Source organism: Nelusetta ayraudi, unplaced genomic scaffold, assembly GCF_046127955.1.
Source record: "Nelusetta ayraudi isolate G7.1 ecotype Tasmania unplaced genomic scaffold, CSIRO-AGI_Nayr_v1 ptg000119l, whole genome shotgun sequence".
In the NCBI taxonomy this organism is placed as follows: domain Eukaryota; kingdom Metazoa; phylum Chordata; class Actinopteri; order Tetraodontiformes; family Monacanthidae; genus Nelusetta; species Nelusetta ayraudi.
Window position 1 is genome coordinate 251,012 of NW_027466169.1, and position 69,788 is coordinate 320,799.

Here is a 69,788-nt window from a genome sequence, read left to right on the forward strand (position 1 = left end):
GCCTTCTCAACCGGCCATCACTGAGAACTGAAGGCCATCACTGATCCCTTCATCACGACAGCAGGCCGATCAGTCGGAGCATCCCTGACATTCATTGTGCTATTCTCCTGAAAACCATGACCTGTGAGAAAGACTCAAGGTTGGAATGAAATAAACTTTCCAAAGTTTCCTGTGACATTCCAGGTTGATGTTGCCAAAAGAAAATGCTCGCCGACAGAAAAAGTATTTGCAGCATTTCAGCAAACATTTTTATTTTTTTTTAAAAAGAAGAGGAAATCAAGGTGCTCCCTTCAACACATTTTTCTAAGAGATGTGATGTTCCCAAAAAATAAATACAGAGAGTTGAGACAGACAGCGCTGGTTTCATATTCAATAAAAACAGGAAAGGAGATCCTGTCGCTAACACGTACCCAAAACAAAACGACAATCTCCAGTTGCAATGTGTTGGACAGACAAAGTAACGACTGCAAAATAACAACACAAGAAAAAAAAAAAAACTCTAATAAAACATTCAAAATATTAGTAAAAAAATATTTATAACTATTTAACAAATCAGTGTATTTCTTGTTTGAACTGAGGGATGGATTGTACCAAGTGACTGCAAGCTGAGCCTCCAAACCAAAACAATAAGAGCAAAATACGGCCCGATTGTCTGGACTCTGTTCTGGAGTGTAAAATCTCTGCAAGGCAAAGTGTTAATAGTGCACGTGCCACCACAGTCAGTCAGAACCCCACTGTGTGTTCACGGGATGGACATGAAATAAAACATTCACTTCATTGGACATCCACAGATTCCACCTCCTCCACAGGCTTAGAACCAAATGTGTAAACTGGTAGCGTGATCCAGCAGTTTCTGTTCCCGCCTGCACCGGAGCGTCTGCAACCAGGGTCATGGAAGAGCACGGGCCCGCTGTCCCGGTCCTCCTTCCCGCTGGACGGACCTGATGCTCTGCTCCAATCTCTTGGTAAACAGGTGGCTGGTTCTCCCACAGTAGCTGTTTGTGGTTTTCTGCAGCGAGGCTTCCAGCGGCTGCAGCAGCGAGGCCTCCAGGTCCTCTCCAAACTGGTACTGCAGCGGGGGGGGCAGAGGAGCGACAGTGTGTAGCTGGTTGCACTGTCAGTGTCTTAGAAATGAGCTTTATACAATATTACACTCATTAGATAGCAGGGATAAAGAAATGCTTTCTTCTTTTAGTGTCAGACGCCACAGCGCCCTCTGTCTGTGTTGTTGTCCTGCTGCCTGCTCATTGGCTGGGCATGTGAGGTTGTTTATTTGAATCTAAATCACTGTTCTCCTCGCCGCTTTCAGAACCATCACTCCCCCCTCCTGCTAACACAGCAACAGCAAACCGTGGCGAAGGGACGCTATCGCCATCGACGCTAACGACAGCGCAGCCGGCGAAGAGTAGCAGCCCAAGTTGCACCTAACTGATAAACAACCGGCCATTGACAGGAAAAGCTTCCTACTTCATCGGTTGACTTCGTCCAAAAAGCAGTGACGGTCCTGTTATGTCTTTGTTTCCTCGGTGGAGGCTCAGTGCTGCCCACTAGAGGCGGACGAGGACGTGCAGGGAGACGCTTCATCGGCAAAAAAACATCACGACAACCGCGCAACCCCCCCCCCCCCCCCCAACCCCCCTCCGCCACCTGAACAGCACCTTCTCCACGTTTAAAAAACAGGAGTGGAATTTATTAATAACTTGGGCTTGTTTGTTTTCCACGCTTGCCGCTCTGCTTCACGAGCTGCGTTCTGCTCACATGGATTAAGTGGCACATTTGTCACTGTCAGTTTAACGCGGCGCCGCTCAGCGGGTGATTCATATCCGTCAGACGTGCCCGTTTCTATGATGCATGTCCATTAGAGAAATTACACAGGGATCCTGCTCATGCAGTGTGATAGTGTTGGAGATCTTCCATCTTCAGGTCAAAGTCTCAAACAGTTCGGGCCTTTGAGGAGATGTGTGTGTGTGTGTGTGTGTGTGTGTTGGGGGGAGGGGGTGCAATCTCCATCATAGCGATCCCTGCCCAACCATCCTAAAGCGCTGTATTAAAACAGCCTGTTGTGCTGAGATTGGTACATGCTGCATACAAAGGAGTTGATCCTTCAACCTTCAACGTGTTCAGTAACTGAGACAAAGCGACTGCGTCCCCATCTGACTTCACTTTGGCCGAGTCTCAGATCCCTTAGCGGACGCTTCCTTTACGACTCTTGGTACGCCGCCGCAGCAGGTGATAAAGCATCATTAACAGCCTCCTATCCGTCTTTATGGTGCGGCGCGCCGCCGCCAGCGTTGTCCACACAAGCCGTCAACGATGTCTCAAACTACAATCAGCACTAAAACTTTTACGGCTCGTCGGTGGATTCGGCCAGGTTACGGCCGTGCCTTTTACTGCCGGCCGTCGTTCCGGCTGAGCGAAGCCTGGCGCGGAGGCGGCGCTGACTGAGGAGCTCTGGGTGGGATGGAAAGGAGACTTTGCTCCACAGCCTGCAGGCTGCTGGCTGCTGGCTGCAGGCTGCTGGCTGACCTTCTGGAGGGGAGAAGGAGGCCACAACACAACAGGAAGCAGCGGTAAAAGCTCTGACCAGGCTATTCTCTCCCACTGGCTGACTGTGCTCTATGATCTACTACACACTCACTTCCTCCAGGTGCAAACCTCACGGATGCCTGGAAACTAATAAAGTGGCTACTGACTCATTGTTTCATTTGGAGTTCTGGTCGCCTTCCTGTGGTCTCCAACCAGTCTTCCTACTCTGACCTCTGACCCCTCCACACAACTGCCGCTCACTGGGGATAATTCTCTGCTAATCCTGGAGATGGCTGCGATGTGGAGAAGATCCTGGCAGGTCAGCAGCAGTTTGTGAGACGCTCAGACCTGCAGCTCCTTTTCAACGTCGTCAAATTGTCTTCGCCACGTCTTCATGCGTTAATACATCAAATGTCTGCCATGTGATTGGCTAACGGCCATGTTTAACAAGCGACTCAACACTGTCGCTAATAAAGAGGCCGGTGAGTTTATGCTGGACGTGCATTCCTCCAAGAAACACGATGGCAGAGGCCGACCTGTGTGCGTTGACTTGAATTCTGTTGGCGTGTCCATGCTGTCAGGGAGACTGATGGAGCCACAAGGGCCGAGCGCCCCATAATGAAGCCGGCTCGTTTACCTAATGGCTGAGAACACCGACCGCACTGATAGCAGCCGGGGCCGAGCCCCACGGCTGTAATGGATGGAGACGGCTAATGAAGCCTCCGGCACGGCGGCCGACTCGATGAGAGCGGATCGAAAGGAGAGCAGCCGGCCCGAGAGACGTCGTGATCTGCTCGCTCACTCGTGACAGACGTGCAGCGATGGTGAAAAGCTGAAACACTCCGGGGGTGAAATTGGACAGATGTCATACTTTTTTTTTTTTTTTTTTTTTTTAATAAACCAGAGTTCTGTCTTCATGCTCAGGTGCAAAGTTATGCAACGGCGAGACTCGAAAAGGCGTCGAACCAGGTCGAGAGCGTTTCAATAACGGCGCTCAGATCTCTCAAATAAGACGTAAGAGGCAGACGGAATCTGACAGCTGTTGCAACAAAGTGAAATCAGGCAGACACATGAGCTCCAGAGGAAGAAAGATGAAGGATGAGGAAAGTGCTTCTCTTTCTTTTCCCTTTGTGTCAACAGATCCATTAAAATAAGAAAGACCAACAAAGAAGAAGTACTTGACACAAGTGAAGTATTTCTATACCAGTTTCACACCCTTTTGCTTTTCCAATGCCACCAAAAAGCTATCATGAGAACAGCGAGCACAATAAATGTCTTCACACAACTTCAGACTCACCAACCTAGCATCCATTATTGTGCAATAGTAAATAATCAATTAAGTCCCAAATTCAGTCTTGCACTAATATCTCAGATACAGTGTTTGACCAGTACCCTAACATTGATTACATCCTTGCATGTGAGTAAAGTCTGCAGAAGCTGGAAATACATCTTTCCATATAAACGTGCAACAGCACTTTTGTTTTATTATTATTTAAAACCATGTCCAACCTATCCAAACGTATTTGTCTCTTTAACTCTTGAATGCTTTTTGTTCAACAACAGACACCTTAAGTTGTATGAAGACGCCAATGTTGCAACATGAAAGCTGTGGAATTTAGTTGCAGTTTTCAGGCAGCAGTTTCAGTCATTCAGGTAATTAAGTGACGGTTGACGGAAGCATCCACAATGAAAAAGCAATGGCCCAGAGAGCCTGTTGATGACATCATGACAGGTAAATGGTCTGCTGACTAAACGGCAACGATTCCTTAAATATGTTCCGCAGACAAACAAAGTTATTCAGTGTTACGTCTTGCATTTGTTTTTTTTTCAGGCAACTGTGTGTCGTGTTGCACTGAATCAAACCTTGTCAGAAGAAATACTGTCACAGCCACTGAGAGACTTTTGCGCGAGCCACGCTGATAACCAATACGCTCTTGGGCCAGGCTTTGTATATCTGAATTTTTTTTACCAACTCTACCTTCTGGATGGCCTCGTAGACGGCTCGAAAAGCTGGCTGCTTGTGATCGTGGAAAACTCCTCTGTTACCATGGAGAACGAAGACACCGGTTTGCTCCGCCTCTTTACAGTTGCTGCCATAGATGCAGTGGTCTGGACGGTAGTTCCACTGGCAGGGGAACACATACAGGCTCTCTGGAACACAACAACGAGCGAAGCTGAGTCGAGATGAATGACACGCACACATTTGGGCTGATGGATTAGAACTAGGTTACTCAGATTATTAGCTAATAGCTCCGGTACATTATCACTACCAAACAGCACCAGTGTGAATGTGGCTGCACGTGCCTGGATTGTGGTAAAATATGATGTTAAGAAGGTCCTGGTCCCCCCATGTAATATTCAGTTTGTACTTCTGGAGGAGTGGCAACAGGATTTCCTCCCAGCGCAGTCCAGCTGCAGTCATGTCATTCTGGACGGAAACAAGCGCATTACTGCATTAATACCTTGAAACACAAAGAATCCTTCAAGTTTATCCCTTCGTACTTGTGAGAATTTAAAAGAATGACAACAGCGACCTCAGCTGGTTGGTATTGGAAGTGCACTTACACTCTTGTACTGAGCGCTTTTAAATGTCGACCAATTACTTTAACACTCTCTCTTTTTTTTTTCTTCCACTTAGTACATGTGAAGAAACTGCCACACCATACCTGAAAATATTTTTCCCTGAGCCGCGTCATGTTCATGAGCATGACCCCTGAGTTGACCCCAGTTTTGCCGTAGTACGGGTGGCGTGCAAAACGGTTGTACCAGCCGATGCGTGGCTCCTCGTGTTCAGGTGCCATTGCAGCCAGGTGGGTGGAGTTGAAGTGAGAGAGGAGGTTCCAGATCTCCTCTACCGGCTGCAGGAAAATGATGTCTGTGTCGACGTAGAGCAAAGAGTCCACCTCCTTCAGGATCAGCTGGGCAGAGGGTCACAACGCACACCGTGGTCAGAACACACTGGCAATGATTGAAAGTGTACTGTGGCGTGCCATGGAGAAACCAGAGTTGACCAACCGGCAGGAAGAGTCTCTGGGAGGCACACGGCTTGAAGAGCTTCTTCCACTCCTTTGCATTGTCCTTGGGGAAAGTGATGGGATAGATGGTGAAGTTGAATTTCATCTGAACCATCTTGGGCCAGGACCTCAGCTGCAAGACAAGTCGCATAGAGGAAAAAGAAATACATTACCGTCACACTTTAAAAAAAACAAAACAATTTTGACGTCATGTGTTCTCATGTGAATGCCTTCCAGTCAAATGTCAAAATGAAAAAACACACAAAATACACAAGCACGTCAAATCTGCCGTGCTTCTGGGCAGCACACTCACAGCATCTCTGAAACTGTGCTGTAGATCGTCTTCAGCAAAGATGTGGAAGTTGAGCGGCTTGTTACTGAGAAGAACAGCCGACTTCAACATGGTGAGAGTCTCTTCAAGCCGAGGGCCGCAGGCCACCACAGCCAGGTGGCTTCCACCGTCACTGCACCCCCCCTCTGCTGCACCTGACCTCGCTCTAGGAAGCAAGAAAAAAACAAATTAGCCGTCAAGCCGCACTGATACTCAGGGAACAGCATGATTGATGATGACAAGGCGAGGTTAGCGGTCTGGAACTCAGTGCCGTAGGTTTGGAACTGTTATAAAAGTGTAGAGGAAATGTGTAACCGAAAACCATGCATTGCAGGCACACATTTATTGTAGATTACTTGGGAAAATTTGGAAAAGCATAAACATAAAAGATTAAGACAATTTAATTCATATGCCAGTACACATGTGAGGAAGTTAAGTCAGCACAGTGTTAATGCAGCGGGACAAATTTCCAAAAAGCCACAACAAGGTTTTACTGCCGGGCGGAAAATATCTTTTGGACAAGAAATGTCATAAATGAAATCCCGCTATTTCTGAGGAAAATTACATCGTAAGTCAGACACTGAAAAGCACAATTAGGTGTCAGAATGCAAATTTAAAGGAAAATATAGGTCAGAAATAAAGTGAATGTCTTTTGTCTGAAGTGTGGATCTAGTGGGGGGGAGAAAGAAGGGATGAAGGAGGAGAAAGTCATCAAGCAAAGTCCACTTATTCTCTGAGAACAGCTTTATCTTTACATACAGAGGCACAGAAATTAATCATACCTACGAGGCGATTCCAAAAAGCACTTCTCTCCGCAAACATCAGCAGGCTGTCTCCAATATGGACTCCAGTAAGAAACTGACACTGATTTACACCTGACAGAATAAAAACATGACCTTTGGGAACCTCAACGTTTAATGGATCCGTTGAACAACAATGCTACATGTTACGGGATTAAAGGGCTAAATTTGATGCGAACTACACGAGGTTAGTAGCTTGTCAAAAAGTCAATACACACTTGTATTGTCGCGACGTAAAAGTCCAAAACAAAATCGCTAATCGGATTGAGCTAACTAGTTTGAAACTAAGGGGGAGTTTTGGAGATTTGCATGGATTTTTCCCCAAAATGCATGCATCCGTTTAACAAATACTGTTTGCTAAATGCATCTCAAACACGACCGAACCACTAGTTGACCAGTGGAGAAGCACAAATTACTAAGAAATTAGCAACGCTTCATCTTATTTTCTATCGACGTTAGCATTAGCAAGCTAATTAACTTTCCAGCGACAAGACGTTTACCTTGGTTCAACGCCCTTGCACACACCAACACTTGTGTTACCTAGCTAAATTACAGGCAAATAAAAGGGCGAACCAGGGGGAAAGGCAGGGTGACAGATTAAACCAGCAACGTCAACTATACCTGTCGCGGCCTGCGAGTCCAGGCTGTTTCCTGAGAACGCTGCCGGTGTCATGACCGCTCCTGTCGGGTATCCCTCGTCCGTTCACCCCCCAGTCTTCTGTGGAGGCCAACTGGCTGTACACGTACAGCAGCGAGAGGAAAGTGAAGAAAATGCACAGGAGAAATGCGTGGAGATAGCATCGCATCTTGCGTTTCAGGCTTCATGTGCTGGACATTTCTGCTGACATCTACTGTACCAGCGGGTCGGAGAGTGAACATAGAAGGAAGAAGGAGCTTCTTTTTTTGACAACATTTGAAACCTGTCGCTCCACCTCCGCCTTAAAGTGATACAAGGTAAATTGAACTCATTACTACCCCCCACTGGCTAAGAACCGCAAATCCGCGTTACCGGTGTCGTTAAAGGTCACCTATTATACTAATTTTTTGGGCGTTTGTATTTGATGTCTGGCCCCTCCAGAGCAGCAACACACGATTGTCCGCGCTCAAAGCTTTTTAGATTTGCGTGTCTCGTGGCTCGTTTCCTCATATTTACTGCATCCCGCGAAAACGCTCTGTTTCGCTTCACTCCACCCCCAGCCTTGCCTGTGCACGGAGCTTGGCCATGAAAGGAGCTCCGGCACACAACTACGTAATTGCGTGCACAGTGTTGAAAAAATCTCCGTGAACTGAGCGTTTAGAACCATGCCCAACAATTTGCAGGGCTCACGTCCAAACGCATGAACCTCATTTATTTGACGATTTTCGATCGTTTGACGATAGGGTTCAACATTGTAACAGTTTTTAAAGCTCAGAAAAGTGGAAAAGCATCATAAGTGCCCTTTAAGTGACATCAAAACTTGGACAACACAACATTTTTTGATGCTCAAAACCAGCAAAACCGAGGTTATTGTTGTCGGCCCAAAGGAGTTTAGAGAGAAAATTTCCAATGGTCACATTAGCTAAAACAATACCACTTTTGCCTCGAATGACACTGTAAGAAACCTTGGAGTCATTTTTAGACCAGGGCTTCACATTCAACTCCCATATTCAGAACGTAGGGAGGACAGCTTCTTTTTTTTTTCCATTTAAGAAATATTGCTAAAATTAGAAATTTCTTCTCTTTCAAAGATGCAGAAAAAAAAATCATTCATGCTTTTGTTACTTCTAGCCTAGATTACTGTAATTCCATATTATCAGGATGCCCAAAATCTTCTCTTAGGATATTACAATTGACAAACAATGCCGCTGCACATCTGCTAACTGGAACTAGGAGGAGGCAGCACATTACACCAGTCTTAGCATCTTTACATTGGCTTCCAGTAGATACAGAATTGAATTTAAGATCTTGCTGATAACTTATGAAGCTCTTCACTCTCAGGCTCCTTCATACATTGAAGAACTTATTGAACCTTATCATCCTCTGAGAGCCCTTCGCTCTGAGGATGCAGGACTTTTGGTAGCTCGTAAAGTCTCTAAAATTAGATCGGGGGGGGTAGGAGTTTTAGCTTTTCGGCTCCTTTACTTTGGAACCGTCTCCCGGCCTCGGTACGGGGCGGCGGACCTTTTTTTTTTTTTTTTTTTTTAATATTTCAAAAATCAACCTTACAAAAGATTCTTTTGAATTTTTGTTTCTTATTGTCAAAGTGTTCTGCAATTTTTCCAACATTTTTTTTTTGTTGAGAGAAACAATGCTGGAGCTGCAATTAGACGGTAGACACGTGTTTACAGAAATCAAAACAAGAATAAGACCTACGGAATTTATGTTTATTATGTTCGATATGTATGCATTGGGTGCTGACCTGTCCCGTCAGTCAATTTTTAAAAGTCAATGTGGCCCCTGAGCCAAAACGTTTGCCCACCCCTGCTCTGGAGTCTGGATCTGCTCTAGGTTTCTTCCCACAGGGGAGTTTTTCCTGGCCACTGTCGCACTTTGCTTGCTCTGGGGGCCCAGTTGGTTCTTTTTCTCTGATTGTACAAAGCACTTTGAGACGCCTTTGGATGTGATTTGGCGCTGTACAAATAAAAGTTGATTGATTGATTGATTGAAGAAAAAGATGTTAATATTTGCATCTATTGTTGGTTTAAATGAAAAGATAAAGTCTTCCCATTGAGACAAATAGCCAAACAAAAGCTGCAAGACAGCAATTTCCTGTGACCATTTGGTCCGTGGTTCATATTAATAGCTAAAGTAATGCTTTGTCAATAGCTCCAGACCAGCTGCCACAGTGCCTTTTTCTGTCCTCTCCGAGAAAAATCTGAATCAAATGCAATTTCATTACTATAAACACCTCATGGTCATGGATGAAATGGTGTTAGTGAAAGAAACCAGTTGGAGACCTGTATTAATTTATCCACCCATCTATTTTGTATAACTGCTTGTCCTGCACTCAGGTTCACAAGGGTTTTTTTGGAGTCTATCCCAGTTGTCATTGGGCAACAACAGGCAGGGTACACCCTGGACAAGTCACCAGTATATTGCAAGGCCACCTAGAAAGACAAAACAACCAATCACAGTAACACTCACCGTAACGGCCAATTTGGAGTTCCCAATTCACCTCACGTGCATGTTTTTGGACCATGGGAGAAACCCGGAGAACCTCTAACGAACCAAGAGAAACGGGGAGAACATGCCAACGCCACACTGAGGCCACAGGCCCAGGATCAAGCCCATAACATTCTCGCTTGAAGGCGACGGTGCTAACCACTGCATCACCAATGCACTTAAATACAGTTCAATTCAATATATGTAAACATGGTAACATTTAATCATGTAAACGCACGTGTGTCATTTATAAAGCAATGCTGTTTGTAACAGCCACGTTGTTTATAAGCCAAGACACCAAACTGTCTTTGTGCAATAACAAAACATTATGCAAAGTATTTACAACTTCTTTTATTGGGTATTATTTAACAATATAAATCCACCCATACAATACATCACGCTCCCCTCTACAAAGCAAAGGAGAAGAACAGTTAGAACAGCTGCTCAATATTTTTCTAATCAAATGTATGAGAGTAAAACGATTAATGCAACTCGCTGGAACGAAATAAGAGAGGCCAGTATCAGTGTTAGGATGAACTGGTAATGGTTGGGAAATAAAGAAGGGGTTGGGGGGGTGGTCATCGCGAACAAAGTATGCCATTAAGTGCAAATAATGATGAAAATTTAACAATTTTAATTTTAAATACAACTCTGAGATGAATACTTCATATTTTAACGCAATGAACCTGTGCAGAGTTGGTAACATTGAGTCACAAAACACGTGGCTCCGCATCACTGACACCCAGGTCTTATTGATTTAATGCTACAGTTCCTCTGTCCGTTCAGTGATTGGTGTCGCTGCGTGGAGCGCGCAGTGTTGGTCCTGACTCCTGGACTCTCTGGCATCTCGGGGAGGTAGTCGAAAGAAGTAACTTCAGGGTGGAAGACAATGCTTTTAACATCGGCGGGTATAGTATTTTTAACAATGTGCATGTTGTAGTTTAATCTCTGGCTGAGGCTGCAGACAGTGCGGGAGAAAAGCAGCTGTGCAGGAATTGGAAAAGTCCTCCCCGAGTGACATCCCTGGAGCCCTTTATTCAGTGTTATCAGAGCTCGAACTTTGGCTGTGTTGGTCTGCTGAGGCAGCACTTGTGGGAGTAGACATGGGTCTGACCTTCTCCTTAAAGTCTGTGATTATTACAGTCAGGTCTCCCACCGTCACCTCTAGATGCTGGGCGCTGCTCCTGTCAATGTTTTTTAATCTGGGCCTAGACATAAAAAAAAAGAAAAAAAAAAAGGTTCAGCTGTAAAGGATTTTAAAGAGGTATTGACACATGCCCTTGTTACAATTAACACTTTAAATCAATCCAAAGACATTTCAGGTATAAAACATAAGTCATAAACTGAAAAACACCTTTGGTATCTCACTGTTAACAAATGCATAAAAGACAAATAAAAAAAACAAACAAACATTTTATTACCTTATTTTTTTATTGCTTTTCCTTTTCAGTGTTGGTTCTTTGTCGCCTCTGTCCTTCTCTGATTTATCTTTCTTGTCCTTTTTGGAGTGGGAGGGAGGAGCAAACTGCTGATTTACCTGCTGTGCCACCAGCTGAGAAACTGGCCGTGGTTTTCTGCAAGACACACCAACCACGGAAGTCAGTGGAACTGGACTGACATTTAAATGTGGTAAAAGTACAGAAGTAGGCGTTAAAGGGGAATTTCAAACGCTCTTGTGATTAACCCAGAAGCAGAAATGTTGTTCATATCTCCTTTATGTGTAACCTTTAAGAAGGAAATTAACAGAGACCAATATGACTAATACTAGTACATTCACTTACAGAGTATTGGTTTCACAGTAACGTTCCAATTGTTACATTATTACCTTAAAACATTACCGCTCTTATTTCCTGGCTCTCGCTAAACTCAACTTCAACACAACTAATTTGATAACCTATTTAAGTAACAGCGTGGACCAAATCTGACTACTGTCATGTCAATGGCATATCTTGGAACAGTCTAGCATACGTGGGTGGATGAACGCCTACGGTTTACTTTGTATTAATCCAGAAAGGTCAACTCTTTAAAGTCACAATCATGACTTTTTATTCAAATAAATACAGATGATTTACTTAATTTCGTCCCAGGCTGTGCATTTCAGGACCGGGATCCCACGCGGGAGTGGCACACCAATGAGTTTCTTACCTGGTCGACGTTCCCTTCCTGACGTCACACATGAGGCACTTAAACGCCTCAGCGCTGTTCTTGAACGTGCACACGCTGCAGTCCCAGTATCCGTCCTCGGAAGACGGCTTGGACGTGCGCTTCGGCCTTCACGTGCGCGCGCGCGCGGACACACACACACACACACACACACACACACACACACACACACACACACACACACACAAGCCGTGAGTGGAAAAGTTTAGTTTCCTTCTGCGTTAATTACAACGACACAACGAAAAAGGGGATAACAACGCCACTCTTGGTGGTGTTTCCGGTTCGGCGTCTGACGTTAAGCTTTCAGTTTGCGCAAGTACTTGACCCGTGTTGAAGCAGCCAGCCGCCATGAACTGCAACACAAGAGAGCTCCATCCATTGACCGAGCTCTTCGCTGGTCAAACGGCCACATAAAGTCCTCGCTATACGACACAGGCGACAACTTTACCTTGTGGGGCTCCTCTTGTCTCCCATCGTACAAACTTTGACTCCGTGAGGCTGAAAATGGTCAATGTTACAGGTGAAAAGAGCGCATTTAGCCGCCGCGCTCAGCTGTACCAGGCGAGGAAACTCCGGGCGAGGGGGGGCGGGGGTCACGTGGTGTGAGTGCAGCCAATCAGCGCGCACGGGATCACAACAGCACAACAAAACGTGACTGAACGTTGCGGGAGAAATTCTGGCTGTATGTGCAGCTTCTACAAGTTCTTGTGTTAAAAAAGAAGATAAAAATGTGCGTCTGTACGTCTTCTATACCTCTTGCGGAACATGCAAATGCGATCATGTGTTTTTTTTCTCTTGCTTTTGCGATCACGTTCAGTAATTATATTGATATATTTCTTGCGATAAATAACAAAATAAAATAAAATAAATGTTAAGAAATAAAAAATATCTCATTCCGTCCGACAAAATGACTTAATTTTGTATTCACAATAAATACGTTGGTAAAGCAAAAGAAAACGTTTATGATGTTTACAAAACAATGGAAAAACTAACTTCTACCTGACAATAATTAGCTGTTGTCAATCCGTCAACAAAAACAAATCACCAGTAAATCTTCCATTACTTCCACACGGTCTCCTACAACAAACCTTGTCATTTTTAAATAAAGTTTGGATAGTTTTTTTTCTTTTTTCTTGATAAACGCCACCAGGGGGAGACGTCACCGCTTTCATCCCTTCCGGGAGGAAGGAAATGACGAATCAACCGGAAGAAGCTGCGCAGACGCCACAACACATTCGGTTTGTGGTTGTGTTATCATGGATGTTTTATAAGAATTTGTCCACATGTGGGGTGCTTTGATTTGATAGTTGACCCGTTGCCCATCCTCGGCGGTCGGACGAACATGCGAATCCATCTTTGACGCCAGCGGCATCTAAAAAAAGCGACCTTTGGTGAGTGAGCTCGTCCCAGTTTAGTCAATTGCCCCCCCCCCGCGTTCAGCGATGTTCGCGGAGCACCTCCTACTCTCTTGTATTCACAGCTTCTTCTTGACTTGATTAAACGTTTAGACCTGTTTCCACCCGTCGTTTAGTCACGTCATTCCACAGTGGAGTGGAGGAAACCTGTCAAGTCTCAATATATAGTCAACACAGCAAAGTTTTGCCGGGCAATACAGAGATGGCGTTAAAGGACATACATTGCGGGACATTCGGGGGAAATACTTAAACGAGCAGTATAACATCGACAACACGAGTCTTCCGCACAACTGAACTGTAGCAGACACTAATAGACTGCACTGATATATCTGACAGCACATAAGATTGTGGACAGGTTCAAATGCGGTTACCTACCACTGCACAGTGTGGTACAATTCAACACATGCTTGCCCCCACCCCCACTTATTATTATTATTATTGTTATTATTATTATTATTATTATTATTATTTATTTATTTATTTTTTTTTACAGGTCCGTCATCATCACCAGACACGAACACGAAGTAATTCCTTCTGAAAGTAAGTTCAGCTGTAAAGTTGCTCAAGTTGGTTGTTCAGAACATTTCAGCAGCTAATACTATTGATGAAACTGTCCTGCTCCACATCCACTTCTTCGCCGGTGCATGTTGTGGTGGGCATTAGCTGGATGCTAATGGTTAACAACACTGGAATGCATAGCTTTCTGTCTGGAATGCATGTACTCTGAGCATTAGGGAGTCAGTAGAAATGCTTTTGAATGGTCTGATGACGTTATTTCTTTCAGTGGCGTATCACCATAGTCGGTCATCAATCAGACAGATATACGAGGAGCACTTCTTGGGAGATGAACGAGAGGTGAGAGTTTGTATGATGATGTTTTTAGCTTGATTTGCCTGATTTTTGCTGTTTCCATTGTCTCCTTTTTAAAAGTATCATTTTAATAGAAAGAAACTATCTAATCTAACCAATTCTAAGTGTTGTTTCAAAACATTGTGAGTACGTGTGCGACGTGTGAGTACAACATAGAATTTGATTTTAAATGCACCTCTAAAAAAAATAATTTGTCATTTGTATCTCTTTCAGAACCATTTTAAAGCAAACCAGCAGCCTTTGCTCTTAGTTGACTTTTCTAAGGCTATTGGCCTGAAACTCAGTGTTGCCATGTACCTTCCCAGGTGACAGTCGAACGAGTTGTCAGCGTTGTGAACGGTGGCCACGGTCAAGAGTACGACCCCGGCTACGCGCACGAGTATTGGCGCGGTGGCCCTCAGAATTACCAGGATGCAAGAGAGTATTATGACGAAGGTTACTACCCGCCACCGGACCGCCGATACTTGGATGACAACCCCAGTTATCAAAGGAATTCTCCACCTCCCCGACACGTATGCACAAATAATTAACTCCAGTCTGTTCTTTAACCATCAGCTGATTTTTTTTTTATTATTGAGTATTGTTTAGTTGTGTTATGTGTTGTGTTTGCAGTATTTTCTGAGTCTTTTTTTTTTTTTTTTTTTTTTTTAAACTAAAGGCAATACAGTGTCTCCATTATCTGGTAGTGGAAGCAGAACTTTCGGAATTGTGTTTGGCTGACAACAAAGCTGCAGAAAATGGGTGCTTCTAAATCTGTGTCCGTTAGCTTAATATTAGTCTGACTCTGAAAGGCTGTTGGATTGTTTTTGCATGATGTAAATGGTCATTTTTTTCCTTTGTTCTCTGCTCTCTCTTGTCAGGACTATTACCACCAACAAGGTTTGGGCAGACACGACCTGAGACATCAGCTCGAGTCAAGGTAACAGATTTCTGTCTGCAGCGTCTGACTCGCATTCTCTCAGTTTGCCACCAGGTGGAGTCAGAGCCCCCTTTTTTAGCAGCGGTACTCAGTATGTCACAGACCTCATACCCTGAGAGCAAACAGCAGTTGGATGGCAACACTTCTGATTCACACACACACACACACACACACCTCAGACATTCTTAGCAGAGCACTGTGCCTTGGCCAAGCTCCACAGGCCTGTCAAATTTGTTAAGGAGTACCTCTAACTTCTCATTGAACATGTTACAAGCGCTGTTTTTTTTTCACTCTTTTGATCCAAGTCGTGGTCTGCATTGGCCACTTCACTGCTGCAGAATCTTGGCTACTTCAAACAGTGCGCACGTCGTAAACGTCTGTGGCCTCATCAGACCTGCTCTTTGTTTGAGATGGAGGTCAGGCCGAGGTCGTGACAACCAGGTGGCTTTGGCTCACATTTACCCTCCAGGTCCACAGGCTGCTGTGTGAATACAGAAGTTTGAACCAGCTTAAGGAAGTTGGAGGTAGTTTTTCTTCATCACACGTGCGACCGAAAGAAGCTCAACGTTAGTCAGGCTGTCAGTCAGCGTGTGCTCAAATCAGAGTAACATCTGCCGTCTGACTGTGTTCATCAACAGAGACAACGAGTGTGTGAACCCCAAAGATGTCTTTCATTTACTTTAAAGTAACTTTTCCAGTTCCTGACCTGTGATTTTCTTTGTTTTCTCCTCCTCAGGAGCCACGGCAGACCTCGACCCCACCACCACCACCACCACCAAGCCCGAGGCCGCGGCTCCGGCTCCGGCTCTGGCTCCCATCAGAGATCCGGTCCAGAGAGGAAGCCACATCCGTACGCTGGGTTTGGCTTTCAGATGCAAATACCATGAACTGTTGGAGACTTGGTTAAAAATTGGGCAACTTTTGAAACCCTTCTTTTAATGACGCAAACTTGCTCTTCTTGCTTTAACAGGGGCTCGCTACCAGTGACTGGCAAACGGGGGCGCTCTCCCAGTAGCCGTGACCAGCCACCCGTCAACAGCAGCAGCAGCCGCGGCAGCTTCTCACCAGAAAAGGACCATGGCCCCGCCCACCACCAGTCCAGCAAAAAGTGTGAGTGTCTCTAAAAGACATGACAGCCTTCAACATCCACGAGTTCTCATTGCAATCCTGATGAAGCCGAGAATAGAATGTGTTCGCTCCTTGCTCCGCTGCTCCATCAAGATGACTTGCTTTTAACTTCTAAGTGCTGGTTTGGCGACAGCAGCATTTGCAATGTGTAATCACTGTCTAAAGGCTGCAGCGATAGCAAGACCTGCGCATCCCAACGCCTCCAGTTGAATGGGATGACGTTCAAAACATCCTCCCTCTAGGTGTCGTAGGTGCGTTTTACAACCTGCTGAAAGCGGCAAGGAAAAGGTCGGGTTCTGTCACAACGCCGCCTTTGTGTCCGTTACAAAGACCCAACGCTAACGGTCTCAGGCTTGTCTGACCTGCCGCCCGACTGGAATGTAACACTCTGCCGCGGCCGGTCACCTGAAACGCGGTGATTGGCTGCAGCCCGCAGAACCTGAAGAAGCGAAGCCGTAGATGAGGGCTGCTCGCTGGGCAACTAAATGCACCGCTCACATCTGCAGCGCTGGGCTGGAGGCCCCCCCCCCCCGCCCAGTTTACAGGGAGGGTAATGAGGTGAAGCATCTGTTTCCAGGGCGTGATGTCAGGGCCGGCGGTTGTGCTGAAACACGTTAAGACGTTAATTGCGCTCACACCGTGCGCGCTCTCGGCGGCTGGGAAAAGGATCCCTGGGCTTTATTGGTGGCAGCTCGGCTCCGGAGCCTCGGCGTGACCTTTTTCTCCAGTTGGAAAGTAGCTTAACAGCATCTTCCAATTGACTCGCGGGGGGTTGGGGGGGGGGTCAGGGGAGGTGGTCCTGTCATTTTGGCTTTCCCTGCTTTAATTAGCGACGTGGCGCTAATGAAATGTACTGATTCCCATCTCTTGTCCCAATGGGGATCTGAGCCCAGCTTAGTTTCTGGTGCACGGCTGTAAATCTTTTGCTTCTTCGGTCTCTGAGACCCGCAAACATAATATCGTGTTTTAAGCTTCATGTTGCTGCTTCCTTTGATGTTGCAATAAAACGGCAGCTCCGCCCCACCACCACCACCACCGTCTCCATCTGGGAGACTAATTAGGCCAACAGAAACAGTTTTCTGCTGAGACGTTTTGTGCACACAGAAGCTGATTAACTGCCTTTTAAAATAAATATATATATATGTGGGGCACTGCTCTGCCACCTGCAAGGCCTGAAAAAAATCAGTTTAAAAATCAGTGTTCTTGCAGGATGAGAGACTGGTGTCATGCTTTTTTTTTTTTGCTTGTTTTTCTTTTTTTTTGTATGTTTTTTTTTTTTTTTTACCAATAGAGCACATGGCAGTCCACAATTACTGGGACAAAGACAAGAAACTGACACGCTCATACAATAAGCTGCAAATCCACTTACTCTACAGTCCACTAGATGGTGCTAAGCCGCACTTGTGAGGTGAGGTGGGACTTGTGAAAAGAAGAAAATGAGAGTATGTGTCGCTCCACTAATCACACCCCAGTCATTGTGGATTGTAATGATAGACCATCGTTGTTTCTCTTTTGATTCTCTCACCTTACCTTGTTTCAGCAAACCTATCATATTTCTGAACACGTCTTCAAATCGCTGCTGCAGGGGGATTGTCTGAGTCTCTCCTCTCACTTTGTCCACAGTGAAGCCCAACGTGGCACCGAGCCAAACTCCCGGCAGCGGCAGCAGCAGCAGCGTGGAGGGATCCACCCACAGCTCAGCGTCTTCAAAGGTAAGAAAAACAAAAGCGTTTGAAATATTTATTAGAACTGTATATACTATGTTGCATTACTTATCCAATTTATTTGATTGGATAGTAGCAACACTGTCTCGTCAGCACATGTTTAATGTATTGATTTAAAAGCCCTGAAAATAATCTTTTTAATGTTTTAGAATAACAAGGAAACAATTACACGGGGTCACCGAAGCCCTCCATGTGTTATCGTTTCCATTTAAAAAAAAAAGAAAAGCTGCTCGACATGTGACACGCGAGACGACATGCGCGAAAAAAACAAGAACTCAACACCCGTAAAAGAGCCTCTCTGTCTCCATTTGAACTTCTTTGAAATCAGAACCAGCTTCCAGAGCCGGCGACCTCCCCCCTGAACCCTGAACCCTTGGCCCGGCAGGAGAGGAGTGCCGCGTCTGCGAAGGAGACGTCGGTGAAGACGGAGGAGGAGGAGGCGGGGGCGGAGGAACGAGGTCGACGGGCGGAGGAAGAGGAGGAGGAGGAGGAAGACGAGGAGGAAGATGAGGAAGAGGAGGTGGGGGCTGCCGGCACCGAGCCAAAATTGTCGACGGAGGAAAGAGTGAAGGCTCGCCGCTCGGACACCATCAAAGCCAAGGCTCTGGAAATCACCAAGGTAGCGAGAGATCCGCTCCAGGAAAACCACCCATCGCCGTGTGGTCACTTTAATTCAGTTTTCTGCCTTTTGTGATGTCACAAAGGGCACATTCACCTCACAAATGCAACCTCCACTCGCTCCACCGGTTACTGATGATCGTTACATCCCTCATCACGACTACGTTTCATTGTGTGGAGCCGGTGCTGGAGTCAGTGGGGGGGGAGAGGAGGGGAGGGGGGGGGGGGGGGGGGACCAGGGTTCGGCCCAGGTGGAGCGGCCAGTTCACGGCAGGGTCGCTCAGAGAGACAAACAACAGGCCACACTCACACCTCCGCTCCATTGAGAGCCTGATGGCTCTGGGACTGTGGGAGGGGCCTGCAGCTGCCACACGGACAGGCCCCCTGGTGGGAATCAGACCTTCAACCCCTCAGCAACCGCTCCTCGCCACTTTGTCGTTTTTCTGCACTTGAATCATTAGCCGTAATTAGACCCGTCTGGCCGAGATCCAGGAAGCGCAGCTCTGCTCGACACGCCTCGGCTCGCTGCGTCGCGGCGGCGGAGCGACGTGAAGTCAGCAGAAAGGCCTCGGCGCTGACGGCGTGCGTGACGCTCTCCCTGCAGACCGCCAGCCGCTGCTGCTGCTGCTGCTGCTGCTGCTGCTGCTGCTGCGCCACAGTGCCACTTATCTCTTCCCGTTAAGGCAGGGCAGGAATTGGCCTGCAGGATCCAGGGCCACGGCCCACCCACGGTGCCGCCCGGCCTCCCCTGGCATTAACACACCCTCACACACCCTCACACACACACACACACACACACACGCACACATACGCACACGCCCCTCTGCCAATGTCAGACCTGTGCAAAAAAAGCTGCTCCTGCCCGAGGCTTGGACCCGACGCACCGCTGATCATTAAAGTCAGTCTGTTGTGTAACGCAGAGACTTCAAAACTTCAAAAGTGTCTCGAACTGAAGTTTGTCTTAAACTGCTTCACCCGCTCACCCCTCTCTCTCTCTCTCTCTCTCTCTCTCTCTCTCTCTCTCTCTCTCTCTCTCTCTCTCTCTCTCTCTCTCTCTCTCTCTCTCTCCTTTTGCCGTCTCTACAAGCCCTATTTGTCTGATGGGACACCACCCTGTCATCACGGCGCTGTCGACACGCTCGGAAATAGACTCGTCACAAAAAGCGGAGCTGCGTGTTTCTCTGCAGTTGTCTTGTAACGACTTCCTGCCTGCGGCCGTCTCGGCATTTCAGAATAAATCGCAAAAACCTCAGAGCTATTCATCGACGCAGTAAACATCCCGACTGACGGGGCGGCTCGTCGCCGCTGTTTTTTTGTCTTTTTTTTCTTTTTGTTCTTTGTGCCGGACACTGTGTAGCTGCTGCTGCTGCTGCTGCTGCTGCTGCTGCTGCTGCGATTCCCAAAACCTCGTCACCAGACAGACCGACTGGCCGCTGAGGCAAAACACACAAGCGAGAATAACAAACACGATTCAGGAAGGAAAACAGAAAAGGCAAACTTGGAGGTGCCGCTCCAGCGCCTGGCAGTGATTTTCAGAGTCCATTCATCATCTCAATCAGCGCGCAAATGAAACATATCCAGCTCAGCGATTAGCCCGGTCCGCTGAGAGGCTCCGCTCTGCAGCTCCACTCATTAAAACGGCCCTTTTTTTAAAAAAAAAATGTCCCCTAATGTTTCCCAGGCCTGCGGTCGTAACCCGGCTCCCCTCATTATGCAGGACCCCTCGCCCCCTCCCACAACACACACACACACACACACACACACACACACACACACACACACACACACACACACACACAATCTAGACCTGGGCCTGGAACAGGAGGCCCCGCCCACCCCCGATGTGGCGTGTTTCTGTGTGGCCCCCTGCAGTATCAGCCTGCATCATCATGTCTCCGAGGAGTCGGAACCTCGCTTTCAGCTCGGGTCCGAAAAAAAAGCAGCAGCCTTCCTGTTTGTTCAGGAAACTAAAGTGCAGTGAATTGGTTTGCGTGTTTGGGAGCACCAGTCACGGATTGAGTTTGGAATGATGCTCCTCATCTCACTGCACTACAAAGGCATGCCAGCAGCAGAGTCTCCCATACGTTATGTTGGAGGTGAGTTCATTGGCAGCCTTAGTGGGGGTAGTGGGAGGCTAGAGCGGAGTCACGGTCAACAGAGGCCATGTTGTGGGAGCAGCATGAGTGGACTTGTGGAGTTGTGCTGGTCCAGTCAGTGGGGTGAACCTTCTCGTCCAGCTCCAGCAGCTTCAGTCGGGCTTTTGTCTCCACTGACCGATTTGCTCAGCCAGTCAGAGAGGGCCTCAGTCTGGAAACTCTTCACATTGCGAAGGAAAGGAGGAAAATGTCTCGTGAGCCTCCTTCTGTTCTTCCTGTGCTGCATTTGCACAAATCCGGACTGCAATGCACTGGTTTTTGTCCACCGCCGACTCTTCCGGCTGCCAGTCAAGAGTCAAGAGTGCCCGGCCGTCTGGAGCTGACCTGCCACCGTGATCACGTGGTCACTCACACACAGTCCCACTCCGAACCTGTGTTGTGGAACCACGCCGACCCGTGGCGCTTACCGCGGCGCGGCCACACGTGTCGTGCGTCTCGGGCCTCCTTGTGGTCGGAGGCCAGCGCTGTCATTATGTGGCGCGGCGAGTTCGCTTGACATGATCTGCCCGACATTAAATCATCAGCCGGAGCCCAAACATGTGCCGCAGTCTGGGATATTTCTGCCCCAGTTTACGTGAAGTGGACTCCTCCTCCTCCTCCTCCTCCTCCTCCTACTGTGCATGTGTGCGGTGTGTTTTTGTGATCTGGGAGGATGTAATGGCTTTCCGGTCGCTGTAAAACAACCACCGGTTGTCTATCAGTTGGTAAAGTGGGTGAATAATCTGAATGCCATCAAAGAGACCTTCAACTTTATGCGAGGGCTGGATCACCGTCCTGCAGTGGAAAAGTGTTTTCCAGCAGCAGCGTCGTCTCCGTTAAACCGTCATTGGATGTCGCAACCAGTCAGTTTCCTTTGGGGACGGTGATCAATCCAAGAAGTAGCAGGTGGAACGTTTCTTTAAGGGGCCGTAACTTTGCTCAGACTTGGAACCTCGAAATCTCGCTCATCCGTCTTGACGACATCCAGCAGATGGTATTTCCGGTGGGTCGGCCTCAGAGTTACCGTGGATTCCGCGACCAGTCGGCTTCCTCGATAGATAAAGTGGTGAGAAGTTCCCAAAGCACTCTGACGCAAAACAAATCACAGCGGAAGAGCCGGGAGATACTACGAGTTTTATCAGGACTGGATGGAACTCTCTAGGAAAAAACTTTTCTCAGTGAAAAGCTGGTTAAAGTTTCTATTGGCTCTGTATCAGACGGAACTCCAAAGAAGGAAGGAGGCTGAAACTAACCCTGCTTGAATATGTTAAACTCAGGTGGGTAAGTTTTATGTTATAACATATTATAGTTTTTGACTGGACTATTAAAAAAAAACAAACAAACTGGTACAACAACAGAAAAAAGGACCTCCCTTCACTCTTTGGCTCACTGACAGCGACTATAAACGGCTCTGCTCTGTTTAAACCTGCGGCGTGTTTTCTTTTGGTTGCTCTAAAACGCAGCGAGTGGTTCCCATGTGCCAAATTGTTTCCATCCTCATTGTTCCTTTATTGTGTTTCGATGACCTTTCGCGTGCGCAGCCCGGAGCTCCGCCCTGCTGGGGCTCCCTCCGACGCTGCTGCTGCTGCCGCCGCCGCCACCGGGGTCACGATGGACTCGATAAAGGAGTCGCACCGCAGCACGTCGCTTTTGTCTTAACAAAGGATTTGAAAAACAATCTGCAACCCAGTTTTTCTTGCACAGAAGTTTGAGCCAAAACTCCAAACATTGAGTGCGACGCTTGTTTTCTGTTTTGTTTTTTAACTCAATAAGTGTTCAAACTGACCGTGTGAGTAAGCCCAAACACACTGTGGAATGTGTGTTTCAGTCGGTGGTTTCAGTCTGGGCCGAAACTGAGCGGCTCTGCGTTCTGCTCAAGGCTCGGAACTCGAGTTGAGTCGACGAGCAGCATTTTTCTTTACAGAAGTTAGTTAGTTCTCCCCGAGCCTTCGGTCTTTCTCTCCCCCCTCCAGGTGGCGAAGGACATTTTTTTTTTTTTTTTTGCGAGGCTGCACCTGGGACTCTCGTAAAGGAGCTAACAGCCGTTTTGGACAAGCAGTAAAAAATGGGAGAGGGACGTGAGAGCTTGTTATGTTGCAGCTCCGAGAATGGCGCAACATAACTCCCACACCTCGCTGGGCTCTGTGTCAGGGCAGCACGGTCACACACACACACACACCTGCGGGTTCATACACCAGGCCACCGCTAACCGGGTTCTTTCATTAGCAGATTCAACTGATGTGAAAAAGTCAGTCTGCTTTTCTACACCAAAGTTTTGTCCCTAAATGTCCGTGCTTTTTAAGTAGAGTCACTGTGTGAATGAGTCTCGTACAGCTAATTTCAACACGAGGAGCTCAGTCGTTGTTTCTTCCCGCGCGTGTGTGCGTTGACATTCCTGACGTCGTCTCCGTTTTGCCCCTGTGCAGCTTTACACGCAGGACTGTGAGACATTCCGCACGGTGGTGAAGATGCTGGTGGCCAAGGAGCCGCGGCTGGACGAGCTGCTGCAGGCTTCGCTGGACAAGAACCTGCTGGAGATCCAAGAGCGCTGCCTGGACGACCTCCGGCACTTCGTCAAGGAGCTGGACCAGGTAGGTGGAGCTGCGGAGGGTGGGGGTGGTTGGTGGGGGAGGGGCGGCTGTCGGGTGTGGGGCGTCCTGATATCCTGCAGAGAAGGAGTCAGACTGGTAGGCTGTGGATTCGATCCCTGGCCGGGTCATACCAAAGACCGGAAAGATGGTACCGATTGCCTCCCTGCTTGGCTCGCAGTATTCCGGGTCGGAATTGGGGGGGGTTTGATCACCCAACGATTCCCAGGCGGCAACGCTGCTGCCCACCGCTCCTTCAGGGGTTGGTGGGTCAAATGCAGAGAACAAGTTTTGCATCCTTTAGGATGTGACACTCACTAGGACTTTAACTTAACTTTCACTATAAGGGGGCAATTAGCGACACTGATGCAAAATGATTTGCCGGTGCTAGCGGCCGTGCTGGGAGCGGCCGTGCTGGGAGCGGCTACTGAACCCGCTAACTTTTAATTTGACATGTTTGAGGAAGGATTTCTGGTAAACACAAAGGTCTTGGCTGGGCGTGTGCGCTACAGTTTTAGCCTCCTTCTGTCCTAATTTTGGAGCATCAAAAGCAAAGTGGCAGACGTTGTTTTTGTGCCTCTCTGATGTTTCCTCCTCTTCCTCTAGCGACCAAACCCTAACCTACTAAACCCTAAATAAACTACTTTAGGGATTGTACAACGGCCAACCGATGACTAATTCTACAAACCTTGAAACCCCTAAAACCCTGAAGAGGCCTCGTTGAAATGTTGAAGTAATTAAAAAAAACAACCTGGCTAATTCAGGCCGAGCCAAACCACAAGAACTCCACATGACCCCCCCCGACCTTCTTGTTGTCTTGCTCCCAGATCATCGCGCAAGGGAGACAAGTGTCCGACTCCGACACCCTGAACCCGGCCTGGTTGGCCCGCGTGGTGGAGGAGGGGGAGGTGGGGGAGGAGGGGGAGGACTTACCGCAGATCTCCTTCAAACTGGAGGACAGGAGTCCGTCCAGGAGCGCCGGGGTCAAGGCCGAGAAGGAAAAGCCAGGCGGGGGCACCGAGGAGCCCGAGAGAGGGAAGGTGGCCACGCCCCTGCCGGAGAACGGCTCCTTCTCCACGCCGGCGCCGTCGGAGAGCCCCTCCTCCCCCGGCCCGTCCAAGCGCGTGCAGCTGTACAGCGCTCACGGCGCCAAGCTGAAGAACAACCAACTGTTCAACCCCAAGATGTGGCACAGCATCAGCTGCTTCCGGCCGGGCTGGGTGCCGGACCGCCTCCCCTTCCTGCACAGCGACCGCTACTGGGAGCTGAAGGCCAGCAGCAGCGTGGTCTCCACCAGGCCGCCTCCGCCCTACTCCGAGCGTCCGAAGGGCAACAAGGTGCCCTGCGGGGTCACGTGCTACATCCATGCCGAGGGCCCCTGGTGCGAAGTCCAGGCCGCCAACGGCACCAGGATCTGCATCCTGGTGGCGGAGCCGCAAAACAGACGCGTCTGATGTGGCCAGAGGAAAAAAAAACACACGCAAGAAAATGCTGACAATGTACCGCATCGAGGACGTTTTTTGCAGCTGGGCCAGGAAGAGCGCAGCCAGTAATGGACCATGTCCCCAGTTTGTCTGCTGTTTGTCTGATTCACAACATTTTTGTACTTGACAGTTTATAATGTGATTATTAACGAACCCTCACAACACCCAGAGTGATTTATCTCTCCATGTTCTAAGCAACGGTTGAAATGACATGGCCAAGCTTTTTTTTGTTTTTGTTTTTTTTAAACTTGCAGCGTAGGGAAAAAGTTAAGAATGATCTGACATGCAGTGTGGACACGGAGAATACTCAAGTGGCATAGGAATCATGTTCACCGTGCATGGCAACGCTTTTGGTCACATGTGGAACAGCAGCGTGCAGTATGAACAGTTGATGAGAGGCGATGGACAGCGGAGCAAAAGCAAAATAAGGAAAAAGAAGAGAAGGAAAATGCTCCACATTATTAGCATTGCTGCGTGCTATTGCTTTCCTCGCCAGTCGCGTCACGGCGCTCATCACAGCAGTTGCACATGATAAGGAGCCGCCAGGAACGCAGAGTGGCTGAGGTTCAGAGGCGTCGTGTCTCTGAATCACCGTCAGCCTCTAATAACCGGCATCCGGCTTTTAATTTAACACATCTTTTCAGGATTTGTATTGTTTGTGTGGACCAAATGTATGCATTATAAGAAATATATATATACATACGTATATACGTTGATGATTGTAAAGTGTGTTACCGCTTGAGCTGTAATTGGTGAGCGATTGTCAGCATTTGCCAGTTTAAGTGTTGACTGTATTTTTTTAAAGGAAAGTTTTAAGAAAAGATGGATACAAAAGTAAATAAATAAATAAATAAATCAGTCTAATGAATACGCAATGGTTACTGTGATTGGTGCCTTTTCGCTTCGCGGTGCTCCAACTGTTGGTGCGGTGCCGACTTGCAGCCCAACAGAGTCCAACGACGACAAGACGATCAAGATATATATAGATCATTTTTATTACACTTATTATCTATCTTGCTCTTATATTCTAGTTTGTACATTTATACAGATGAGTTACAATGGGTTTGCTTACAATACAGTCAGTGAGCCATAAATAACCCCCCCCCCCCAAACCCCCCCACTCACTCGGCCAGGACTGCAACACACAAACACGCAGCGATTCTTATGCATGCCTGGAGGAAAACACGCTTGAGGAACCCAAGGTTAGGTTGTCGTCTCATGTGACAGCGGGGGGGGGGGGGTAAAAATTAAACTCCTGTTGGGCCTCCAAGACCCAACTGTCAACTCCAACTGCCAGTAATTAATGGTGCTGTTTTGGTGGAAAGCGTGCCATGGGCTCAAGGGTATAAAAATAGGCAGATTGTTTTTTTTCCTACTGAGCGTTGTACAGGAAAAAAAAACCTTTGCATCATAGTAGCAAAGAAAACATCTACTTGACAACAAGCCAACTGCTACTGTTTAGTCTTCAGTTTGAGCGGTTTTCATTATTTGTTAGTTGCTGCAAACATTCATGTGCATGGAGTTTCCTCGGCCAGCAGATGAACGTGGTCGATGTCCCGTTAACGGTGGCATGGATGCAGATTTCTCACAAACGCTCTCTTCCTACCGGCTACACTGCAAATGTGCATGCTGACAAAAATAGATTGCGAGGACTCGGGTGTTTGCACGGTGACCTCTCTATATTTGGAGTTGTGAGGAGAAAAATAGCTGGTAGACTGTTTTAAATGTCAGTTTGTTTTTTTTTTTACCAAGGGGGGGCGGTGGCGGTGGGGGTTAGAGCCACAAGCTCAAGGTCGTAAGCAAAGTAGTCAATCTATGAAATGATGCAGTTTTTCCCCTTGTGCCCCTTCTTCTTTTTGGACTTAGTCCTTTGGCCATAGGGGTGGGAGGACATGGTGGCCCCGGTGCCGGGGGTCAAGTCCTCTGTGTAGTAGTATCTGTGGGGTCTGGGCTGGGGGATGGGCTGGCCCAGGAAGAAGCCCTCCTCCTCAGAGTCGGAGGAGGAAGAGGAGCACGTGGAGCACCAGTCGTCATCGTGCTCGTCGTACAGCCCCGGGAAGCGGTCTGTTCCGGGGCCCCGGAGCCGGTAGTCTGACAGGGCAGCGGGGCTGCGGTGGCCCTGGAAGGCCTGGTACCCGCTGGGGCCGGGGGGGTCCATCATCCTGTAGCCCGTCGGCGGCGCCCTCTCTCTGGGTAAGAGATTGAGGGCGTTGTCAGAGCGCGACCTGCGGCTGCGGTGCCTCCTGCCGTGGTGGTGGTGGTGGTGGCGGCGGCCGCCAGGCTGCAGCTCGGGGTCCGTCTCCTGGAAGTTGTACGCCCGGCGCCGCGTCCGCTCGCTCATGGGTGGCGGACGCACAGGGAAGTGGCAGTAGCGGCCGTTGTCCACCACGTCGTCGGAGAACGTGACCTGCTGCTGCTGCCGGGACTGCGAGCGAGTCCTCCTGAGGGCGGGGACGCTGGACTTGGGTCTCTCCACGGACGAGACCCCCTCGGCCCCCTTGGGACGGAACCCCCCCTCCGCTGCCTTCCCCTCCCCCTCCTCCTCCTGCTCGGACCCGAGGCTCTTGAGGGAATTTGTGCTTCGGTGCAACATGGAGGAGTTGAGCGTTCCCATGTTGCTGCTCTTCTCAAAGTCCTCCTTCTCCAGCTCATGGAAGCCTTGCAGGGAGTAAACCAGGGGCCGGTCCTTAGCGTCGCCGTCCACTGAAGCCCCTGGAGAAAAGAGGGAGGAGTTTTTAGAAACGAGATGAGAACGAGGTGTGGAACCTCTTCATGGTCGGCTGTGGACCGTACTTACCGGTGATGTTGGACAGAGCCAGTGAATCCATCGAGTCCCGGACGCCGGGCTCCGTCTTCTTGAACTCATCCGTGATGCACTCCAAAGAGTCATTGAACCACCGTGGCTCCTCCCCCTGGAAGCCTCCCCCGGCCCCGTGGTCCAGCTCCAGCTCCTGGATCTTCCTGCTGCTGGCTGGGCCCGGGTGGCTGCCGTAGGCCGAGTCCCCCAGGCCGTCCTGGGACTGGGCCCAGTACATGTCGGCCTGGTACTTCTTGCTCGCCAAACTCCCTCGACCTCCTGGTCCTCCTCCACCTCCACCACCTCCTCTCCCACCTCCACCGGCTTTCGGGGACTCTGGTTTGGACTTGACATCTTTCTCCGAGACCCAGAAGTCGGTGGGTTTGGAGTCGCCGGCCTGCTGGAAGACTCCATGCTCACCGAACTTGAGCAGCAGCTGTGTCATGTAGTCTTCGTGCTCTGCCCACTCCTCCACCTGGTCCTCAGGTGCCGCCTCTGCCTCCTCCTCCTCCTCCTCCTCTGCTGCCGCCACTGCCGCCGCCGCCGCTGCCTCCTCCCCGGCGCCGCGTTCTCGCCAAAAGTGCTCGTCCGACAGGTTCATGTGGGCCAGCGTGCTGGTCAGGGTGTCGTCGGCGTTCCCGCCCAGGAGGCCGGGGAACTTGTAGTTGGCGGCGGGCGAGAAGAGCAGCGACTGGCGGCACTGGTCGGCCGAGCGGCTGCTCTTGCCCATGCGCACGCTGCGGCGGGACTCGCGGGAGCGCGCAGACTGGAAGGCCGAGTCGGAGGAGTCGGAGGCGTGCACGTCCTCGCCCAGGCTGCAGGCCTTGGAGCAGTAGATGCGGCCCTGGTGGGGCAGGAAGGGGCAGCCCAGCAACGAGCTCTTGCAGTGGGCACAGCTGAAGCAGCTCTCGGTGGCGTGCCAGTGGAGCCCGTCGTAGGTCATCTGGGCGTGATCAACGCCTGGGGAGGTGCAGGGAGGGAGGTGGAGGTCAGTTAGGATGCTTCGCAACCAGGCAGGTGGACAGTTAGTTTGTTTGCAGTCACAAAAAACAGACAGAGTTGGAAGGAAGTTGAGAGGAAGGTGTTGCACTAGCTCAGGCACTATTAAAGAAGGAGAACACAAACAGGAAGTGACTTCATTTTGACCATTGCTCCTGACCAATACCATTTAAGCCTGGAGTGGACCAGGCAGTCTGAAGGACTCGGTGCTCTTGATCGATGATTCCAGACCCTCGCTGCATTAATTAGCTCTAACTCTCCGTGTTTTTTGTGCCGCTGACTCTACTTGCTACTCACAGGTAACTAAATAAAACGTCAACCACGCAAAGAGGCTAATTAACTTTAGCTTCACAGAGCAAGCCGATCGGTGCGGTGCCGATCGGAGCAGGTTATTACCCGGGTCCCTTCGCCCGGGTTGTTTGAGGCGTCATGCTCGGTGAGCCTGCTCCACTGCCACCTAATGCCAATTAGTAGCGGGACTCCACGAGGTCTTTTGGCCAGTAGAGCAGGGGCTTAAGTGATTGGTTTGGCTTAGTGGCCACTGCACTCAGGAGTGTCACGTGACTCCCAAATGCGACTCAAGGATGGAGATACCAATCCGACCTCATTTTCAGTCGGCTTCCCTTGATTTCAGAGCAATGACAATCAAATACTCAGTCACGGTTTTCCAGATGGCTCCGCTTGAACACCGACCACAAACAGCACAAATCGCTGGCTCCTGTCTGCATTTCATTCCGCATGCAAAGGTGGCCGAGGGGGATCGTGAAAGAAGGTCGGCAGTTCTCACCGATGTGTTCTCCACAGGCCTCGCAGTACTCGGCATAAAGCGACTCAAAGCAGCCGCAGCAGTACGGCCGGCCGTCCTTCATGATGTAGCGCTGGCCGCCGAGGACGGTCTCGCACTCGAAGCAGGCAAAGTGCTTCATGTGCCAGTGGCGGCCCTCGGCCTCCGTGCACTCGTCGGCAAAGATGATCTGCCGGCAACAGGCTGGATTAGATCCTTTTGTTTGTTTGTTTGTTTGTTATTGAACGTACGTCATTAATGACTCAGCGGTGGAGCCCCCTGGTGGTCTTACCTCGTCGCAGGCGGAGCAGCGCGGCTTGAGGAGCTCGGCGTGGTGCCGCCCGCAGTGGACCTTGCCGTCGTGGTAGAAGTAGATGAGGTCCACCAGCAGCTCCCTGCAGGTGGAGCAGGTGAAGCAGGCTGGGTGCCAGCAGGGCCCGGGACCGGCCCTGGAGGAGGACACCGTCATCTCCCCAGCGTTGATCACCTCGCCGCACTAGTCACAAAGCAGACAAGGTTACAAGGCTGCAGAAACACACAGGAGTTCCGTCGAAGCATCAGTTTTATTGCTGTAGGGTCGCCCCACTGTAGTACTGGATGAAAAGTAAGAGAAGAAGTGTGCATCATCTGTGACCTTTGACCTACATGCTCACAAACGCTGCTGAGTTGACTGTGAGGCAGCAGCTTCAGGGTTCCTCGTCCCAGCGCTTCCTTCTTCCTCTGGACGCTGAACATAAGCAGCTCTTTCTTCTCCTCCTCGCTGAGGGACTGGCAGTAGCGCACCTGGGGTGGCAAAGGTCACCGGTGAGAACATGACAAAGATTTTTTTTTTTTGCATCACAGCATGAAACATCGTCGTGCGGTGCAGTTATCGGATGTCAGTTTGAGTTGGAATGGAATCTTTTCATTTTTCTATTCAGGGTAACAACCCTCTGAAAGCATCCAGTTGCGTATTTGGTAGCGAGCTGCTAAAAGGTTTTAAACGCGGGTGCGTATGGGAGCAGAGGGCAGAGTGCAGACCAGAGCACCGACAAAGGCACCCCTTGACCCCGGCCTGCCCTTCCTGAGCCCCTCCCCCTCCAAAGCATCTCCACCCACAGCCCGCTGATTGACAACATCATTTTTTACAACAGGGCCTTTTCTGATGTTTCCCCAAAGTCTTTTAACCAGCCGACATGAGAGAGAGACAGAGAGAGAGAGAGGGAGAGAGAGAGAGAGAGAGAGAGAGAGAGAGAGAGAGAGAGAGAGAGAGAGAGAGAGAGAGAGAGAGAGAGAGAGAGAGAGAGAGAGAGAGAGAGAGCAGACGTTTACACAAACAAGGCCTGTGTGTTTAGAGCGAAACCAGGGAGGCAACAAAAGAGGAGAGACGGCCGAGTGGGACTGCGGTGCCACGGCGGTGCTGCTGGCATCACATAAAGCCTCTTTCAGCCGACGCCCCCCTCCCTTCTCTCCCACTGAGTGCGCCTTGTAAAAAAAAAAAAAAGCCACTGCTATGACAGGAATCCTGCTGACGGGGGTGGGGAGGGGGGGGGGGTGCAAACGCCATAAAATCATGCAGTCAAAAGTGGCATTGTGCCCACGCTGCATGCCGACAAGACCGCGGAACACAAAATCCCCCCAGTTTGATGTGAAGGCCCTGCTGCACAGTAGGTGGGATGGCACGACGATGGTGGAGGTGGAGGAGGAGGAGGAGGAGGAGGAGGAGGAGGAGGAGGTGCTGATGACACTGGGGCTTTGCAGCAGGCAGCAACACGTACAGACACACGTGAAGCAGGGACATTCTTGGCCGCCGCGCTAAACGACCAGTTTGCTCGTCTGCATTCTTGTTTTTTATTTTATTTCATTTTATTACAAAATGATTTTCTCTCACCTCGTTGTCGTGCGGCGGCAGCTGATAGAGCAGCTGCTTGATTCGGAACTTCTCCCCGGGGCTGTTCACGTAAGGGATCTTATCCTCCGGCAGACAGGAGAAATACAACTGGACCTGCAGACAGTCGAGACGTATGTGGTGGCCAGAGGCGATTAGACAGCGGACTCCAGGACGCCATATTGTTTCTGGTTGCGGTGCGGTGAAACATTTGGAATTAGGCGAGAATGAGGCCTAAAAGGCTCGGCAGCAGGAGGAAAAGGAAAGCCTGTCCAACACATACATCTGCAAGTATGCAGCAGTCATTAATCCACACGTATGGATGTGTTTTGGTTTGAAAGCCGAGAGGCCGTCTCAACCCAAATTACAATCCATCAAATTAAAGCAATATATTATTGTTATGATTTGGGGGGGGAACAAAAAAAACAGAGCCTGTATTCCAGACCGCAGATGTCTAATAGGACAAATGTGTGGAAATAAAGTGAGTGATGGAATTTGTGCCAGCGAGTGGAGTCCCGGTGGGTCAACAGGTCAAATCACTCCCAACAGCTCATAAGCTGCTCTCTGTAGGGTCGGGGACAATGCAGCTTGCCACTGTGGCACTTTGACCTTTGGGCTACAGCCACTGAAAAACTAAACTTTATGAGGGAGGGGCTATTACAGCCAGTCAGATAATAAAGAGAAGGTGGGATGTGCTTTGCCTTGTGTTTCAGAGGGCGGCTTCCTGCAGCTTTGGCCGTCTAGAGGAGGAGGGGGGGGGGGGCAACAACAATTTACCCTGACAATCAACCCCAATGTTTGACCCCCCGGCCCCTGGCCCCCCACCCTATAAATTATGCATGTTTCTATTACCCCTCATCCAGTTCCTCAGGGGCTGGCCAATGGCCCGCTAACAGCTACAGCCTGATGTGTGTCTTCACTGTAATAATGACCCATAATGCATGGACCATTTACACCAGTGTCTGCAGTAAAAAAAGCTTAACAGTCGACCCCCTCCCCACTCCCCAAGCACCCCAAAGAAAAGGCTGTGCGTGTTTGGGCTTTAAGCTTTTTATTTCTCTTAACAAGGCGGAGGTTTTAAACCCAGATAGATTGTTAAGGACTCAGAGACGACAGACTTGAGCCCATTGGAGGAGATGGCATGGTGGGTAGGGTAGCAGGGGAAAGTCCAAGCTCCCAGCGTCGGAACCCCACGGACGCAGCTAACAGCTAGCGCCCCCCCCTTGGTTTCTGACGCAGACGGTCAGAGGAGCCCAGTTTAAAATGTTCTCTGCCTTTGTAAATAATGATACACACATCCGGGCCTCAGAGTGGCTGGCTGGTTAGAGACTTTCAAAATAAAAGAAAATAAATCATCTTCACATGGAAGAGCGTGACAAATTTCAGAAGGAAAGAAGTCTTTGTGGGTTTTTTTTTGTCCCATAGGTGGCGTTATCCAGCGCCTGCAGATAGCACATTAGTTTAGCCAGCGTGCGCTGAATAGCATTTATCTAGGCCAGGCAAGTGGGCTAGAAGGAAGTGGAAAAAAATGAGGTCAGAGCTGTTTTCATTATCTGTCAAGGGGATTAGATTATTATTCAATGTGGTAATTTAGGGAAATAATGACTTAAGAAGCAATTTTCCACAATCGCGGAGAGCAACATCGTGACGCATAATTCCAATTGTAGCGCACATCCGCACCACCACCAACCCCCCTCCCCCCCTCCCCCCCAGCAGCCTTGAAATCCACCTGATCGCAAAGACCCAGTTTTGTATAATTTATAGAGAAAAGCGTGGCTCACCTGTTCGGGCCTGAGGCCGGGCGGCACCCAGGCGTACTCCTCCAGCACGCAGCCCGAGTCGTCGTCGGAGGTGGAGCTGCGCTGGAAGCCGGATGTCAGCTTGCCGACCTTGCGCTCCATCATCATCATCAGGTCGCGCTGGTGGCTCCCTCCTTGGAGGCCGGCGGGCACGGCCGCGCTCGCCAGGCTCATCGGACTCTGCGTTCACTGTGGAGTGGGGCACAGAGAAGTGAGAGGGTGAGGACAGAGGACAGAGTTGGTGAGTCCCACAGGACTTGAAATGGAAATTAGCCATACGGCTGCAACCTCCCTCTCATATTCACATGTAAATGTTCATTAATAGGACAGCGCTTCAACGTGTGCCCTTGTTTTCTTTCGGCACCTGGTTTCCCAGGACGTGGAGCCGCTCCGGAAAATTCTCAAATCCCTCACGAGGTGACGTACAGCCCTTGTTTCAACAGAGAACACACAAACAAGGCTTCTAGCTAGCACAACGCTAGCTAGCATGTTTGCAGACTTTGCATTCCTTCCCGGCGCCATAATCGAGGAGTTTGCCGCGGACTTGAAAAGCGAGAGGAACGCCAGACACCGGCGGCCGAGTCTCTCAAAGTTTTTACATGTTTTCTTTTAACCTTATCTGCGATGCTGAGGCCCACGGTCACCGGCGGTGCAGCCGTGTCATACTGTATCCCGAGGGGCCACCACGTGGGATCTGAGATGGACTTAATCAGTCGTGGCTGTGGACTGGATAAACACTCCGTGGGCCCCCAGACAGGGCCACCATATGGAGAATGTCCTCCAGCTTGCTCTCCCCTCTCTCTCTCTCTCTCTCTCCCTCTGTCTCCCTTCATCTGTGGACCTTTTGTTTTCCAACCTGCCAGCGAGCAGCAAGTGTTGGAGCGTCCTTCCTTTCATCTCCTGTTTGGCCCCAGAGCGGCAGCGGTGGAGGCAGACAGGTGAGGTCGACGAGACAGGAGGAGAGGACGAATGGGAAGCCGAGTGAAGAGGATGGGCGGGGGGGGGACGGGACGGTTGACGATGCAGCAGGATTAGAACAATTTAAAAAAAACAAGGGGTTATCGAAGGCGACTGGACCCGTCACCTTCAAGCTTCCCACGACTCCCCCCCCCCTCACACACTGTAACCTGGATAAATGAGGCGCCTGTTCACAAGGGGAAAAAAAAAAAGTGTGGACGCCCCGAAAAAAAAAACACACACACACACACACACACACACACACACACCAAGAGACTACTTGACATCTGGATCGCAGTCTTTCAGTCACGTGAACAGAACCATCGTCATCTGGGCTCTAAAACAAGAACTGGCGGACGATGAATTCCAGATTTGGGTCCACAGTGAATCAAATCGTCATTGTTATTTCTTTTTCTTTTGTCACTCTGACCAACTGAGTCCATCTCAGCTGAATGAGGTTGCAGCTGCACCAACTTGCATACATTCAGTGCAAGCCAACCCATCACGCTGGCTATTGGAAACTCTACCATTGGCTTTGTTTTTCCTCAGAAGAAACACTTTCAAGAGGATCTATGCAGTTTTTACGATTCAAAAAAGTTTTCCGCCGTTTCAAAAAACAAGGAAAAACACAAGAGACTGGAGAGTGGACCACTTTAAAGAGCTTTAACTGGGGGTAATTCTCAGCTCCAGCGTCCTGAGCGGCCTGAGTGGCACCGAGCAGACATGACCAATGCGTGTCCAGTTGTGGTCATTCCTCAAAGGCCAAGGACTCCGGCTGAGATCAAATGGGAGCCCCGGGCCAGCTTGCAGAAGCCTCACCCCCCCCCCCAGCCAACAACACCCTCCCTCTCCCCCGGTTCCCTTCACCCCCTATGGCTGGCAAAGGGCACGGAGGGCGGCGGCAGAGGGACAGCTGAGAAAACCAGAGTTTGTGGGACGGCCTTTGAACACAGACGCTGTGCCGCTCCTCTCAGTGAGACGCACAGCGGCGGCACTGCAGGAAGGAATGCACGCGTTTACACTGCGACCGGGTCCGACGCCGCTGTGGGAACTGGCAGGAACAGGCCGCACGCTTATCACGGGCCCCCGGACACGAGTCCGCAGTGGGAGTCGGCTGCACGGTTGTGTTCCCACCTCCTCTTGGCAGTCGGGACTGTCGGCGCTGGTTCTAGTGGCTTCTGATGGACTGCAGTAACACAAGAGGGCCGGCCCTCTCGTATCAGCATTTCCTCACAGTAGGGGGTGGGCCATACTGGAGATCTGGCTATCAATGTGGGGCCAACTAAATACAGGGCTAGAGTCGGCCACACCCGTACTTTTCACTTGAAATGTCGTGATTATTGAATAAGTTTGTGATTTTTATCCAATAAGAATTCCCCTCTTACAACACACAATTATTCACTAGTGCACTAGTTCATCATTCTCATCACACCTAGTATCGCTCCGACTCTCCCTGGTATCGATACTATCGATGTTTAGATCGATACGTCCAGACCTGTCTCATGGACAAGCCTGTCCCAGCCTGACAGATGCCTTAGAACTCTAGCGTGGCATTGGGGGGGGGATACGGAGGAGAGTCTGGAGGGTTGGCTTGTGTCACGTCCCAGTAGAACCCCTGACGTCCTGAACAACAGCAGCATTGTGAAGGAGTCCAGGAGCTCCTTCCACTGGGAGCCGGTTCTGCCTCCCTCCCCCTGAAGATGTTCTACGGTTATCTGCACGACGTGACATCGCAAGCTCCCCGGCGCTCAGATAACCTCTGTTCAGAGGGCCGGTCGAGAAATAAGACACTCCTCTATTCTACTCGGGCCCATTGACCTGCAAATGAGACCAAAATAACCTGCAAGAAAATGCGGCCTTGTTTGAGAGAAGCCCAGCTTTTTTTTTTCACAACAGGTCCAGTCGGCAGCCAGGTGGGTTGGGGGGGGGGGGGGTGGTAGGGAGGGTTGGGATGTTCCAACGTCAGAGTCTTGGAAAATCAAATTAAAAAACAGGTGCAGGCTCAATAATTGTGTTGGACTCGCAGGACTTGAGTCCGGGGGTCTGCAGAGAAAACCCCCCGATGCTCACGGCGCCTCGTTTAGCGCCTCATCCGCATGATGGCGGCCGGCGGTGCGCGTGGTTTCCTCGGGCACTGCTGAAAACGTCTGAGCCAGCAGAAAGCCAAGGAGAGCGGCTCTCGCTGTCCTTTTAAAAGTTTCCCTCTCACCAAGGGGGCCGATGGCTTTTAGGGTTGTGTTTTTACTCTCCCCCCCTTCCCACTGTTCCTCACCCCCCACCCCCTGACCCTCCCTCCTCCCACACTGGCCAGACCCCTGCAGTCCTGAATGTTTAACAACCCAACACTCTTTTGTAAAGGTGCTTGTTAACATGGCTTTGGGAGCTGCAGGCCTGCATATCTGACTGATCTGCCCCACAGAGGGCCAGAGGGGGCTTGGTGCTGGGGGGTTGGGTGGGTGAGTTGCTATCAGACTGATGTTGAAATGGGCTAGATTGACGTGTATGGAAATGTTAAAGAGGTAAAGATGAAGAGATAGAGCTGCAGGTGAAGGTGGAAATCAATGCTTCAGAAGTCATGAATGAAGCATGAAGACCTTTAATGGTTTTCCCTCGCAGCTCTGACTCCAAAAACCTCCCAAAGCCAAGGAAACAACTGAGTGGAAACTATTCATTAGAGTGCAAAATTATTAAACACTGACCTTCCTTCCAACTGGGACTCTGTATTCTGTCGAAAACACAGTTTGAAAAGTTAGAAATCTAAACTCCTTTGGGTTCCGACACAACTTTACTTTCCAAAAACGAATCAATGTTACTCTCGGTAAAATGGAGCTCCAGATTAAATAAAATAAAAAAAAGCCTTCTGGTCTGAATTATTGTCCGTGTTCCTGGAGGAAGCGGATGATGGACAAGCACAGAGGCTGAGACAGTGCTCTCTGTCACTTCGCACTAACCCAACATGTTTAACTTGGCCAATGAGAGGTCAAGCAGAGCAGGACGGGCTCGACTGGAGGAAAACAAGATTTCCTCTTCAGGGTTTTCTGCCTCTGGGAGCCTGAACTTGCAATTCACCATCCTTCCATCCAACTGTATGCATGCTATATTAATGTCTTGTCCACACGATTGGCTCGGTCACTTTCAGAACCACCAGCCTTTCAGGTCATAAATCCGACATTCAATCTCGGCACCTCTGCCTGCAACCTGCTTGAAAAGAAGGGAGATGATGGAGTGTGCGAGGGCCAGAGAGGAACTCGTTTGTGTGGCGTGGAGTCGAGGTGCTATACACGGCTGAGGTTTGGTCAGGACTCGGAGGAGGGGCGGAGGGTGTTTTTTCAAGACCAAATGGGTGGGAGTAACATGTCCGCAGAGCCAGACTCTGGAGACCACCTGTGTGCAGCGGCCAAGGCTGAAGTCAACACTCACGCTGCTGCTGTCACACTGGATAGTGGACAGCAGAGGGTTGTTTTAAACGTCATGGTGAATTCAAATTGCAGTGGGATCAGCTTCGCATTTACATCACCTCGGTAGGAAATACACATTTCTTAACAAACCATCATTTGCCATTGATCAAACCATCCTCTCAATGGAAGTCAAGCATCCAGTAGCAAGGATTTCAATTATGTCCTATTGAAATAATATTGTAGCCCAGAATGAAGCACAGACGACCAAGAAAAAAAGAAACGCATCACATCTCAAGTGGTCTGTGATCCTGTCTTACCTCACTCAGCGTGTGACAACTCTCCTGCAGCAAGTACCAAAAAACTAAACAAAACAAACAAACAAACAAAAAAAAACAGACTCAAGAAAGCAACAATTTCCAGGCCTAGATTCTCCTCCAGTCTCTGAGCTCCATGTCAGTGCATGGGTCCTCTGCCGGAGGAGCTGTAATCCCAGGACGCAAGCAGTCAGGCCTCTATCGGCAGCAGCAGCAGCAGCAGCAGCAGCAGCACTGAGACCACTGTGAAAAAGTCATGGAGATGTCTCTCCGAGTGCGTGGGAGGGAGGGAGAGAGAGAGGGGTGTGTGTGTGTGTGTGTGTGTGAGGATCCAGCAGCTCCACCAGATGGTCGTCCCGGCCCTGCTTCCTTCAGCCAGCAGCCCTTCCCACCTCCCCCCGCCTCCTCCCCCATCCTAAACCCCGCCTCCTGAGGCTCAAGCCCCACACCCCTCAACTTCAGAGCAGCCAGTCACTGAGGGGTGCAGAAGAGTTAGGGGCGTGTCACCTCCGTCAGACCCCTCCCCCTCCCAACATGCGCGACCAGACGAGGGCCTTCTCGGCTAACACCTCCGAGAAGGGGCTGGAACCATTACGGCAAATCACCGTCGGCATTTTCCTCTGAACTAAACAGCCAAATCAGACTCTGATTATAATCACAGTTTGTTCTCCCTAATAAAAGCTTTCAAAGTGAGGTTTTTCCCTCCTCCGCGTCGCTTTTAACAGCGCCAGGATGTGGTGAATTACACGCAATTTTTTTTATTTTATTTTTTTTTCGTCTCTCTTCTAAGACAACTACAAGTTTTGCAGGATGGTTGCTTGGTTTAGCAGAAGTCTTTTTATGATCACAGAGTCAACAAAAGCTGACCTTTTTATGAAACACCACCACCAACAAAAAGAAAAAAGAAAAAAGAAAAAAGAACAGCTCCCAACGGTCCACAGCACCACGCCGCAGACTCGAACAACCCGGACATTTTTAAAATCAAAGTCAACACAATGTTGTCGGCGAGTCTAGACTGGAATAGAGTCTTTAACATGTCAATCCCAGAGTGCATAAACAAAGAAATTAAGTTTGCGCAGCACAGTTATTATGAGGTTAACAAGAGAGTTTGGAGCGTCCGACATGGTTCTGGTTCAGCGAGTCGAGACGGCGTCTCCACTCTGATCTTTTAAAGGCACAGTGCGTTTGATGTGGTAGCATCTAGTGGCAAGAAAAGCACACTGCGCACAAACCAATACCTGCCGAATCAGTGTGGTCAATGCACACTGCAGTCAGACACAGGACCATCGGCCTGACGTGTGGAAGGCTGGTAGCTCACCTTGGTAGCTCACCTTGGTAGCTCACCTTCTCACCTTCTCACCTCTCACCTCTGTAAAGTCCAACTGTGAACGCTCACTGTGATGATGATAACCCTTTTCTGAGGTCTATAAATATCCCTCTTAGCACAGTGGTGTGAGTAATGTCACTGTGATGTCAGTCATCCAACCATCACGCTGTGGATACAAGTTGATGCAATACAAGTTGCACTGAAAGCCACATGCAAATTCCAAATATTTCCACGCCAGGGTTTTAACGTCAGCTCAGGCAACATTTGCATTTAACCTTCTTTCTTCTTCTTCTTCTTCTTCTTCCTGAAATGCGTCTTCCTCTGCAGTAAAACTGTGCAGGGGGACACCGCTGACCTCTGCCTCTCCTTCACCTCTGCAGGAATGTCAGAATGCGGCTCTTTTTCCTGTTGCCTCAGAAAACAAAAGTGAGTGGTTGGGGTCAAACGCTGGACAGATGCACCTTCTGCGCTCTCTGATCTGATCATTTGGTCAAAGTCAGAGAAGCACCTTCTCCTGTCAGGAGGGTTTTTTTTTGTTGTTTTTTTTGTCTGAGAGCCGAGGAGCTCAAGCCACAACTTTCCAATGGAAGGAAAAAAAACAAATAAAGCCCAAAGCGGTCGAAGATTTTACGGTGGAATCTATGAAGCAGTTGGGACCGCTTTCTTCATTAAGTTTTTTTAGAAGCCGTTTTATTTGTGAAGTGACGTCAGGGTGTAATTCCAGGGTGCCAAAACGCACACACGACTCATTTAGGTTGTGGGTTTCTTTTCTCCTCTCTTTCGTCCCTTTCTATTTAAATTGGCCAACTTCACACGCTTCCACAGGATGCGATGGGATGCTCCAATGGGAAGTTTAAATGATCCAAAGAAAATGGTTTCTCTATTATCTATCTGCAGTTTTTAAATGTCCGGTGTTCCGTTGGCAGTTGAGGTCAAATGTCTCCCTTTGAACGCAATCACAACATCTCACAACCCTCACTGAATGGGACCCTGAACACAGAGAAGAGTAGTCAGAGAGTTGGTGAAAGGTTTATCGATCCATTCTGTGGCCAACGCACGGTGAATTTGCTCCGTTTATTTGACATATTTCATAAACAGCCCACCTGTCAGGTTCCTACTTCAAGTATATCAGGGGGCAGATTGCCATCAAGGGATTTACTGTCTGCAGTAAACTGTAGCTGCTACTAGCGCAGGTGCCTTGGAGCACCGAGAGGAAAGGATTCATCCGGGGCCCTTCCAGTCGAAGAGTCCTCAAATTAAAGAGGAAGGCCACAGTTTGGCTCAGACTGGCAGCTGCAGGTAAGAGCTCAGCCAGCCTGGCCGTGTGTGGCTGCGTGGACAAAGCCATTGTAGCAGCCAAGGCCAAGCAGGGAGGAGAAGCTTTGTAGTGGCGCTACAGTCGCTGCACTGCACCCAACAGCTCCATTAGCAATTCTTAGAGGGGGGTGGGGTGGGGGGGGTGGGGGGGCGCCACAGTATCCTGTTTTTGAGGAATTGGGGGACGAGGGGGGGGGGGGAGGAGTTATGAAAGAGGCTGCAAAAACAGACAGAAAAAAACTCCCTGTAAAGATTTTGTGTTTTTCCAAAATCAAAGTTTATAGATTTGTAAGGAAGCCGTGGACAGAGTTCAAACCCTGAGAAGCCTGAAGAAACAAAATGAGTTGCCACTGACGATGAACCGTAGCTGCCATGGCGGCGACTCCAAGCCGAGTGTGGATTGTTGCGTCCGATTCTAAAACTGTACGGCTCTATAGTTAGGAGCGGGGGGAGAGGGGGGGGGGGGGCAGGGGGGTTGGTCAAGGCTCACCTCGAGTCGTCGAATAATATTAAGGTGTACAAAGTCGCCGATCCCTGACCTCTGACCCCCAGGGAGCAGCAGATGACCCATAAATCTGCGGCCCCGGGGCTTTATGGCCCATTCCCCTGTCATATCCACAGCCGCCTGAACGGCTCCCCACACCTGGTCCGCACCTTCCCGCTGCTGTAAAAGCCAAGGCGGTCGAGGCGGCCCGCGACCAGCATGTCCTGACAATGACGGCAGGGGGACCGGAGGGGGGGGGGGGGCATCAGTACCAACGCCCGACGATAAAACCACATTCTTCTCTCAGTCCAAACACGTCCTCCAAGGAGCTGACCAGTAAAAAAAAAAAAAAAAAGAGAGAGAGAGAGAAAAAAACAAAACACTGGATGTTGACGGTAACCAACACCTGTGCGACCAAGAAGTGCAAAGGGGTGTTTAAATGTGAGTCCCAGTCACAGTACCAACTGGGCCACAGGAGGGGTCAATGGGAAGGTCGGCCCCCTTGCTAACTATTGTTGAGGAGCAGCTCACACCGGTGTGCGAGTCGCCTTATAAAAAAAAAAAAGTGGGCAGTCTCGGGCTTTAAATGACTCGCCGACGGGTATTAGCAGGACACAGGCCCGACAAAAGCCTGGGCCGTAAAGGCCAATAAAAGCTATGACTCTACTGTAACAACAATCCCCCTTTACGCCTGGGAGGAGGCAGGAGGAGGTCAAGCGGCGGAGCAGCCGGCGCATCGATATTGACTTAGCTAGATTGGCGCTGACAAACTCAGGTCAGGCTGCGGGGCTTGTTGGCCCTGTAACCCTGCAGTAACCCCCGCTATACGGTTTATGCTGCTTTATACCGGCCCCCCCCCCCCCCCGACACGTCGCAGGCAGCCGAGGGGGAGGCTCACGTCCCGGCTCACTTCCTGGCAAAAAGGACATTGGCAAAACAAAATTCACTCGAGAAAATGAAAAGAAATAGCAGTTGTGGAGAGACACTTGACCTTGGTAAAACATCACCCCCTCTGGTGGAGATTGGAAGAAAGAGACCACGGTGCCGACACTTTAACCTTTGAACTCTGGCTTCCCCCCACAAAGGCAGAGAGAGAACTTGCAGTGCGCCACGGCTCCAGCTAACACTGTCCATGTCGAGCTTGCACTGGACATGAAGGAAGCCTCTGATCAGGATAATCAAGATATGACCAACTGCAGGGGGGTGGGGGGGTGGGGGGGTGTATGGTGATATGAGCAGCGAGCATGGTAGGTGCCACGGCAGACACGGCGGAGATGCCTTTGGATGGAAGGACGCCGCTCATATTTCACCCCGGGCCCGACACCCTCTCACCTCGCTGTAAAAACCGGAGCTAATTGGCAACAATGGGAAGTGGAGCTCTGTCGCTCCCGGGGCTGTTAAAGGGAGGAAGCACCCTTTATTTGAGGACACTATAACTCAACAAAAGCCTGTGGCTGTCTGCACACACACACACACACACACACACACACACACACACAGCAGCGGAGGATGAATGGGCCGCTCTTACACTAACACACTTGCACTGACACACACACACACACACACACACACACACACACACACACACACACACACGCATGTGAGGGGTTAAACATGACATGTGTGGTCCTGACCTGTGTGGACGTAACTCACACAACGTCATAAAGCAACGAGTTAAGCGCACACACACACACACACACACACACACACACACACACACACACACACACACACGCGCATCTCTTCCAGCCAGTATAGCATGCATACTGTACAGTACATATATTTACGTTTCTGCAGTAAAACCTTCAGAGCGTCCACGCCTTGTTGTTTGCAGATATTTGATCCCCCCCCCCCCACCCCCACCATGAACGGACGGACGCCTCGCCAAACACACACTCGCTTACATCTCAGCTTCCGACCTGCCCATCGCCCTACCACTTCCCCGAGAGTCCAACAGTACATCTCACACATGACCAGGAAACTATTTCCTGTGTGTTTAACAGCCGTCACCCTACTAATGCCCCCCCGCACCCCCCCACTCCTCCGCTGCCGCCAACGACTGGACCGGCGCAACAGGAGAGTGAGTGTGGAAATCCACAATACAGTTTCGGGGGGGAAAAATAACACACACACACACACACACACACACACACACACGTGGAAGCGTTTTCCTGAGAGGCGCTGCTTCAAAAGGGCCCAGGAGCATGGAGTCCGGCGGGTGATGGATCTGAAACTGGTTCAGAGCCGCTCACTCTGGATCCCACTAATGATCCACATTCCCGGAGAATCACTCCGTTACAGTTAAAGCCTTCTAATCAAACACATGCTGGAACTCTGACGGCTGCAGAGAGCGGGCGGCTCCTCCTCCTCCTCCTCCTCCTCCTCCTCCTCCTCCTCCTCAGCTTTGCCTTTTTTTTTAATTGGACGCAGTTTAAGTCCTTAAGGTGGGCAGTAAAAAAAGAAAAAGAAAAAGAAACGGCGGCGGGGGTGGGGTGGTGGGGGGGGCAATCATCTTCCCCTGGAGGCTCCCTGTCGCTCTGATCTTGTTGACCCCTGTCGCCCCCTAATGTGACTCACAAGCTCAAGTACAGGGAGGGAGAGAAGCCATTAGAGCTTTCATTAAGAGATATTCCAGGGGACTTTGCTCTGCTTTGACTTATCGCTGGTTTTTTGGGTTTTTTTTGCGTTACTAGGGAGGACAAAGAGGTTATACATGGTGGTGGGGGGAGGGGGGGTTGTGTTGTGGTGGGCTGGGGGGAGGGGGGGGGGGTCCTGCATCTTGGGAGGCCAAACTTCAATCTGATTATCTATCCATCTGTTTTCCACAATGTCTGGGAAAATAAAACCCTGCCAACTCGTCATGAATAACAGTAATAATAAAATATATCCATGTGTCCACTTTCTTCAAGTGGCCAGCCGCAGGCTTTCAGCGCCAGTGTCTTGCAAGTTCATGCAGTGAGTTTTGTTTGTTTGTTTGTTTGTTTGTTTGTTTCAGAGCACCGGCCAACCCAGCAGAAGCCAGCGACTCACCTGAACTCCAACGTTCACTTGTTGGAATTGACTACTTAACAAAACTCTTTATTTAGGCTCTTTTTCCAATGCTTTTTTTTTTCATAGCGCACCTGAGGATGAAACTGGGCGTGGCCTCAAGTGACCCAAACTCTCAGTCAGCACTGGGAGGGAGAACGTCTACAGAACGTTTACATCCAGGAAATAGCAGGGTGAGAAGAAGCTTACTGGACCGTCCGCATGTTTAGATGGATACTAACCTGGGAGAGGTGGCCGTGCCCTTTATGACATCACAAAGGGGCATCTCTTATAGAGCAGAACACATTAGCAAGCAAAACCTTTGTTTAAGGTCAATTCAAGCAAGACAAGCTCGCAACTGCACTTGTAGCCATGTGGAGGCCTCGTTCAGGTTTCACACATTGACAAAGCATAACATGAGGTCACTGATGCTTGGGAACAGTGTGAGTGAGTGAGTGTGCATGGGTTGTGGAAGAGAGAGAGAGGGAGAGAGAGAGAGAGAGAGCCGTAACTGACCGGGGTCAGCTGAACTGATCCCTGGGAGGACAGCAGCCCCTCCTGCAGTTATTCTTAGAGCTCTCTCTCTCTCTCTCTCTCTCTCTCTCTCTCTCTCTCTCTCTCTCTCTCTCTCTCTCTCTCTCTCTCTCTCTCTCTCTCTCTCTCTCTCTCTCTCTCTCTCTCTCTCTCTCTCTCTCTCTCTCTCTCTCACAAGCCCCGCCCACCTGACAGGAAGACGGCGCGAGCATGGCAAACAAAGAGGTGCCCCCCCCACCCTCCCCTCCCATCCCCCCTTTGAAGCGGCCACTCACGGGGAGCCGCCGTCGGCTTGTTGTTGGCCAAACGAAGTGTTTCCGCGTCGGCTCACTGGGCCCTTTGTGGGCCTGGCGGGCCGGCCGCCCTGCCGGGCCGGGCCTCGGCCAGCCTCTGTCAATATTGACCCATCTGTACGCTATCACGCCACATCCATCTCCGCCGTCATGTGCGACCGGCAGTTTATTTTGGGGTTTTTTCCGACCCCTCAGCTGATAACAGCCTCGTCTTCAGGACGGTGCTGGGCTCTGGGACGGAGTTGGAAGAGTTCTGGTTCGGCTCCCATGGGTCGTTTTTTTTTCTTTTTTTTCCGGCTCACTGGGGTTTTTGGTGCCGCCTGTGAAATCTGAGTCTCTGATTATTTTCTTTTTTTCCCACCCTTACTGTTCTACGACGATATGAAACATGGCTGGAGCGCTTCATGTGCAGTCGGCTGAGCACCAAGTGTGCAAAAATCACTTGAAGACCCCACCGCACCCAAACAACAGGCTGGAAAGCACTTTGTTCCAAGACTCTCTCACCGACTAACAAAACAATTTTTTCTAAACATTTGGAGTTCAGTGCCCGTTCTTGACCTCTGACCTCTGACCTCACCTTGTCCCTGCAGAAAAACGACTCGAGTCTCTCGAGCGTCATGGGTGTTCTGGTGAAACACGGAGGAAAGTCAAGTCAAGTACACGCATGGCGACGAACAGAAAACTCTGATCGACTCGCACCACGTTGGAAGCCCCTCCCCATCATCCTTCATCCTACATCCTCCTTTTTATATGGTGATTGAGTTTTGGTAATGAGACTCAGCCCTCCGTGTTTTTGGGATTCGGGCCAGATTCCCTCATGACAGAGTGTTCCTGCAGGGAGGATCCTGGCACAAGTCCAAGATCACCGTCGGCAAACGGAACCTCTGGAAGAAATCTCAGGAAATACTTTTGTTTTCAGTTCAAAAACACTCCCTCGCCCTGCACAGTGCATTTGTGAACCCCGCTGACCTTTTTCCATATCACTCGCTCACTGGCGCTACGCAACAGGAGTGGCCGGCAGGACAGAGAAGGGAGGGGAGGGGCAGGGAGGGGGAGGGAGGGGCAGCTCTTGTGTGTTTTGCATAGTCCCAGCTGTGGGCCCGGAATACTTCCACTGAATCCCAGTGGAGACCCGGAGGGAAAAGAAGTGTTGCTTTCTCCAGACGACTCTCTTGGACTGATGTCTTTTCTTTTGCTTCCTATGCGTCGACGCTGTGATTGTTTGAGCGATTCCCTGAAGACCAGGAGACGCACGCGGAGCAGAAACTCCCTGCTGCAGGCAGCCGGGCCTTTCCAGAAAAAAAGAAAGAAAAAAAAAAAAAAAAAATCTGTCTTCCATCGCAGAACTTGCTGACATTTGACTTCTGTTATTCCCCCCTTCTATCAAAGACAGACATGCTGATAATTACCAGTTCTGTAGCGCCGTGTTGCGGTTATTACACGGTGTCTACCCAGCGCCGGGCTTCATGCCTCTACACGGTGGTGATAATGAAACATGTGTGTGGAGAACCACTTTCATCATGGCGGTGGTCTTGATGGCGAGCGCGGTTAGAACCCAAAACAGAACCGCCCCTGCTGCTAATAAAGAGGGTCGTGCCTGGAAGCGCTGAAAGACGCCGGTTACCTTTAATCACTCTGGAATACTGCTCAGCATGTGGATCCAATGTGTGCCACCGCTGCAGGCGCAAGCCGGCCACACTTTGAGGGCTGCAGAGGGAGGACGCTGAGGGAGGAACCCCTCCACACACAAGACCTCCATCCTCTGCAGTCGACGCTACAATCGTCCACAACCAGAGTCAATACAGCGACTAATGTAATGTTAAAAATCAATATATTGGGTGTCTGATTGCAATACCACAACACATCCTGGCAAAGCACTCACATGAGTTCTGCATTCAGGCTCCTGTTTCAGAGCAAATCTGGGCTGAAAAGGTGAGAACTGTACATCAACACATCTACACAGACAGCATGGCAGCATGGCAGCATGGCAGCATGATACCTGCTCTGGTTCTTAGCATGAGACTATGTTGTCTTCAAGAACTACTTCTGCATACTTTGTGACAGTAAACTGCAGTCGATAAAGACAACGTATGAACTCCAGGTACGTCTACATGAAGAACCACCGCTACAGGTATCAGCACTCCTCAGCTAGTTAGTGGCTACTGCTGCTGGCTAGCACGCTAGCTAACAACACGTCAAAGTTAAAGTGTCCCACAGTTTGCGCCCGACCGTTAACTTATTTGGGCTCATTTGATTTTGCGATTGACCTTTGGTCCGTCAGTATCAACTGAAGTGAGGTCCAGTGTTAACAAGCGTGCAAGCTACGTCAGAGTCGCACATACTTTGGTCAATAACTGGAGTCTACTTCGGACTCTCGAATCTTCAAACAGAGACGCAGACGGTAGCGCAATAACACGGCCAGACAGTCCGGTACATGTTAGCGTTGTGGGTGAGACAGCAACCTCAACTGTGACCGTCCAGACCGCCGTACCTTCAGCCAGTGAGCACAGACTGAGGGGGGGAGGAGGGGGAGGAGGTGGGGACCACCGGCGTTTCAAACAAGTCGTACTTCATCCAGCTGGCTGCCAACCTACCACAAACAGTTTACAGTCGGCCTGCTGGGCTCTCTGGAGTTTATCTACGGCCAGCACGATGCCGTGCCACATCTCTCCGGGCCCCGCGGCGCTGAAAGACCGGGCCTCCTGTGACAGCTCCTCACAACACACAGCCCTGTGCCGCTCTGCTTTCAGCAGTGCCGCCGCCGGAGCCGCCGGGGCGAGCTGGACCTCGTCTGGGGATAAAAGGCTGCCAGAGTGTTTGGCTCGCGGGGCGATTTACACCAACGTGAGGGTGATTCATTCTTGGTGGCGGCGCACATTGGACCTCTGTGTACATTTCACCAGCGCACGGCACTTTTAAATCAACAGAGAAGGAGAGGACGAGAGAGAGAGGGAGAGAGACGTATACATATGGGCACCGTGACTTGGGTTCTGCTCATTCATATTCGGTTGGGTGTCTGCCACACAGACACTCTCCGACACTCAGCCGCAGACCTTCACAACACACACACACACACACACACACACACACACACACACACACACACACACACACACACACACACACACACACACACACACACACACACACACACGCACACGCACACGCACACGCACAGTAGAAGTTTTAATGTGTGGTTATTCAGCCTGCTGTACCCAGATGGGCAGAAGTGTTACAATACGCAGACGTCATAATAAAGAGAAAAAAAAAGAGCCTTTTTTTCCCAACCCGAATTCTTGGTTGCCCAAAACCTTCTGCTATGACAGTCAAAAACACATCTCACCTCACCTCTAGTCACTGACTGGATCAGAACAACACTTCCCAGCGGTCTCAATGATACATTCCACCGTTTACTCTCCCTGGAAATGTTAAACTTGAACGATGGAAACTTTGATTTGCTTGAACTTTGAGGAGAAGAAACGCCTCCAGAACCAGAACCTTTAAATCATTCCTGATGATCTAAAAAAATGAACGCTGATGGCAGAGAATTCACACCTGCAGCAGATCACTGCAAGTTTCAGCATGAGAGCACGCAAACACGTGGCGTTTCTGTTCGGATCGCATAACACACGAGAGCCGGACTGCAGAGTGCTGAATTACCCATTGGACCCATCCACATAGGAACTGTATTAAAACTAGCAGGAGCCACTCGGACGCTCAGATGTAGGTCAGCGCCGCTGTGTCTTTTCTGGGTTGGAGTCTTAAAAAATAAAGGAGTTAAAAAAATAACGTAACTCACCTGCCCACCTGCCCACCTGCACACCTGCACACACACCTCCCAAATACAGAAGCAATGGAAAGAATTTCACTTTCCAAGCCTGCATTTGTTTCCTGGTCAACGGCTGCCGGCCGGCCACTGCAGGCGTCAGCCCCTCTTCCAGCCACTAGGGGACACCACCACATTGGTTCTGGGCTTTCAATACGACAATGCCAACGAGATTTACTTCTAGAGTATTTGTTCTGGTGCAATAACAGGGAAATGATGTCGCGGATATTTTACAGCCACGAGGGAAGAAACAGGAACACTGCAGGTTTGATTTTTTTTTTTTTTAAATTGCTCCAAGCTGATTTTCAAAAAGACAGCGTCGAGCCTCCCGGTTCAGAGCGGTCAGAGGTGAAGCTCGACCATCCTGGTGTTGGTCAGCTGTGGGGATGAGTGACAGATCTCAGGCCAGATCAACTCTGAGCTCTTTGGTGGCATCGACTCCTCACGCACTGAGATCTCCACGGTTCTTTACAAAACAAACAACACAACAATGAAAGTAGCAGCCAAAGGATGGACTGGTGGTGGGACGCAGTAGTTTCTGTACCCCCCCCCCCCCTCCCCAGAGCAGTGAGAAGTGGAACATGTTTCAAACGTCAGGTTGTCTGACTCTCATCCAAAGGGGGGGGGAAATAAAACTTTATGGCCGTGGTGTCACACACAGGTCCGCACAAACACATGAACTCACTCAGGCCGCGCGCACGGCGGCCAGTTGTGATTTAATGAGCTGACTTCACGCCAAATGCATCCACCCAACTGTGTCTCTTAAGTTTTTCCCTCAGTGTTGCGGGGGAGGGGGGGGGTGACGAGGCCGGCCTTTGTTTGCCCTTCCTGGACGGACTTGAGTCCATCGCGTCTACGTTCCCAAAACGTGGCGGTGGTGCCGCATCCCATCAGCCGCGCAACCAAGAAAGCGAGAGTGATGCCTCGTACAGTATGCGGCGGGCGGGCGCGCGCGCGCCCACACTGCGCTGTCCTCTCCCCTTCACTCACTCCACTCACTCACTCACTCAGCGAGAGCTCGCGAGCGCGCGCGCTAGCGGCAAGGCGAGCCACGGAGCTGCCGACCAGTTGTCACCAAAGTGACAGGCGACAGCTGAGTCCGTACATCTGGAGGAGGAGGAGGAGGAGGAGGAGGAGGAAGAGGAGGAAGAGGGGGGTTCCGGAGTGCCAACACCCGGCCCACGGACCCCGATCAGGTTGTCTTAGCGCCGCACAAACTGGCCTCGCGCTCTCTTTGGAGATGCGGCACTGCGTAAAAGCGCACAACAGCGCGAGAGTCTTCGGGGACTCGAGGATGTTCTTCAGTATTAGGAATTTAGAGGTGGGGGAACTAACACGTGACCTGCTGTATCCACTCAATAATCAGTGCAACGGATTGATGTTGGCTCACAGAACATGATGTCAAGTGTTGATGTTCCTTAATAAAAAATAAAAAATAAAAAAAACCAAACTCCGTCCCCGTAGATTCACCTGAGAGTTTTAAAACCGGGAAAAGCGAGCAACGCCTTGATAAAACCCTTCTAAACAAACACTTACCAGCAGAAACAGTGCTCGCGCTCGCGTCACGCCGCGTATCCACAACCAATATTCCCGAGAGGAGGAAATCTCGCCTGGCTCCGTCTCATTGGCATTAGATGGGGAGGGGAGGGTGGGGGAAAGTCCAGAAAGTCCAGTCCGCCTCCGAACCTCCGAACCGAACCGTCGGCTGTCAGCGCACAGCGACCAACTCGAGAGCTCCGGCACAGTAGCTCCGCTCGGGTCGGACTCCTGTGGCTGTCACCGCTCCTCTCCGGCACTCCGAGGGAGAGGACATCAGCGCAGCTGCGAGCCGATTGGCTCAGACGCGCAGCTCCCACCAATCCCGGCGGTGTGCAGCGCTCCTGCCGGCGTCCAGTCCCGCTGCAGCCGCTGCGAGCTCGACTGTTTGTGTAACTTAAGTGCTCCAAAACGACTAAGTGAGATAATCTCTGTGTTGCTTTTACCTCGAGGTGGCCCTTACCTCTTTCATGAACTTTGCCTTGAAGGCTCAATGCGAACCAATAATAATAATTATAAACAGAGAGAGAGAGAGAGAGAGAGAGAGAGAGAGAGAGAGAGAGAGAGAGAAAAGACTTGCCCCTCCCGCCCTCGTTAAACAGTTGGAGGGCAAGACTTGATGAGCAAACCGTGCAAATCAGCTATTGTGCTCAACATGGAATCTGTAACATGATATGCTCCTGTTTACAGTGTGCCATGGGAGGCACTTGTGCATTTTAAAGAGCTTCTTGTTGATTTTTCCCTTGGGTTTTACACACAATGTGGAGAGAAACAAAGGGAATCAGGCAACCCACCACTGGGGGCACCAGCGTTGGGCTGCAGAGGTGAATCCAAGGGAAAATATTGCGTCCCACCGCGGCAGGTCCGATTGTTAGGTTTTTACAAATGGCTGAGTCTCCGTGTCCCACCACCAGCAGATGTCCAACACGTCTATTCCGCTGATGGCAGTCGATCGAACTTCCCTGTCGCGACGCACAAATCAGAGGAACCGCATCACATTTGCTCTGATCTCGTAGTACAGTGAGGAGCAATACGGCCGAGACTGATCCAAATCATAAAACCATCGCCACTGTCCAGGCATTGGCCGCAACAAAAAACATTCAATGTGGAAATGAGACAAAAACACTTCCCTAAGGTCCGGTATGAAGTCAGTTGTCGCTAACAATTAGCATCCACAGTCAACTTGCATGACGAAACAGTAGACTTGAGGAGCCGCTGCGCAGCACCGTGATATCGCCAGGACTTCAGCAGATGTGAGATCAAGCTGGAAGTCTGAGTTCACAAGACTCTACCAAAGTCCAACCAAAACCAAAACAACACAGACACCAACCAGTGCACTGACAGCTTTAATAAAGATGAGGTTAAGCTCTTAATAAACCTCCGTGACCGTGACGCCGTGTCCCCTAAACGGGTCGACTGCGGCTCCGCCCATCGGTCCGAAGATCTCACGATGGCGAGAGGAATATTGACTGAAAGGTGAAGCAGAAATGTGACCAACGCCTCCCTTTGCTTGGGCCGCCCTTTGACCTCGTTGCCTCGCTCTCACTGGACCGCACCAGATGCCGCGGCCGGGGCAAAGCATGGGTTTACGACCCAGTGACCGTCACGCGGGTCCCGTCCCCGCGAGCGCACCTCAATACCTCAATGCAGAACAGGTCCGGCCGGCCCGAAGCCGTCAGTCATCCTCAACACATCCTTGGCACCAGGCGATGGAACACGCTGCCGTGCCAGTTCTTATGTGCAGCAGATGGACCCGCGCTATACGAGACCATATCACACTTCACTGCACCCACACACTGGGGAGCTGCTGTATAGGTGGAAAGGAAAAGAAAAAAAAAAAACCCTGCAGAATTTAGATGACAGATTAGGAAGGACAAACGTTTGAGAAGCGCTCGGTTCCTTGAGCGGTTTGAGGAAGAGAGGACGGGAAACACAAATTCTAAACAGCAATACATGTTGGCAACTTTAGCTTTGGAGCTGATATTTCATTTCACTGATATGAACTTTGTCTTCTCCTTTTTTTTTTAATTGTTGTGTTGGGAGAACAAGTAGTTAGAAGACACAATCATCACAATAAGGGGAAGAATAACCACCTTACATCAACACTAAGTCATTTTTTTTTCCTCCAGAAATGATTTCTTTTTCACAACTAAAAATGTGGGAACCCACTGCCATTGGTGCCTTGCTGGCCTGGTTTAGGACGAGTGGACTTTGGCTGGAGGCAATTTCTCACCAAGCAAAACTCGTTTATGGCAAAATATCATACGGCAACATCAACACTCTTGTCTGGCTATAAAACACGAGTGAGTTCACCCCTCCTGAGCTCGTTCGCACAGGCAGCGGTGCCGGAAAAGACAAGAAATAGATCCCATTCAAGGAAGTAAGACAGAGAAGAGCGGCAGGGGGATGAGACGGTGCTGGCCAGGCACGGGTCCTGGACTAGACCCGCTGCGGGCTCTGCGTTATTGACGGGGGTGTTGTTCTACCTGTTAGGTGTCAATCAATCAATCACAGGAATCGTGTGGAAAGCATCCTCTCAAGGTCGTAAAACTGCCACACTGTTGCTGTAAGACAATGCAGAGAGCAGCACAGGAAGAGCAAATGAAGCCGACAGAACTCCAGGCCAGTCATGACCTCATGGGACCGGTTTCTGCCTCCAACGAGAATGTCCGACCGGTTTAACCCGACTCCAGAATCTCCATAACAGGTCTTGGCTCCTTTTAGGGCTTATCTGCATCTCATCTAATGGGACATTTACGGCGGTGGTTGCCAAAAAAACAAAACAAAAACCCAAACCCCAACTTCCTCCACACGCTAAAACACAATGTCACTTAGACGACTTTGGACCATAAAGATGCTCGGCATACTTTCAAGCATATCTTTGGTTAATGTGGCATCATGTTGAGCGGCAAACACACGACCCCACCCTGCCCCCCCCACACAGCACAGCTGTTTGGTATGGGTTGTCCTAAAAAGGTCCCGATCCCCTCTGACAAACCTGGAGGCTTAGAGGCAGCGCAGCGCCTGGGACCGGAGTTCAGCAGCAAGCCTGCCTTAATTACCCAGCATTGCATCTCCACTCTAATTCATATTTACGGTTGGCTTGTAAACCCCAGTGAGGAGGCGATGACCTCACACTCCTCGTGGTCTCAGCGTGCCCCTCTGAGCCTCTCTGCCTTTAAATATTAAAGCGCCCATTGTGAACCTTGTTTTTTGGTTTTATTTTTAATTTATTGATTTATTTTTAGATCAAAGTCATTGACTCAGAGATGCAGTTATTTTTTTTACACTTTTAACAGCTTTATCCAATCTGTGTCCATGTTCCATATTCAGGAAGTGTGAAACCCATCTGGCCAAGTGCCAAACAGATGCTAGAGTGGCTAACAAATCCAGTGGTTCTCTGAGCTTTGTGTGACCGTGCGTTTGCTTGGACATCGAGATTGAACGTCTTCACTCAAACACATTAAATTGACTAAATCTGAGGAGTGACAGGGACTAATTGAAAATATGTTTACCCTTCAACAGTTCATGTGCTTGTGGTCGCAAGCTCTCCATTGACTCGCAGCAGCACAGAGTTTCTAACCCTGCGTTGTTGCACAAGTGACAGATACATTTAGTGGTGGCAGCAGGCTTGGCCATGCCAGAGAAGGGCAAAACAAAGCCACTTGCAGTTGCTTTCAAGCGACGTGGGAGGCGGCTCCTTCTCTGAAAAGATCCCATTCCTCCAGGTTGACACAGGGAACCTGCAGTTCAAACGAGGGCTGCACAACAAACAAACAAGTGAGCGGCAGAGCGGCGGACGGCGGGGGCGAAGGCGGGAACAATTAGCCGAGCAGCTGGACCTCCTGACAAGCCACCCGGACGCTGGCCATATTTGAACACCGCTGAGCCGTTGGGGAGCGGCGGTCAGCCGGGACCCCCGAAGGTCCGGCTTTGCTTTGGACCGTTGACCTGATGTAGCCCGTGGACAGATTGACGGACGGGACGCCGTCACTTGAGCAAACGGGCTAAAGCACGAGCGCGGACACTAGAGCAGGTCCTTCACTCGCTGACTGGCTTTCACAGAGAAGAAGACAGTTGGTGAATCAGCTGCACGGGGGGGGGGGGGTCATCTGCTAATCCAACACCACTGGGCCGGCCGATCAATCAGGCTCGCTCTGAACGTGAGCGACACTGCGCGCTCGAGGCCTCGCCGGCTATTTCTGGAGACTTCAAACAAAGAGCGAGCTGCTGAAAGAAGAGAAGTCTTGTTGGCTGCCATTGTGCTAATTCTGGAAGTGTTCTGGAGTTATAAGTAGAAGCAGGCTGCTCACAATAGCACAGTGGAAGATCTGTCCTCGTCCCACCGTCCCTGTGCCTTTGTAATGGGTTATTATTGTTGCGTAGCGCTGTGCCAATACCTTGTAGCCATCAAATTTAGACGAAAGGGAATAATGATATGCTCAAGAATAAAGTTTGAGGTATTTCCCCCCAAAACCTTTCCCAAATTCCATTATAAAAAGCTTCATCCTTGCAAACGACATGTTAATGACAGGGTAATCTGTTGTTTTGGGGGCAGTATAACCAAAGTAGAGTTGTCTGAAGAGAAGTCCCCTCACCCCCACAACGTTTCTTTTTTTTTTTTTTTTTAATGGCCCTTGATATTTGATAGACCCCAATTTATGATTTATGACTCATACATCTTCTTGCCAACATCTTCTATCTATATACGTACTAGGCCTGTCAATAAACTCAGCCAGAGACATGAGTAAAACCGTATTGTGTCACTATGCCTCCAATTGATCATGCGCCCTGGTTACTTCATTCATCATTCATCATTCGTACTGGTTACGAATGGTTAAGCCTCATGACTACTACCCGGGAGTCTGGGCCCTCTGCGCCTCGCCACACTGTGCTTTTCTTTTTTGCTCACTGCACACACACTTCAAAAAAAAAAAAACAACTCGCACGCAATTTCTACCGGCCAACATTCGCAGTGTCCACCAGAGCGTCAGTGTGTGCTAGTGGGATGGTTTAAACCATTGTGCTGCCGGTGTCCACAATGAAAAACTTGTATGCAAAGGCCTGACAATGGGTATAACATGAGATGGGATGTGTGGTTTGTGTGCCGTGCTGCACAGGTTTGTCGGACACAGCGCCACCCGCTGGTCTGAGTCCTAGCGAGTCGTCTTACCGCCAGTGAAACGGGGACGCTTGGCAGGGGGGGGGGGGGACAAACAGTGAGATGGTGGAGCTGAGCCAGGTGAACTGGTGAAGTTCATCGCATCACCTCCTCTCCTCTCCTCTGGCTGTTTGCTCTGCCATCTCTGTGGATGGGGGCGAGCTTTTCCGCTAGAACTCCTGCTGGATCTTATGTCTCTGAGATAAACGGTTGATCAGTTTGCCCGTGGCAGAGCACAGACTCCTGTCAGGATTCCTGTTGTTATTCAGATAAGGGACATCATTTCGTCTTGATCTTTCTTCTGCGTCTCAATCTCTGGGGAGCTGAGATGTCTAGAATTCCCTTTGCCCATCTACTTTTTCCACCCTGTCCAACTTCCAGCTGTGGACTGGGCCTCTCTGTCACTCCCAGTGTCTCTCTGACACTGCAGCCCAGACGACAACCAACACCCCATGAGGGATCTCTGTCTCTCTCTGGGCAGGCACTTATCCCCTTGTCACAGAAACATAAGAGGACTGTCAGTCCATCTGTAAGTGAACTACTGCTGGGGGTAACATGTATCGTGTGACTGTACCATTGCAATGAGGCCCGATGGAAAAATTCACACCTTCGGAGAGCTGCTGTGAGGCTGAGGCCCGGTGCAGCTCTGGAAGCTGCTTGCTAAACATTCTTGCCCCTGCTGTATATAATATCATTTTTTTCACCATTAACCTCTTTTTTTTTTTTGCTGGCTGAATGGGAAACATTAGGGAGGAGGGAGGGTTTGGGGGGGCTCCATGAATGGAGTCCGTTTCCCTCAAAACCTGGGGCTGAACATCTTTGACTGCGACGCTGTGCAGCTTTCAGCGCCGCTCAGGCTGCAATTTAAACTGCCTGCATGTGGGATCCAGTGAGCGGGTGAGTGAGCGGGTTAGCGGCTCTCAATGAAACACCATCAACAGCTCTGTTCCGCCACCCAAAAAATAAAAAATAAAATACATAAATACATTGACAAAAATGAGGTCAGCTGCACCTCTGGGCGACGCTCCACAGGCGGCCCATTACTTTTTACAGACTTAACGTGCTTCTTTACAGCCCTGGCTGCTGACGTTAAGCGCCACCAGGCCTCGGTTTGTGTCCTTGGGGTTCAACTAACGGCTCCCTGATCGTGGGGATTTGTCCCCGATGAAAGGCCTCTCGGTATCCCCGAGGATCGTCAACACGGGCCGCCGCCAGCTCAGCTCCGTCTGTCTGCGCCTTGGCAAGACGGCCAGGGTTTTCTGTGTGTGTGTGTGTGTGTGTGTGTGTGTGTGTGTGTGTTTTGTAAGGACAGTGGGAGTTGCCTTGGGAAAGTCAGTCAGAGGGAAGCTGCTGTTAACAGAAATCTGCCCCAATCCCAAAACCCCTGGCTCAGTTAAAGTTGAACAGCTTTCATTTGGGGGGGGGGGAAGCCCTTCGTCCACTCGGGCCCCCGTCCTGCACCCTGTTCTGTAACCACACAAACTTATTCAAACTACACCCCCCCCTCCCCCCTCCCCCCTCCCTCCCAGCCCTCTGTCCCACTGAAATGCTTCACTGACAGATCTTTATCAGGCGCCTCATCCCTGCTTGGGCTCGCCGTTTTGCCTTTGTTTTATTTCACCGAGCAAGCACTGTGCCAGGATGAGGGATTTGCCGGTCGCCTCCCTCTGCAGCCTGACACCTTGACTGTCAAACGGGTGTATTTGCGGGTGTAACAATCCACGGGCGCTCTACGGCCGGTGCGTGAGCGACAATACAGGGTGGTCGGGGGGGGGGGGGGCACGGACTTCAGCAGAGGGGAGCTGGAATAGAGAGTTGATGATAGATGAGACAGCACCACGAAGACGGAGACTCGTTGAAGGAGATACGCAGGAATACCGATGCGATTAACCGGCGACGGACGAAGGGAAAATCTGCCCAAGTTGTGTATTAAACACGAAGGCCTTCGAGTCCCTGGAAGTGTTGAATTTCCTTTCCAGACAGCGTGGCCACCCAGGCTTCCAGTGCTCGTCGGAGAGGACGCTGAGAAGGAAGTGTGCTCATCCGACTCGGGTTATTTTATTGGCAGCGGCTGCATGAGACCTGGAGGCCCAGCCAAGTCCATGTGATTTACATTATTGACCTTTGACCCTCCCCACTCCGTCTCGACAATCCCTTCATTCTTTTTTTTCTCATTCATTTCAGTTCATACACCGGACGTAAATTGTTATCAAACAGGACGACTAAAACAATCCTTAAAATAACTTAAAATAAGTTTTCATTGTGGACTCCAGTGGAGCAGCATTACGTCTTATCTGGTGCTCGAGATGACATGAACCTCTGAGAATATCCCATATTAGTCTCCTTTCACAGCTTCCAACTCATTTTCCAACTGAGTTTTTCTTGGACCTTCCACATATTTCAAGGAGGACCAACACCTGGCTGGGGTTTGATGTCACTAAACAGAAAAAAACAACAACAAAAGATCATTTTTTGAGCGTGACATCGTGATGTCAATGGCTCGGATCGCCTCGATAGTTTCCCAGTCTTTCAGTCTTCCTGAAACTACACATCCTGGAAGTGGAACGCTGTGAGGAAAATGAAAAACACCCCATTTTCTGATCGTAATATTACAATCACTTTTAAAGCATCGGTGCTTTTGTGTGATGTGCGTGCTAACCGCTAGCAGTTTCCCCCCCGGCGAGTGACAAAGTGTGAACATGTAAACAGAAGGTTTGGATCCACCGACGGACGGCTTCCCCGCTCGCTTTCTTTTTCTTTCTCTCTGCGTGTCGCTGTGACAGAATGAAACAAATCAGCTCCCGTCAGCCACCCCCCCACCCCCCCGCCCCCCCCTCTGGTGTCCTCGATGAGCCCTCGGCCAACCAGACGGCGGAGAACAGATGTGAAGTTGGAAGGCGGAGGCCTGAAAAGATGAGTGACACATCAAAATGCAGTCGACTGTCCTTTTCTTTTTGTCTTTTCTTACTGGCCGTGCGCAGACGGCCCCGCCCCTCACCCTGACGACTCCTGCCGGTTCTGGTAGCGTCGTCCGCCCTGACGCAATCTCACCCTCTCAAGTGGGATTTAATGAGACGCGGGCGGCCGGGGAGAAGCTGGGGGACGGCAGGCGCGACTCCTGCACTGCTGCTGTTAATGAGCGGGGCTGCTCTATTGTGCACCGACTCATTACCGCTGCCACCAGAGAGAGTTAGGCTCCTAAAATAAGCCAACCTGTAGCCTCAGAGTGACAGAGAGTCTAATTAGCTGCAAGAGGAGGGTTTTCCCCCCGGAGATCAGCTCCTAAAAACACACACTTGACCTTTTAAAGAAGCGAGAGCCGAAGAAAAAGAAAAGGAAAAAAAAAAAAAAAACCCGTGACAGGCTGACAGGAGGCGAGACTGAGATGATTTAACACGTCTGTGTGTGTCAACAAAGGTGTAAACAGATGGTCGTGATATGTGCTGTCAGACATTCACAAAGAAAAAGCCAGTAATATTAATGAGTTCATTGTAGGAGGGGCCACTGACTAAAGTGAGAGAAATCTTTTCTGGGGGACATTTTTTAGGAACAGTGATGAATCAAATCTCATCATAATGAACATTGGTTTTAGGTTCCACACTGAAGACCTTGAGGTCGTCTGTGGCGTCACGAGGCTTGGATTTAGATTCACAGTTTTCTAAATGTGCCTTGAAGTCACCACCATCAGTGTATTTGTACTGCGTGTTCCTCACGTAGCTGCCCATTCAGACCATTCAGACCATTCAGACCCAGTCCCAGTTTGATCACCCAGATAGCTGAGGCTTTACACACCCAAACAAGCCGGACACCATCCCTCCACAGTGGAATCATGGTCTTGCGTGCCTTACTTTTACATTCACTTCACTTTCACAATGAAAAAAAAAAAAAAAAATGACAATTACAAAACATTACAAGGAATTTTCACCACCATTCCTCCGCTGCATTAATCGAACCGCCACCGCCGCTGACCTTCCATCGACCGACTCGGAGGAGACAGCCGTCACTTGGCGGCGGAGTCTGGAGAAGCCGTCGGCCAAACAAAAGGCAACACGGCCGCCGCGCTAGCGGGGCGTCACGTCTGTGTTCGTTGGCCTGTCGACCGGCCTCGTTCTCCCATTCAAACGCTAATCCCTGACTCAACCCAGTCCTCCTTGGCCGTCTCCTGCACAGAATACCGGTGCGGAGTGATGCGAGAGCCTCGTTGGATTAAAACACACACACACACACACACACACACACAGGGGAAAGACCGGTGCAGCGAGGGCGCTCTCAGGTCAGAGAGGTCACCGCCAGGGCATCATTCATTCCCTCCATCAGCGTGGCTCTAGTCTGTCGTCGCCACAATGGGCTTTGGGATTTTCAACAAATCGGCCTACATGAGAGAGGAATCGGTTTTTCCCTCCTCGGATGACGGGGGCGACTTGTTTAAGCGTCGACATTGTCCACAGGCGACTCCTGATGAAGACGGATTATCCTCTGGCCTTGGGAGCAGCAATTACGTCGGACAATGGGGACGATTTGGGCCGGTACGAAGATAGAAATACCAAGCCAACGGAACAAAACGGATCGCCAGGGTGGTGCATATTATTCTGGCTCATTATGGCCAAATTGCTTGATTGCAGGGAGGGGCCTAGAATAGGGCCATGGCGGAAAAAATACCTGCCTTTGAATAAGCCGCAGGTCATTTTAAGAGGCCTCTGTTAAAAATGCTCTTCTTTAATGGTTAGAAGGGACTCACTATTCCAAGAGCCAGGGCTAATTTCTTTTGTTTTTTCAAAGTCATGCAAAGCAAAGTAAAATAGGGGTCTGGAGTGGAGCAGTTTGAGCGGCGAGCGTCTTTGCGCTGTAAATCACAGAAGACTGCGCCGACAGCACGGCCAAATTAGCGGCTAATTAGTGGTTGTAGTTGTCTTTTAGCCGGCTGTTCTGCTTTTATTGCCGCCGACGTTTGCGAGCACACACAGCGTGCGCGGAGGAGTCGGCCGCCCGTGCCAGCGAGCTAAACGCTTCAGCAGGGAAAGACGTGCTAATCGTTGACATTGTTGCGAGCGCAGACGTCGTGGATGCAGGCGGGTAAAAATACGTGGGACGTGACGCAAAGAAACCCGGTGTTGTATATAAAGAGAGAGGAGCGGATTGAATCGAGAGAACTGGGTAAAAGTTAGGTGCCAGGGCCATTTTGCATGTAAAGAAAGTCAACGGACAATGTGACAGATGATGTGTTGAGGAGGACACACTGAATCAGAATCACCGAATCACTGAATCAGACGCAGGAAGAATGATCCGCTGCTTGCTGTGTCCGAGTGGCACAGCCGTAACTGGTCGGCCCATCATGTGTAGTGACCGATGATTGGCTGGTTTGTTTGTGTGCAACGGTAAAAGTAGCACAAGTCCCTCATTTAGTTACTCGCTCGATCCGCTTTGAAGAAGGAGACGCAGCTAAAAAGTCTCCGTTAACCCACCGAGCGACGCTGACGTCTTCAAAGCCGCTGAAGGGGAAGTCAGCCGGAGCCCAGGCCGTCCACCTCAGACTTCCCTCCAGGGCAGCTTGGCCTCCGAGGATCACAATAAGGCATCGGAGGAAAATGAGACGCGGTCCCACTCTGTTATTGTCGTAATACCACAGTACAATGCCAGACAGATGTCACTGCGAATGAGACGAACCGTGGTGAGTGGACCGAGGGGCGGTGTCGTTAGCGACGGTCTGCTGGGTGACTCACGTCTCCTCAAACGCTCCCATCAGCACCTCCTCCTCCACCTCCTCCTCCTCCTAAGCACACCTCCACCTCTCGGCTCCGTTGGCCGTGCGGGGGGCGTCGCAGGGGATCGTCTTTACAGGCCGAGGGAAGGAACAAAGACGGTGGGACGGACGGGTCTGTTCCTTGTTATTTGCTGAAGTCAACATCTGCATTGCAGCAGCAGCAGCAGCATCAGGCTGTGCAACAAAAGTCCATGTTTGGACTCAACAGACATCCAAACCACAGCAGAATTAAGAGAGGGTAAATCCTCCTCTCCACAATAATCCTGTTAACTTGAATAAGACGCCACTTTGATGGCGTTCATTTACCCACGTCAAGGCAGGAAGCTTTGACAGGCCCCCGAGATTGCTCTGAAAGCCTGCAGCCGTGGCAGGAGCTCAGCTCGGCAGCTCCTGCTCATTCATGACGGTGTCAAGGACGAGTTGGAAGCCCCTAAATTCTGCCGTCACCTCGGCAGAACTTCCTGCTAATAATAAAGCCAAGCGGTGATTTATTCCACCGGCGGGACGAAGGGGAAGGGGTTTGTTTGTGGGTCGAAGGCGACGGGTTGTCCACCAGCTGTGTCCCAGCAACACACACACACACGCTTGGTGTTTCAGTATCAAATTCTGCAGATTCTTTCTGCGTCATTCAGTCCTGAAATGTGCTGTGTGTTCATTGACAGCCAAGTCCATTTTCCCTCTGTCAGCTGTTACAACCAGAATGTTCAGTCAGAATTCCCCCAACGAAACATGAACACCCTCGTTGAAGCCATCGTCTGTTACTTATTGATTTATTTTTGTTGTTTTCAACCAGTGTAAATCACCAGGACGCGCCATGTGGAACAAAGCCTCATGCCAACTTAAAGTTCCAGTTGTTTCAATTCTACACCATGAGAAATGGAACAGGACAAACACAGCTATGGCTTTCACGGTGGACAACCACCTTCACATTGTCACCATTGTGTTTTTTTATTGCTTCAGCTGAAGCCAGTGGGCAGTTGTTCACGTGCACAGCAGGAAGGACAAACACCCAGCAGGAAAGCACACTGGTAAATAGTTGGGTTGGTTTTTTATCACAAGGTTTGAGCAAAACTTCTAATTCTGATGCACGATTCAGACCAATCAAAAACATCTTTGAACGCAAATGCCACATGACGGGCACCGCAGTGCAGATGGTGCTAAAAACAAGGCCGGTCTGCTCAGTCCACTGTGGCGGGACACTGCGTCCGCCCGGAGCAGGGAGCACCGTCGTCTGCAGCCGCACTCTGACCGACGAGCACGAGTGGCAGGCGGACAAATGGAGCGGCGCTGATGACTTATGGCAAGAGATTTGGAAGAGAGACAGTGTGACAGGAAATGGAGAACTCAGTTGTTCCCAAAAGCACTGGCGCGTGAGCCCAATAATAGAGACAGATGTGCCTAAAAAAATTGGGAATTTAAAATTCCCTCTCCTCCTCCTCCTCCTCCTCCTCCTCCTCCTCCTCCTCTTCCTCCTCCTCCTCCATGTGCCTGGAAAAACACGCAGCTCTTTTCAAGGCATTTTGTCACAAAGTTCTTTTACACAGTGGGCAAAAGACACAATAGACAGATCACAGCCATGGCAAGAGCCTTCTTCTTTCTTTTTTTCTTTTTTTCCTACCTTGACTTCTTAGGGAGCAGGCTCACAATCTTAATAATCTTTTAATGATTGAAGAAAATGTTAAAGAGACTAAACAAACTGCATATTTGGCCCTCTGTTTACATCTCCTACATGCAGGTGGGGAATTAAAAGGGAGTTGGGCTGCTGTTTGGATGAACGCCAGGTTGGGAGTCATTCACCTGCAAGAGGCCTCAGCCCCCTTTGTGACATCAGAAGGGTCAGATTTTAAGGGCTTCAGCTGCAGGACAGAACACTCGATCAGAATGAGTTCCGCTTCACGAAGCAGCCTGAGAGGAGAGAGAATGTGATGACTTTGAGACCGAAGCAGCTCAAGCACATTTCAGCAGCCTTCACGTCCAACTGCCTCGGACTTCCTGCTCCGCTCTTCCACCGAGACATTGAAAGCCGGCAATTCCCTTCACCATCCTGCTGCGGCCCGCATCGGCCGACGGCGAACGCACTCCCGTTATCTGGGAGACAGTTGGACTCCCTGCCGTCACGCTGTGGCTCAATCTCCATGGTGGTTTTGCACTGCTGGAGTGTTTGACAGGAGTCTCTCAGCGCCTCCTGGCTGAACTGTGTAAACAGCAGCAACCCCGAGTGGGGCAGAATATCGTCCCAAACCCATCTCTCCTCACACTGGGATCTGATGACTGCTGACAACGGTGGGGGGGATGGGGGGGGGGGAGCCGGCGATGTGTTGCAGCTCAAAAACACAGGATGGAGTTTAATTTTGAAATGTTGGCTTTTCAACAGGCGGCCTGTGAAAGCTCACCTTTTCATTTCTGGTGGGCGTGGCCATATCTCAGGAATTCCCTGAGGATGGGTGTGAGGGAGGGAACCAACTCCCTGATTGGGGGGGGGAAGACAGCTTGAAAACATAGTGACAACGACGGCGAGTGACTTTTACCCAGTTAAGCGGAGACAAAGGGGGAAAGAAAAAAAAAAAGAAAAGCTTTGATGTGTTTGTTCATGAATCGGCGCTGAAGAATCCTGGGAACCTTTTTGACGATGAAGCGCTCGAAATCAAAACGGAGGACATTCAGCTCGGCTCTCCGTCCGGCATACAGACAGGCCGGTAGTTTTGCACATCTGTGAAATATTCATGCATGAGGTATGAGAGTGTGAGTGAGGGGGAGGGGGAGGAGGAGGAGGGGGAGGGGGAGGATCCGTGCGCTCCGCAAACAGAGGCTCCTCTGATTTGGCCGGCCCGCGGCTGCGTCACGCATCGCGGCCGCTGTGGTTTTTATTCCAGACGCTCGTTGTCAAAATAAACTTGTTAAGGGCCTCCGACTGGCTGGAGCTGCGTCTCGCTTAAAGAGAGAGAGAGCGGCGCTGCGAGCTCGTCAAGTCTCGGCGGCGCAACGGTAGCCTTCCAGCAAATATCCTTTTTGTCTGTCGGAGAGAGAGCGGAGGAGGGGAAAAAAAAGGCAAAAAAACAAAGAGCAGAGTGCTGTGTGAGTTGAAGCAGAAGAAAGAAAGAAAGAAAGAAAGAACTTTCCCAATGCCTGCGTGTCATCGCTGGAGCGTCAGCGCGTTGGGACGCCTTCCAAACCACCGAGCTCTCCACAGATGTTAAACAAGGGAGAGCGGGAGGGAGACGTCGTGAAAGACTCGTTCTCTTTTTATTTTTATCTCAAACCTCTTTGGTTTATTGTCCTGGATGTTCGCTGCGGTCGCTCTGCCTGTACTGCCTGTACGTGTAAATGTAGCAGAAGTCGAAAGCATCTTGAATAATTAAAAAAAAAAAAAAGAGAGAGAAAAGAAAAGAGAACAGATTCAAGAAGAAAACAACTTAGAAGTCATATTTCATTCTTATGCCCTCTGTTTTCAGGCTAACATTTCATAGAAGTGAATTACATTATACCCAAATAGCAACTGAATCATTGGTTGTTTGTTCTTTTTTAAAGTTGGTGTCACATTGTGCTACCGACCATTGGCTGCGCCACGGTTTGGGCAACACTAGCAGTTTTCTGGTGTGATTGTGCATGAACAAGCACTTTTGGGCATGAATGCCTGCCGTCTTTGTCGGGCCGGGTCGGGAGTGTGGATTAGCCCGGGTCTCTGGCTCTCGTCAGCACATGCCGGACCCGGCGCTCTGAGGCCCTGCATTCATTCCATCTTGTTTTCGTTCCCCCACCTTTGGTAGGTGCACCAAAAAGAAGGGGAAAAAAAAAGTGTTTTCTCAAGTCTTTGCATTCCAGCAGCGAAAAAGAAAAAAAAGGGGGGGGGGGGGGGCATTTACTTTTTTGCGCGCACCTGGACTGCAGCCTCTTCTTTAACACGCTTCTGATCAATGACGCAGCACTTTGGGTCAAATGCAAATCTCTCTCTCTCTCCTCTCTCTCTCTCTCTCTCTCTCTCTCTCTCTCTCTCTCTCTCTCTCTCTCTCTCTCTCTCTCTCTCTCTCTCTCTCTCTCTCTCTCTCTCTCTCTCTCTCTCTCTCTCTCTCTCTCTCTCTCTCTCTCTCTCTCTCTCTCTCTCTCTCTCTCTCAGAAGGTAAAGGAAGCGAACAAACATTCCAAGATCAGAGCGCAGCCCGGACGCATTCCAGCACACCGTTATTTATTGGCTTTTCATTAGGCAAAGACACCCCCCCCACCCAAAAAAAAAAAAAAAATCAACCAATAAATAAATAAAAATCAGCGGATTTCCGCTTACTGCAACACGGCGACCGTAGCGTAAACACACACACACAGTGGTTTCATCAAGGCGGTGTTATCCTTCGCTGATGCTAATGACTGTTTGACGGCCTTCCATCCCTCTGGATCCGGTCGGCACCGGCCGGGCCGCCAGGAAGCCCGCTGGCAGGCTGCGGCACGTCTCCCAGTCTGGCCCGCCTGCTGGTGTTGCTTCCAGCTCGCCGTGCGCGGTCGCGCTCCATGCATGCACGACCACTCTCACCAGAACCCCAGCTCGGCTCAACACCTTCCCGCCGTGAGCGAGCAAGCGGGCCCAGAGTCCCGCCCGCCATTAGCCCGTCCCCTCTAATCCAACCTGTCAGGCTGTAATGGTTCGGATCTAAATTTAGCCACGTTGTGTACGAAGAATTGCTGTGATGCGTCTGGTCCCTTTGTTTCTCGCTGAATCACACGCGGTTCCGAAATGTAGTTCGTGTGAAGTCCCGTTCCATTTAAATTGACATTTTAAAACAACACTGTGGGCTGCTGAACCCACCTGACCTACTTTTAGCTTTCTCTCTGGAGTTTGTCCTGCTGTCTGTCTGTCTGTCTGTCTGTCTGATGTATGGAAGGTACAACTAAAACTCCAGCAACAAAACTACTGGCAGCAACATCTATAAAAACCCAGACGTCACCATCATTGTGGAAGACAGTGAGCAGACTTTTCTTTTTTTGCCTGGAGGTGGGCAAAGTTTAGTCACAGCTGCAGGATGAATAGCAGCTACACTGACGCGACTGGGCACAGAGACGTGAGAGTCGCTGTTACCTCTGCATCTGGGCATGGAGGTGTGTGTGTGTGTGTGTGTGTGTGCGTGCGACACATCCAAACAACAGAACCATGGTGCGAAAATGTCTGACAAGCCACAATTTTTAAAAAAAAGAAGAAGCTGCAAAATGTAAAATACAAAAGAACGTGAACCATATATGAACTTTCAAATCACCAATGACTCATCCATCCATCCATACATCCATCCATCCATCCATCCATCCATCCCCTCCCAGCTGTCTTAGGCTGAAGGCAGGGTGACACCCTGGACCAGTGGCCACTTCATCGCAGGGCCACACAGAGACACACAACCATTCACACTCACACACACACCAACGGATAATTTAGAGTTTCCAAATTCAACTCACATGCCTGTTTTTGGACTGTGGGAGGAAGCCGGAGAACCCGGGGAGAACCCACGCAGACACGGGGAGAACCCACGCAGACTCCACACAGAAAGGCCCCCGGGCCTGGAATCGAACCCACAACTTTCTTGCTTTGAGGCGGCAGCAATGACCAGTGGGGGGGAAAACAACTTCAAACTGTGCAATCTCACTTAGTTGGACTGAGAAAACAATGACATCAAATGAAATAAATGAAAACTTCTTGATAGCAGTTTGCTAAACCCCCCCCCTGTGGAAAAGATTCAGGCTGTTGAAGGTGGACGTCCACCCAGAGGTGCCCCTGGTTAAAAGTACAATGCTGAACGATCACAATGGAAACACCAATAACTGAAGGGATGAAGGGATGAAGAGATGAAGAGATGAAGAGATGAAGAGATGAAGAGCCTCCACTGAGGCCCAATCCAACAAAACGCTGTCCTGGCAGCGATGACACTGAACCTCAAGGACCAGATCTGCATCGTGTCCCTTGTGAATCTTCATCATCACCCAACATTCTCTACTTCAGGTGTTTCCTGAGCGAGTCGTGCAGCCGTATCTGACAAGTAGTTCCGTGACCGTTGCCGGTTCTGATGGAGGAGCAAATTCCTCGGCGTACGTCTCACTGACGACAGCACAGTGGCCGCCTGTTTCGTCCACAGGATAATTGCCCGTATGACACCCCTGAATCAGCGGGACGACCTCATACCAGAGAGAGAGAGAGAGAGAGAGAGAGAGAGAGAGAGAGAGAGATGGGCCGCAGTGACGCTCTCAGACTGCAGCACCATACAGGCCGAGTGGCCTGAACAGAGCTGGCTTTCATTGCGGCTGAGGGGGGGCAGGTAGGTGAGCAAGTTCATACCAGGTATCCGCCGCTCTGCGTGCGTCTTTCAAACAGTCGTGCCTCCACAGCTTTATTTTCTTCCTCTCCTCTCCCAGGACATCTGCAAGAAGAAGCAGGGGAAGAAAGTGTTGGAAACGGTTTTAAAAAAAAAGAAAATCCCTTCTTGCAAGATCTTGATATGATTCACGGCTCAGATTCCAACCACATGAGAGCGTTCGCACGGCCTGCGCCGGAGCGTGTGTGCATTAAAAGGCAGGAAGCCCGATGTGATGGGCTGGCGGTGGGAAGCGGCGCCGCTATCCCAACACAGATCTCGGCTGTGCGGATTGCGGAGAGCAGGAAAAGCCAACAAGAGGGGCTTTCACATTAAACCCCCACACCCCTGGACTGCTTGCTTGTGTATTGTCAGGCTTCCCCTGTAGCCGGCGGAAAGCGCTTATCTCCCCCCCGCCCCCCCGCCGTCCACCCATATTTATTTCATTACATCAGCTGACTGCTTGGAGTGGCAACAGTGACTCATATCATGACATCATCTGAGCAGCTACCGACAGACGACGGTGAGATAAGATGCACCGGCTTCATCACGTCTCCAAAGGTCCTGTCAGAGGAGGAGACTGCTCAGGTTTAAAGGTCCAGCATGGAAAGTTTTGTGGCATCTGATAGCCAGGAAGCTTCTCCTGCAGTCCCACTTCCTGGTAGAGACGGTGATGTCAGGGCTGAATCATCCAGCACCTCCACGCTCTGGGTGAAGCTGCTCCTACATGCTCTTTACTGGCAGAGGAAAACCGTTGTGGACGAGTTGCAACCCAATCAAAGCAGCTCTATGACCCACTTTTGGGTCACAACCCACCAGTTGAGAAACGCTGTTCTATACAATTCAAAAGATCGATGAATAAAGTGGAACTCAGCAAATCTGGAGTGTCCCACAAATGATTCCTAATATTCAAAGCCTTCCAGCTTGGTCAGAAGGTTCTGCTGCTCGACACCATCTCAAGCGCAGACAGGACTTTCAGGACTTTCAGTGGGGCTCATCCTATGGCCAGCAAGTCTCCTTGTGGAGAGACAGAAGTCCCATCAGTCACTGACCCGGGGGCCAGCGACGGTTCTGCTTCTTGCTGCCTTGAGGTCCACGCAGCCCTGACTGACCCGCGTCTCCTCGAGGCCCCCGGGGGGGTCTGGAAGCCTGCTTCCCCGGCCGGTCTTGGAGTCTCTGCCCTCGCATCCCGCGAGGTTCACCACTCAGTGAACCCAGTGCCTTGAGGTCAAGGGTCAAGAGCCGAGGGCCGGGCCGCCGCCCCCGGCAGCTGACAGTTATGCCTCGAGATCATACTCGGCGAGGCTGATTTGTGAGGTTTACGCAGTGCATGGGCGGCTTTGTCAAACAAAGCTGTTTATGGCCCGAATGTTTACCTGTGTTCTGCCGCCAGGCTCGTAATTTACGGCCTTTTATTCTGAAAGTGCGGCGAGCGAGGACGTTTAGCAGCAATGACAAGAAGCCTTGTGCGACTCAGTGGAGGTGGGGGAGGTCGACACAAAAAGGTGAAATTATTCTCTGTTGTGCGACTGGAGGGGAAAGTGCAAAGTTCTGGAGCCTTTAGCCAAGCTCGGGTACAAAGCTAGCAGCTAGCAGCAGCTAGCAGCAGCAGCAATAACAACGACAAACTGACACATTGCAAATCTTGTCAAGGATTATTTTTGAAGACTGCTCTCAATGCGCCTGCTGACCCCAGGGTAGAGTAAACATTCCATTTGGCCTTCACCACTTGCAAGTAATTACCCCAACGGCCCATGGGCCTTGCACATGCACGCCGGCCGGCCGGCCAATTGGCTCGCAGGCAGACGTATAATGAAACATGCATGCATTTCCTTACAGGTTTGGCCCCACGTCAGCCATTGGAAGAGGTTGGCCCAGTCCCCGTCACGGGAGTCCGACTGGCAGGAGAGAAGCCTGTGTGTGTTTGGCCTCTCCTTGTGTGTAATGTGCGATACATCGACTTGCCCTGATGTCAGACAGCTACTGTGTCTGTACATTCAACAAGGAATGTTAACTGCTAGCTTGTCGGCTGCAGCAGTCATTACAATCTGCCAACCCTGACGCTGGATTGACGTGCTGACGGCTGTTTGTGCCCATGTGCTCTCTCTCTCTCTCTCCCTCTCTCTCTATCTCACACACACACACACAGGTCTGATTGTCTCCCCCGACTGGCTCCACTCCCTCATTATCTATATAAGTGCATGTCTGAGACCTTTCGCTCAGCGGCCAGGCCAACTCTCCACAGCGGAGAGATAAACATGCCTGCCGCAATAATTCACATTTGGGACGTTGATTCGTTTAAGATGCTGATCCTGTCCCAAGGCCCGTGACACTAACAAAATAAACACGTCAGTCAATGAATGAACGAATGCATAAACACAAAGCGTTGGTTGGCAGATTTTAAAATCTGATCGTTAATTAAAATTC

General features: G+C 50.2%; 4 protein-coding genes across 4 annotated transcripts; 1 reads left to right on the top strand and 3 right to left on the bottom strand.

Annotated features, from left to right (window-relative positions):
* Positions 1 to 854: 854 nt before the first annotated feature.
* Positions 855 to 7,488, bottom strand: LOC142903795 (glucoside xylosyltransferase 1-like). The gene is made up of 8 exons (XM_076049623.1): positions 7,288 to 7,488; positions 6,654 to 6,777; positions 5,854 to 6,037; positions 5,542 to 5,673; positions 5,193 to 5,444; positions 4,831 to 4,954; positions 4,505 to 4,677; positions 855 to 1,069 (listed from the first exon to the last, which is right to left on the bottom strand). Exons 1-8 carry the CDS (start codon positions 7,475 to 7,477, stop codon positions 890 to 892), a joined length of 1,359 nt encoding a protein of 452 aa, XP_075905738.1. The 5' UTR covers positions 7,478 to 7,488; the 3' UTR covers positions 855 to 889.
* Positions 7,489 to 10,149: 2,661 nt separating this feature from the next.
* Positions 10,150 to 12,584, bottom strand: LOC142903802 (YY1-associated factor 2-like). The gene is made up of 4 exons (XM_076049638.1): positions 12,425 to 12,584; positions 11,959 to 12,084; positions 11,235 to 11,387; positions 10,150 to 11,021 (listed from the first exon to the last, which is right to left on the bottom strand). The coding sequence occupies exons 1-4, from the start codon at positions 12,448 to 12,450 to the stop codon at positions 10,847 to 10,849; spliced, it is 480 nt and encodes a 159-aa protein (XP_075905753.1). The 5' UTR covers positions 12,451 to 12,584; the 3' UTR covers positions 10,150 to 10,846.
* A 446-nt stretch (positions 12,585 to 13,030) lies between these two features.
* LOC142903801 (uncharacterized) lies at positions 13,031 to 26,090 on the top strand. Its single transcript, XM_076049637.1, has 11 exons — positions 13,031 to 13,367; positions 13,885 to 13,931; positions 14,176 to 14,246; positions 14,567 to 14,773; positions 15,122 to 15,180; positions 15,917 to 16,030; positions 16,151 to 16,290; positions 17,932 to 18,020; positions 18,361 to 18,651; positions 23,212 to 23,376; positions 24,201 to 26,090. Coding segments are annotated over exons 2-11 (1,764 nt in total). The 5' UTR covers positions 13,031 to 13,367; positions 13,885 to 13,930; the 3' UTR covers positions 24,828 to 26,090.
* A 245-nt stretch (positions 26,091 to 26,335) lies between these two features.
* On the bottom strand, positions 26,336 to 33,277 carry LOC142903799 (prickle-like protein 1). Its single transcript, XM_076049634.1, has 7 exons — positions 33,086 to 33,277; positions 31,308 to 31,421; positions 30,083 to 30,220; positions 29,730 to 29,933; positions 29,441 to 29,627; positions 27,655 to 28,614; positions 26,336 to 27,569 (listed from the first exon to the last, which is right to left on the bottom strand). Exons 1-7 carry the CDS (start codon positions 33,275 to 33,277, stop codon positions 26,671 to 26,673), a joined length of 2,694 nt encoding a protein of 897 aa, XP_075905749.1. The 3' UTR covers positions 26,336 to 26,670.
* Between the last annotated feature and the right edge of the window lie 36,511 nt (positions 33,278 to 69,788).

Coding starts and splice junctions, on each gene's coding strand:
- LOC142903799 (XM_076049634.1), bottom strand. CDS start 33,277: ATGAGCCTGGCGAGCGCGGCCGTGCCCGCCGGCCTCCAAGGAGGGAGC. Junction 31,422..33,085: donor CCGGCCTCAGGCCCGAACAG/GTGAGCCACGCT, acceptor GACTGTCTGCAG/GTCCAGTTGTATTTCTCCTG. Junction 30,221..31,307: donor TGCCGCCGCACGACAACGAG/GTGAGAGAAAAT, acceptor TTGCCACCCCAG/GTGCGCTACTGCCAGTCCCT.
- LOC142903802 (XM_076049638.1), bottom strand. CDS start 12,450: ATGGGAGACAAGAGGAGCCCCACAAG. Junction 12,085..12,424: donor GACAAGAGGAGCCCCACAAG/GTAAAGTTGTCG, acceptor GCGCACGTGAAG/GCCGAAGCGCACGTCCAAGC. Junction 11,022..11,234: donor AAAAGCAATAAAAAAATAAG/GTAATAAAATGT, acceptor TTTTATGTCTAG/GCCCAGATTAAAAAACATTG.
- LOC142903795 (XM_076049623.1), bottom strand. CDS start 7,477: ATGCGATGCTATCTCCACGCATTTCTCCTGTGCATTTTCTTCACTTTC. Junction 6,778..7,287: donor CGCAGGCCGCGACAGGTATA/GTTGACGTTGCT, acceptor TTAAACGTTGAG/GTTCCCAAAGGTCATGTTTT. Junction 6,038..6,653: donor TTTTTGGAATCGCCTCGTAG/GTATGATTAATT, acceptor CTTGCTTCCTAG/AGCGAGGTCAGGTGCAGCAG.
- LOC142903801 (XM_076049637.1), top strand. Junction 16,291..17,931: donor CCACCAGTCCAGCAAAAAGT/GTGAGTGTCTCT, acceptor CTTTGTCCACAG/TGAAGCCCAACGTGGCACCG. Junction 23,377..24,200: donor TCGTCAAGGAGCTGGACCAG/GTAGGTGGAGCT, acceptor TCTTGCTCCCAG/ATCATCGCGCAAGGGAGACA.